Raw genomic sequence first — 72,089 nt, forward strand, 5'->3', positions numbered from 1 at the left:
CAAAGCCGGTTGCATGCCCCCTGAGGAGAAGTCATTTTAGCGCGTGTTTTTGACGATAAAAAAATTAAAATCATTTGGCGTCCATGCGTAAGCTACACGCAACCCGGGATTGACCCCTGGTCGAACCAAGCCGACCTTGATTGGACCAAGAATACAAACAGGTTAGACCGAAGAAGTTTCAAACCAAGGCCAAGGCGTCACGAGGCAAATGCACCTGTCATCTCGTGAACTCCCCACGCCGGGTCAGGACCCCAAGCACGGGGAGTGGGGGCAATTGATTGAGGGAGATTTGGCCCGACCCCTTGGCCACGCGACACGTGAAAGCAACCGAGAGTGACTTGGCAGAAGTGCCAGCTCGGAACGGCAGTGGGCCCATGACCCGAGCTCCCCAAGGAAGAACCCTAGCTCTCCCTTCGAGGTCCTGAGCCTTACAAGGAGCGCAAAGGGCAAAAACCCGAGCTGACCCACCTTGGGGTAGTTCGGGCCACACTTCTATCCGAACTCAAGACTTCACCTCGCACATCACTTCGGCTCCAAGTCGCCTAACTGAACAACTGTACCTGACGCCAAGGAAGCTCGTACACGGAGGCGGCATGCCTGACTGATTAGGGGTCCGACACATGACAACCACTCTCCAAACGACCACCTGCCACCGCCATCTCAGACGTGGCAGAGACGGCCCTGACAAGTATAGACAGTGGCGGTTATGACACCCGAACTGGCATCTGGTAGAGATGATGACACCCAATCTGGCGGAGGTGATGATACCTGATCTGGCGGAGGTGATGATACCCGATTTGGCAGAGGTATGGGAGTGAGTGTACAGGGTGATTATAAAAGACCCCCATCTCCCAAAGAAGGAAGTATGTGTGATTTCTGTGCTTTCTGGTCTTGAAGTTCCTCATTTCCCTTGCCTTCTCAAGAGCACTAACTTGAGCTTCGGTGTGTTCCAACCGGGTTCCTCCCCGAAAGTCTCCATTTTCTTCCTTGTTTCAGGCACCTCCAATTTCGACAGAGGCGAGGTAATCGGTAGTTAGGACCGATCGGATTGCGCACCATCAGATTGATTTCATATCATCCTCAAGTGCATTGAATTTATACAAGTGGATACTATTTTCATTCCTATCCCCAATCTCTCGTGAAGCCAAAATTTGAATACTAACTAACCAACACCAGAACTAGCAGGAGAATTTACCAAGCTAGCCGTCCCAAAGTCCAATACAGGTGTCACGTTCCGACAAGATCGTAAACATTCGTTATACAAGTTGTATTAATACACCATCTAACAGGCTTTTGTGGAAAGACGTTCAACCCCTTCAAAAATAATTTTGTTTCTAGAATCTCACAATCACTGAAGAATAGAACTCATCACTAGTAAAGAAAACATAACGTATTGACTACCTTTCTTGGCAAAATCTTTGAAAACTCAAGTTTGGATTCCCTTCAGGAACAGTTGTTTAGAAGAAGGCCTGCAGAATCTCTATCAAGCATTCAATTGATGTTGGGTCTGAGGCCAGAGCATCCCAAACTCAGTAACATTTGGCTTGGAGTACTTCAAAGTAAGGATATGCGAGTATCGATGGTTTTTTTAGTTTCTTTTAAATCTGGTTCAGAGGGGCCAATTTAAAGTCCATCCACCCCCTGAATCGATCAAAACCCCGATACTCCCTCTATAGGGGCATATCGGAAAGCTCCTAATCAATATTTTGAACCTTACTTCAAACAGGGTTTGTAAAGAAAAAGGAGGCCTTTGTGACCCAAATACGATTGGGCTGTGGGGTTCATACATGCCTTCCTTTATTGATTTTATAACTTTTATTTTTTCTTTTACTTTTTTTTAATGAGTGTAACTCGGTATTTTTTTGGCTTCATGGGGCTAGACAATGCGGTCACTTTTTTGATAATGTGGTGGTCGTTTGGCACCTCAATGATCTAAACATGATTACTTTTTTAATTTACTCAATAATATAAAATTTGTAATTTATTTATTAAATAATATTTTAATTAGTAATAAATAAATTTTATTAATTTAAATTTCATTTTAAAATAATAAACATTATATTTATTATTCTCATGTCCATTTAAAAATAAGGGAAAATTCTCGATACATACCCTGTGACAATTTAGTACCTACCAGACATTGATTATCAATCGATTTGGCAATAACCAAAGGATAGTAATCCGTGTCGCTCTCACTAAAGTCCATATCTATTTGGATATCAATACAACACTCGTGTCTCTTTCGCAACAAACACGGCAATTATAAATCGAAATGGTTTGAATGAAATCATAAGAATATGTAATTACTGTCAATCAGAAGACTGACGTGATATCAGGTGTGGGTTAAAAATTTTGAAATATCAAAACTAACCTTTACAGATGGGTTTTTTTTTTTTTCACCAAAATGACAGATTACGAAATTTTAGAAGATCGGAGGTGGAAATTCTTTCTTCATCTTGTTCTTAAGAAATTCGGGTTGAAGTGACCCTGTATAACGACTCAACAATTCAATGTCAAGTTAGTAAGCTTAAAAAACACTAAAATTTGGCATCGTCTTGTACAGAAATCAAATCAGTAACGAGAGAGGGGAGTACTTGTTTGACGTTGTGCAACTGAAACTCTGACCGGAGAAGCGTCTTCAAGAGTGCCAGATTGAAAAGAAAACCACCCAGGGTGTTGTGCTTGGTGACCAGATCTCGGTATCTGATGAAGTCGTCGTACATCGTTCGAGCAAGCTCTTGATCATCAAAGATACGCAGGAAATCCTCCTTCACGAAATCCAGTAGCGTATTCCCTTCAATCATTGAATTTGGTGGGAGGCTTGGTTCTGCTGAGCTTAGTCTAACAACCCACTTGACTTTTGGCTCAGTTTTAGCGTTTGTTACCTTTGGTTTCCCAGAAAGGTTGGATGGTGAATGAGAAATCCAGGTAGGTTTCTGTTTCAGGGTGGTTATTCACCGAGTCCTGGGATTTAAACACAAACTTGGCCAGAAAGAATGGCTGGATGGAGATTGAAAACACAGATCTATGCACCTGCCAAAATTTTCTCCAATTTAATAGAAAAATCCAATCGAGATAAAGCAAAATACTTGGAATTTGTCCAAAAAAGCTTGAATAAGAAGAATAAAGAAAATCGAAACTAGGAGAGTTTGAACTTCAAGTTCGAATCTGGATGAAGGAGAAGTAAAGAACTCGATATCTAACCAGAATGAAAACAGAAATTACTAAAAGAAATAAAGAACCTTACCGAGTAGACATGTCGACGGCTTCAAGACAAAGCAGAAGAAGAAAGACGTTCAGTAATCCGAGCAATGAAATCGCTAGAAACAGAGGGATCATCAGAACCGCAGAGGTTATCAACGAGATCAATGGCCTGACGAACGATCGGCTCGTGTCCATAGTTAAAGCAATGAAAAACACTAAAAAATATTATATTAAAATCTTAGTAACCCACTTGCAGAGAAATCAAGAAGTCGGTGTTGAAAAATGCATAGAAAATGATAGAAAACTCCGGCGCCGACAACAAGTCGTCTTCTCCGGCAACGATTAAGTAAAAAAGTGGGCACAATAATGTTCCAGTGACGGGCAATAGGAGTCGTCTTCTCCGGCAACGGTACTGGATCGACTTCAACTTTTCCGGCGTCGTGTTCGATCGAAGAAATCAACTTTTCCAGCGGCGCATTCGCTTGACACCACCGGCGTGAGGGAGCTGGTTTTCGGAATCTCAGTAACTGCAAGCGTGAATAGTGGTTCTCAATTGCATTGGTCGAAATAGATGATGAGGATACTTTAGTAATTTTATTCGGTAATTCATACATTATTCAAAATAGTTGGGGGTATTTAGATATTTTATCTTCTAACCGATGATAATTTAATATGGGGTACTAAAAAGTTAGGGTATTTGATTGTAGCGATTTAAAGTACAGAATACCTATTGAAAATTTTCCCTAAAAATGATAAGAATTAATTAAAATTTACATAAAATAAAATTATTAATAAATAATCATTAATAAAATATATCTAAAAGTAATACAAATTTATTTTATAATATATAATGAAAAAATAGTACTTGGGTTGGAATAGAGCTGTTAATGGGTTGGGTTACGTTTGAGACGGGGTGGATTGATCCTGAACCGATTATTAATCAGCCCTACAAAACAGATCCATAATCAAACCAATTAATAATCATGACACAGCATAGAAAAAGAGCCATTATAATTGGTTGGGTTGGCTTGGTTTTATTGGGTAGACTAACAGCTCTAGGTTGGACTTGGATCGGTTCTCCCCAAATGGAAATGTCTTAAGGCAATTTCTACTTTTAATTTTGTTTAACAAAGCCTTTGACTTGCAAACAATAATTAATAAAATTAAAATCCATTTAAATTTAATGTAGAATAATAAAAAATTAATATAATTTTTATCCTACAATACATAGCTTGGGATGGATTGATTCGCTTTAACCTCATTGGAAATGTCATAAAACTCCTTGTATTTCAATTTTACTTAACAAAGACCATCCATAGCACGAACTCACATCCTCTGTTCCTTCGTTCTGTCCCCACCAATAGTAATTGAACACGTCCTTGGTCCCATTTACCATTTCAAATTGACGGAGTTTAGCCTTATGCGCCCAACCTACCTCAGTCATTTTATTTTCATCTCTCTCCTCCGCTCTATCTCCCTTCTCCTCTCTCGTCCAACTGAACATGCTACAACCACCATGTTCAGTTCTGCCTTTTCATCTCTACTAATCTTCATTTTCACTGCAAATAATCTTCTCATCTGAAATGACAGTAGATTCTTCCACCAGTGAATAATCTTCAGCTCGAGAAGAACGAAGACATGGTTGATATGCAATGTTTGGATGGTTGAAATGATAATGGGATTCCTCCACACAGCAAAATTAATTTCATAAATTCCAAGTATTGATTTTCTTTTAATAAAAAAACAAAAAAAAAATGAAATGGGAAGCAAAATCTCCATTACCCATGGATTAGGTGTGAATCTTTTTCAGGTGATAGAAATACTGGAATTTGTCTTACAAGCTTCCCTAAGTTCTCAACTCCCCAAGTTCATTAATCTACTACTGTATGTATGAAATAGGGGATCATTCTCATCCTCATTGACTCCCAAAACCCAGAACTCAGATACGTGTTCCTCTTTTCATTTAAAAATAAAGGAACAAAATCTATATGATTTGCCATATTTTCTTTTTAATCTGTTTGTAGGCTGCATATATATCACTTCGCTAGTAAGAAAGAAAAGTGAGAAATTGTTTCCTCACAAGGAGAAACATTAATAGAGCATATATGCTGAAATCCGATAATAGCAATAGAAAGCACCTGAAAATTGGAATTTAGAAATCTAGAAACAGAGTAAGAGAGAAATGGCACTCAGTTGCTTATACTTGTTTCATTCTTTCATTTGGTTATATCATTTACTTCCTTCACCATTCACCATGTGATAGATGGATCGTAATATCTGAAACCAATTGTTTTCCTTAGGATCTATTAGATTTAGAATTAGAGCTGCCTCCGGTTGCATCTTTGTGATTTCAACGACTAGAGCTGAATGTCGGTGGTTGTAACATGTTTGGTTAAATAGAGAGAAGTGGGATACAACGCAGGAGTCCGACTGCCGTTAATTCTGAACCCCATCAGTTTGAAATATTAAGTGGGACCAATCTGACCTCCCATAGCACGGCTCCCTGACATACCTCTAATTTGTAAGATGTAGGTTTAAATCTTTGCTAATGGCTTATAAGGTGAATTGCTTTTAATTTGTGTTTAATAAATGGAGAAGAAATTAATGGAAAGATTTGAAAATCTAAAATTAATGGTGTTAATTATAGTGGTAACTTATAAAAGGCTTAATTTCAAATTTGAAATATAAAAAAAGAAAAAAGCCTACAAGGATCACAATAAATGAGACATAAAAAGTAGGTATGGGCACAATTAATGTAAAATGGGATTTAATGGGTTGGATAATGCAATTAATGAACAATAAAATTCGAATTAAAAAAAAAAAAAACATGGCTTGTATTGGTCATTAATGGACCAATGCGTCAGCCAATATTGATTAATACAAACAATGCATATGGGCACAATATTGATTGCTACAAACAATACATTGTAGCAGAGACCTCGGATCAAAGCCGGCTACCACTAGGGTTGGGGGGTTTAAAGGGATAGGGAATGGTCTACCCCCTGGTGTCTATCCCCATGAAGAAACAAAAAAGGTGTCTTCATAATGTCTACTCTGTTAGTGTGAGAGTGTCTTACAATATTTGTTCCAAGTCTAGATAAGGGAGGAGGGTTGCGTCAGGTTGACGACCAACATTAAAACTTTTGCGAAATCCTCATTAATATGGATCATGATTTATCTTTTTGTGCTTATGTTAGGACGTTCTTCTGAAATGATGTGTTGCATATTAACTTGAGTGTAGTGTTAAGTAGGCAAAGGTCTTCTAGGATGGTCCCCTAAGTGACCTATTATAGAAACATTCGACTATGGTGTCAAGTAGGTACAAGCTTTTGCATTATTTTAGATGGGGCGGGTGAAGTTAATCCAAGAAACACAACTTCATTTAGCCACTTAAAATGTATGTAGGAACACTAATAGGAAAACTATGAAATTAGTATACACTATGAAGAGGAGAAGGGTTAATATGTAATTACTATAAGAAGCTAAATGGAAAGGGAAAAAACTAAAGAAATTGATGGTTACAAATTAAATTATATGGGAGAGGTGAATAATAGAAATGGTGTAGGGATAATAGTAGATATTGATTTAAAAAAATGAAATTTTAAATGTTAAATGGATTGAAGATAGAATAATTTTAATTAGACTTGTTTTAGGTGAAAAAATTATTAACATAATTAGTGCTTATGCACCTTAAGTAGGTTTAGAAGTAAATATTAAAAAGAAATATTTAAAAAATTCCAAATGAAGAGAAGATTTTTATAGGAGACTTAAATGGGCATATAGGGAACAAAAGTGTAGGATATGATATGATATATAGAGGATTTGGTTTTGGGGAGAGGAATGAATTAGGAGGTAGAATATTAGATTTTACAGTAGCTTTTGATATGACAATTTTAAACACCTTTTTCTAAAAGAAAGATAAACACCTAATAACATTTAAAAGTGAATCAAAGATAAGCCAAATAGAATTTTTTTTTTTTAACAAGGAGAGTAAAAAACGAATGATGTGTAAAGACTGCAAAGTTATTCTAGGAGAAAGTTTAACAACACAACATAAAGTAGTGGTGATAGATGTGTGCATTAGAAAATATAAGATAAATAGGGAAGAAAATAAGTAATCAAGAATTAGGTAGGAAAACTTAAAAGGAGAAAAACTAGCTCAATTTTGAAATAAATTGATAATAGAAGAATATAAGGGAATTGGAATTTAGATGAAAAGGTTAATAATATTTGGCTTGAAATGGTAAACAACATAAAGAAAATAGCAAAGGAGGTCTTGCAGGAATATAAAGAAAAATGAAAAAGTACTAAGGAAACTTGGTAGTGGAATGAGGAGATTCAAAATATAATTAGATTAAAACAAGCATGTTACAAAGAATGAAAAAAAGATAAAATTTTAGAAAATTGGAAAAAATACAAAGTGTTAAGAAATGAAGTTAAAAAGATAGTGAATGAAGTTAAATGTAGGGCTTATGATGAACTTTACCATGAATTCGAAAATAAAAAGAAAAAAAAATGGAATGTATAAACTAGAAAATCTTAGAAAAAGGAAAGGCAAGGATTTAAACTATGTTAGGTGGTCAAAGAATCTTAGTAAAAGATGATAAAATCAAACAAAAATGAAAAAAAAAACTATTTTGAAATATAATTAAATGAATAATAGGGAGAGGGTGTTAATGGAGGGGAAATTAGCAATACTAATAGTATTAAAAATAATAGATACCTTCGTAAAGTTAGACCTATTGAAGTAAAAAAAAAAAAAGGTACTAAAGAAGATGAAGAAGGGAAATGCGTTATAATATAATGGGATTCTAAAAGAAGTGTGGAAATCTATGGGAGTGGTAGGGTTATTATGACTAAGTACGCTATTTAATAAGATAATAAAGGAAAAGAGGATGCCTGATGATTAGAGATATAATAATAATTATTGAAGAGTTAAACTCATGAGTCACATTATAAAACTTTGGGAGAGAATAATTAAACAAAGATTAGGACTTGAAAGAAGTGTACTAGAGAATTAGTTTGACTTTGTGCTAGGGAAATCAAATATGGAAGGTATATTTCTTTTGAGGCAATTGATAGAAAAGTTTAAAGAGGCAAAGAAAGATCTTCATATGGTATTCATTAATCTACAAAAGGCTTAAGATAAAGTTCCTAGAGAGATAATATGGTGGGTCTTAGAAAAAAAGGAGTTCAAAATAGGCATATAGACCTAATTAAGAATATGTATGAGGGGCAACAACTAATGTTAGAACACCAATGGGAGAAACTTTATATTTTAACGTTATAATGGGTTTTCATCAAAGTTCTACATTTACCCCTTATCTATTTGCATTGGTCATAAATGTATTGACTAAACACGTTCAGGAAGAGGTTCCATGGTACATGTTGTTTGCGGATGACATTATTTTAATTGATGAAAATATGAATGATTAAATGTAAAATTAAACTTATAGACAAATGCCCTAGAAACAAAAAAATTTAAAATAAATAGGACTAAAATAGAGTATATGGAATGTAAATTTAGTAGTAATAGGAGTATAAATCAAGATACACTTAGGATGGATAACCAAGAGATTTAATGTGGCCATTTCTACTACTTTGGTTTAATGATTCATAACAAGAAAGAGATTAAGGAGGATGTCACTCAAAGAATTAAAGTAGGTTCGGAAAAATGAAAGGGTCCACATAGACTTTTGTGTGGTAGGAGAATACCATTTATAAAATAGTTGTAAGGCCATCTATATGTTGTATGGATTAGAGTGTTGGGCTCAAGAAACATGTTCAAATAATGAGTGTGGCAGAAGTGCCAATGCTAAGTGGCTCTAATAAGTGATAAAATGAGAGAGAGAGAGAGAGAGAGAGAGAGAGAGAGAGAGAGAGATAAGATGGTTCGTCACATGCATGAAAGACCACCAAGAACTCCAATTGGGTGTGATTTGTTACAAGTGAAAGGGGCTAGAAGAGGTAGGGAGAGACTAATGTGGAAATGGGTAGAAGTAGCAAGAAATGATTTAAGCACTAATAATTTGACATTGGATATAGGTAGAGTGTAAGAATAAACAAAGGGGAGCAAATCAATCTTTAGTCTTGCAAAATCATACCAATATCATTCATGTACGAAGAAGAAGAAGCCATGTTGCACCCCAAAGAATATCATGTTGCAGTTATCAAGGAGGTTTAAACGTGCATACCTGTATCCATCATAATAGTATAAGCCTTTGCGGAATGAGTGATGAATCAATGGTAGGTCGACTGTGGTTTTCCTCAGTTAATTCTTCCTTCTTCCTTAGGTTTTCTCAGCTCTTGACTCTAATGGGGTAAAGCAAGAGGGAAGCTAGATGATTTAATATATTGGGAACCATAACCTAGGAGCCTTTATATTTTGACCTAATAGGATCTCATTAAGCCTATATGGGCCAAAATGTGGTATCCACTCATTAAGCCCCATACCCTTTTGTTGAAGTTTATGGGCTTTGCCTAAATGAATCACTTGATTTAGCCCACTTACAAGATAGCCCATCAATGCAATTGTTTCACTGAATCTGTAAGCCCACTTAACAAAGATTAAAACCTAACAATCCCCCACTTGGGCTACATATGAGAACTGAAGCAATTATATTGAAAGAATTCCTTATATGTACACTTCTTATGCTAATTTCTTTAGACTTCTCCTTAGTTTCAATCTGGTCTATCTCTTGTACTAATATGAGACCATGACGGAATTCGCCACATATATGCGTGACTAAATCTTTCATGCTCACCATATCAATGCATTCAATGACATAGATCAAGTATGGATGAGTGGCATGGAAATTACATGCAATGTGATATCAAAACATGCCTATTTCCAACTGGTTCAACTTTATTCTTTAGAGAGATCAATCAAAGTCATAAACATATTCAGAGATGTAGATGATGGAAAGAGTCATAAACTTTATTATGTGTAAATGTAGACATGCAAACATGCCTTAATCCATAGATCATCCAAGAGCAAAAGAAAAGAAAACTCCCACTAAATCAATGTATCATAAAACATGCCTATACCCATATGAGCAGTATGCTCATGAAAGACCTTAGGTGGCAATCCCTTGGTTAACAGATCCGCTATCATGGAGTTTGTCCCTATATGCTCTATGCAAGTCTGACCACTCTGAACTCTTTCCTTAACAAACAGAAACTTGATATCAATATGTTTCGACTTCAGAGAACTTCTGTTATTGTTGGAATATAGAACTACAGATTTATTGTCACACAATAACTTTAATGGCCTTTCAATGCCATTAACCACTCACAGCCCCATGATAAAGTTACGCAGCCATATCCCATGATTGGATGCCTCAAAGCAAGCTATGAACTCTGCTGCCATAGTTGAAGGGGCTATGAGCATCTGTTTGGCACTTTTCCAAGATATAGCTCCTCTAGCTAACATGAAAACATAGCCCGAAGTGGATCATTTGCTGTCTTGGCATCCCGCAAAATCAGAATCAGAATACCCAATGATCTCCAAACTGTCTGATTTCTTGTAGATTAACATGAAGTCCTTTGTTCTCTGTAAATACCGCATGACCTGTTTGGCTGCTTTCCAATGATCCAGTCCTGGGTTACTCAAATATCTGCCCAACAGCCCCACTATAAATGCTATATCGGGATGGGTACAAATTTGAGCATGCATCAGACTTCCTATAGCCGAGGCATAGGGAATATTTTGCATCTCCTTTATTTCAAGGTCTGTTTTGGGGCACTGACTGAGATTGAACTTGTCTCCTTTAGCCATAGGCGTATCACCTGGCGAACAATTTTTCATGCCAAATCTGCTTAGCACCTTTTTGATATAGCCCTTTTGTGACAATCCAAGAACGCATCGAGAGCGATCTCGTAGTATTTGTATGCCTAGCACAAAAGAGGCGTCCCCAAGATCTTTCATCTCAAAATTCTTAGTGAGAAATTTCTTGGTTTCGTGCAGCAAGCCTATATCGTTACTCGCCAACAATATGTCATCGACATATAGTACCAGGAAGATAAACCTGCTCCCATTGAATTTGTGGTATACACATTCATCAACCACATTTTCCTCATAACCATATGAGGTAATCACTTGATGAAATTTGTGATACCATCGACAAGAATCCTGTTTGAGACCATAGATGGATTCAAAGTTTTCTAGCTGAACCATATAAATCGTTTCATCAATGTCTCCATTGAGAAACGCTATCTTTACATCCATCTGATGTAGCTCTAAATCAAAATGAGCTACAAGTGCCATTATTGTCCTAAAGGAGTCATTCGAAGAAACCGGAGAAAATGTCTCTTTATAATCAATGCCTTCCCTTTGAGTGAAGCCTTTGGCGACTAGACGAGCCTTATATCTTTTGACATTGCTTTTTGAATCCCTTTTGGTTTTAAATATCCATTTGCAACCAATAGGTTTCGAGCCTTCAAGAAACTCAACAAGATCCCAAACGTCATTGTTTTTCATGGATTTCATCTCTTTTTGCATGGCATTGATCCAATGTTGAGAATTAGAACTTTGAAGGGCTTCGTGAAGGGTGATTGGATCATCTTCCGCTAAGCCTACCGAATCTTCTTGTTCTAGGAGGAACACGATATAGTCATCTGGAATCACACTTCTCCTTTGTCTGTTGGATCTCCTCAATGACACTTCTTGAGGTTGTTGAGTTTGCTCTATGGAAGGAACTTCATTGTTGTCTTGAACCGAAATCATTTCATGAATAGTGTCAGGAATTGTTGTTTGATCATTGGCGATTTCTCTTCTTGCAAGACAAATGTTTCATCAAAAGAGACGTTCCTTAATTCTTCCCTTCCAAACTCAACATCTTCAAGAAATCTCGCATTTTCCGTCTCCAAGAAGGAGCGGGTAGTGGGATCATAAAACTTAAACCCTCGAGAACGTTTCGCGTATCCAACAAAGTAACAGCTAATTGTCCTAGAGTCCAATTTTCTTTTGTTGGGCCTATAAGGCCTCGCTTCAGCTGGACATCCCCAAATGTGTAGGTGCCTTATGCTGGGTTTTTTTCCAGTCCATAACTCATATGGGGTTTTAGTTACTGCTTTGTTGGGTACTCTGTTAAGGATATACACTGTAGTTTTTAATGCTTCTCCCCAAAGTGATTCAGGTAAAGAAGAATGACTAATCATGCTCCTCACCATGTCCTTAAGTGTCTTGTTTCGTCTTTCAGCAACACCATTCATGCTGGGTGTACCCGACATGGTGTACTGTGGGACGATACCACATTCCTTTAGGAAGTTAGCAAAGGGTCCTGGATGTTGCTCTCCTGATCCATCAAATCTGCCATAGTATTCCCCGCCACGGTCAGATTTATAAGACTTGAAATACTGCTGGCCATTCCATGTTGAAGTTCAACTTCAGCTTTATAAGACTTGAAAATGTCCAAGGATTGAGACTTCTCACTTATTAAGTATAGGTACCCATACTACGAATAGTTGTCTATGAACATGATGAAGTACTGCTGGCCATTCCATGCAGGCATAGGGAATGGCCCACAGATGTTCGTATGTATCAGTTCTAAGACTTAGGTACATCTATTGGCACCTATTTTCTTTGTGTTTGTCAATTTTCCCTTAATACACTCAATACAGACTTGGAAGTCCGTTAAATCAAGGGAATCAAGAATTTCATCTGACACAAGCCTCTGAATTCTCTGTTTAGAGATGTGGCCTAAGCGCTTATGCCATAAGGAAGTAGAATTCTTGGCTAATTTACGCTTTGCACCTTTAGTACTTGCATGCAGGATTGCATTGTGGGAAGCAATAGTTTCTAACAAATAAAGATGATCAATTAAAATACAAGTACCAATAATATTTGAATTTAGAGAAATACTTACTTTATTATTTACAAAACCACAAAAGTAACCAGATTTGTCTAAACAGGAAATAAAAATTAAGTTCCGTTTAAATGACGGAGCTACAAATGTCTCAACTAAATTCAAATAACAACCAGTTTTTAAAATCAATCTAAAATGTCCTACAGCTTCCACAAGAACTTTATTGCCATCGCCTACATAGATGAATCTTTCAGCATCAGTTGGCAGTTGGCTCCAGATGCAACCCTGCATAGACACATTTATGTGGGTAGTAGCGCCAGAATCTATCCACCAAGTGTCTATAGGTACAAAAGCTAAATTAGCCTCAGAACAAATTAAAGTGAGAGATGTACCCTTCTTTATATTTCCTTTTCCCTTGTACCTCATAGAAATTAGAGTAGCTAAAAGATTGCTAGTCTCCGCTTTCTCATTCTTGGCGAAATACTGTTGTATCGCTACAAGGGATTCCTTAACTTTATTGCTCTCAGAAATAGAGCCCTGAAACACTTCCAGCATGGAATGTTTCATAATCATCAGACTCATGTGATTAGAGCGATCTCATTTCTCAACTTTGGCCTCATTGGAATTGTCCTCAGTCGGGATGGGTCGCTCCGTCCTTAACGCAAGGTCTAAATCCATGCAACCGAGAACGATTTCCACATTCTCTTTCCAGATCTTGAAGTTTGTACCATTCGGCATGGGAATGGCATTGATTTGAGCAGAAACATTATTTGCAGTTGCTGAAACTGAACAGAGAACAAAAACAACATATAATCAATAATAATATAAATTACAAAGGCAAGATACCCAGCACAACTTGACATTTAGTGTTTGCATAGAAACATCAATTGTAAATGGTACTCTCAACGCAACAATCAAACATTGATAATAAATCCTGTCAAACAATAGCCTTTCTTTGGACCGACTACTATTCACATGGATAATAGCTTTACAATATCAATATTCATCATCGCATGTGTGTTCACTACGTGGTCGAACATCAACCTTCCTTTGGGCCGACCAATGTCCGCATGGACATTGAACACACAAAATCTTTATATTTCAAATCATTGCATGTGTGTTCACTGCCCGGCCAAACAACGACCTTTCTTTGGGCCAACCAATGTTCACATGGACAATGAACACACAAAATCTTTATATTTCAAATCATTGCATGTGTGTTCACTGCCCGGCTAAACATCAACCTTCCTTTGGGCTGACCAATGTCCGCATGGACAATGAACACACAAAATCTTTATATTTCAAATCATTGCATGTGTGTTCACTGCCCGACCAAACATCAACCTTCCTTTGGGCTGATCAATGTCCGCATGGACAATGAACATACAAAATCTTTATATTTCAAATCAAATTAATTTTACACTACAGAGGCTACTTTGGTAACATGCTGCTTCAATCAATTTAATTTGAAAAGAAAAAAGTATTCATCCAAAATTGTGTTCATCGCATGCATCACAAAGTTAAAAAAAAAGGTTCAAGGTTACTTCCATGCCAAAGGAGAGAAGAACTAACACATGCAAATTGCTTACGTGCATGCAAATCACGATTCCAATTTTTTTTGAGTCGGTTCTATAGACGCATCGAATCACTGATGCGAATTCATTCTTGGGTTCCAAAGGCGCATTGCAACACTAATGAGTTGTTTTTTTTATTTTTTTTTTGGGTTCCAAACACGCAACACCGATTCTAGAGAGGCATCGCAAGTAAAGACGCAACACCGGTGCGTCTCCTGTTTTTTCTTTTTGCTTCCAGAGACGCATCGTAACAACATTGAATCATCATCATGATGCGTCTTTGCTTTTTTTTTCTTTTTTTTGGTCGACTGAAATCAAAATCGCATTGAATTATCATGATAAGGTCAAAACCGAAATTGAAACCGAATCATCAATGCATCCTTGTTTTTTTTTTTTTTTTTTTTTTGGTCGACACAGCCTTGCTTCATGGCTGTTCAACAAGCACACACAGCCGAATGACTGTATCCATCGATCGAGAGGCAACCACAAAGAAATCGATGAAAAAAGAAAAACGATAATCCTAATAATCGAACATGATATAAGGCTCTGATACCACTTGTAAGAATAAATAAAGGGGAGCAAATCAATCCTTAGTCTTGCTGAATCATACCAATATCATTCATGTACGAAGAACAAGAAGCCATGTTGCACCCCAAAGAATATCATGCTGCAGTTATCAAGGAGGTTTAAACGTGCATACCTGTATCCATCGCAATAGTAGAAGCCTTTGCGGAATGAATGATGAATCAATGGTAGGTCGACTATGGTTTTCCTCAGTTAAATCTTCCTTCTTCCTTAGGTTTTCTCAACTCTTGACTCCACAGGGGTAGAGCAAGAGGGCGCCTAGATGATTTAACATATTGGGAACCATAACCTAGGAGCCTTTATATTTTGACCTAATAAGATCCCATTAAGCCTATATGGGCCAAAATGTGGTATCCACTCATTAAGCCCCATACCCTTTTGTTGAAGTCTACGGGCTTTGCCTAAATGAATCACTTGGTTTAGCCCACTTACAAGATAGCCCATCAATGCAATTGTTTCACTGAATATGTAAACCCATTTAACAGAGATTAAAACCTAACATAGAGCAGATTGGCAAAACAGGATTCATGTAGCTGGCCCATATAATTGGGATAAGGCTTAGATGGTGATGATGATTTCTAGTACAAAGATATTATACTCTATCACACACTTCAGCGCTTTTTCTTGTAGCCTTGGCAAGCAAAGAAAGACTTTGCATGGTGTTAGTAAGAGGGATGTAATTGGATTGGATTCACATCAGGTCCAGCCACATCTAAATCCTATACAATTATTGTACTTCAAATCCGAATTTAATCCAATATCTTACATATCAGACTTGAACTTAACATGAATCTCTATTTTACTGTCTTTAGAATAAAGAAAAGTTAAGAGTTCTAAAAAAACTAAATTCTTTTTAACTTACTTCGTATATAATAAATTAATACAAATATATATTGGATTTATTAATTATACATTATAATACATTCTCGTAGGAGTGAAAACCTACCCTAGATGATTGAAATCTGGATACATGGAATCTTTAACTTTTATATAACTTGGAATATATTATGAGAGCTGAAACTCAAATAGTGGAGTTTCGAACTGAAATGGCAGCTGAAACTCAAGTTTTCTACCCACTAGATCTATGATTTCTCTTGCTTTGATTTGTTCTTATCGCTAATTTGAATTTCATCAATGTCAGCTTCTTCTGTCAATTTGAATCACCATGTGTTTGAAGCGGAGTATAGATATTTAGGGAATGAGATCACAACATATTTGGAAGAATGTAACTTGTTTGAGATTGTAGTATGGTTAATTGGGTGAAGAATATTTCTCAGAATTGATAAAAGTCTAGCTTCCATATTGTGTAGAGGGCTACCAATACCTGGTTTTCATGCTATCAGTACTGCAAAGTCCAAATTTCCAGGCCATAAAGGATGCAATCCCCTTGGCATAAAAAACCATTTCAAAATCCCAATTAATACGGGAAAAGAAGTCTAGATTAAAATACGATATCAATAGAAATAACATAAAATAGGGGAATAACTTTATCACAAACCAAAAACATAGGGACTAGTTGATGTATTATGACCACAAAGTAAACCATGACCATGAGAAATAATACAAGTACTGTTCCTAGTTGATTGGTGGATGAAAGGATTAACCAATGAGTTGATAACCAAGAATGGTGAATGTGAAGATGATGACTCCATAAGCAACTCATCAGTTTTGTTAACTAAGCTATATTTAAGATTCTCCATTGCCACCTTTAATCTCTCAAGCTCATGTAAGCTAACCTTTTCAATATCTGATTCCCACCAAGATTGAGCCTGGTTTGCTTTGATCTTTTTCTCTAGCATCTTCCTTGTCTTCTCCTCAGCTTCCAATTGGTTTCTGAGTTCATTGTATTGTCGATTGAGTTCACTCATTGCAACCTCATGGTAGGATTCATCAACAGGTGGGAGGGTACCAGTACCATCCTCTGGTATGGTTTCTTGGGTGAGAAACCGATCTATTACATGTTCGACCTTAGGGTGGCCAAAGGAGAACGCATTGCCTCCTGGAGAGAACATAATAATAGCAGTCTCAGCACCACAGAGGGTTCCAAGATCACTTGCTTTCTTAAAAATCCCACTTTTGCGCTTTGAGAATGTCACATTTCGGCAGTCTTCGCGATCGATCCTCTTGATTTCGATCTTCTGACGACCCTTGGCAGTCTTCTTCAACATAACCAAAACTAGTAGACAAGACTAATATAGAGAATTGGAATACATAACCAAAACAAGTAGACAAGACTAAAGAGAATTGGAATGGAATGAACAATGTTAGGGAAGATATGGGCGTTTAAAGGGTTGGTATCTAAAAGCCATCACTCCACAGATTTATTTGCAGACTCATTGGTTTCTTTTACTTTGCATTTATAAGCCATACTAATTGAAGATGCTAAAAATCTTAAAACTTTAATGCTCAAAGTATTGAAATATATTTCTCCTGGTTGGCAATTTTGAACTTTAGTGGACTAATAACTGTGCTGGTTTGGGCAGTTTCGTTGTTCTTTTTTCTTTATCTTTTCATTTGTTTTCATTTTATTTATTTATTTAGTTTTACATTCCATGAGAGATTTTAATTTATTGCTATAAAAGCCTCCATAATAAAGTCTTTAACTCATTAAGGCTTTAGCTACATGGATGGCTAACATGAAGAAATGACAGATTGAGTTGCATGAATCAATTCTATATAGGTTCATGCATGTGAGACTTTGGAGTGAGTTATGTGCTGTACTCTTGTATAGGGGTGGCCACGAGCCAAGCTTCTCACAAACTATTCGAACTTGAATCGTGAAAAGCTTGGCTCGGTTCAGTTTAAACCGAGCTTCAAGCCTGATATATATAGGCTCATTTGCTAATTGAGCGAGTTCGAGTCTGATATATAGGCTCGCTTGCTAATTGAGTCAAGCTCGAGCCTATTATAATAAATAAATATTTTTTTATTATATACATACATACCTATACATATAAATATATATAATAAATATTTGTATTTTATATATAGTATTTTTATTTTTTATATATAATAGTAAATAATTTTTATAATTCTTAATTTTTTGTATGCAAAATAAAAAATATTTTTTATAATTCTAGCTCAAGTCGAGCTCGAGCTCGAATTCGAACTCGAACCTAATGTAGTTTCAACAAGCTAAGCTCGAATAGCCAAGTATTCAGTTCGGCTCGACTCAAATCCACCCCTACTCTTATAAATAGGTGTTTAAATTTAAGGTCTAATTCCCCTCTTAGTTTTAGTTCTTTTTCTTTTATCAATTAAAACAACTCTCAAGTTGCCCCATTCACCACCTAAGGTAATTTAGAGGTTTAAATAAACTAATAAATAGATAAGCACGAGGTAGAATTTCTGCTTTCTAAGATGAATATATGCATGCTAGTACAAGATATAAGTATTTAATTGCCATATCCCTGATATCTTTGGTCTACATTAAATACCTTGAAAAATGTTCTATTTCTACAGGCTATGAAAATCTAAATATCAGATATTAAATCAATGCTCAATTTTGATTGAATGGTGATATTTATCATTTTAGAATCTACTTAGCAAACATTTAATAGATCCCTACCTGCATTCCACTATTTCCATATTTTCACTTTCACGACGTGATTTCTTACAAGCAACCTCCTTATTTGCAACTTGGTAGTAGTACTTTCTAGTTAATATTTGGGAAAATACCGTAAGTGGAACTGGGATCTGCTCCTCACACTAGGTGCCTTATAATGACCTCACAATCACATTCCAGTGTATTGGAAACATCTTTTGTAAGTCTCTCTCTCTGTCTATATATGTATATATACAGATGGTTTAACTGCTGACTTGTCACTTGGAGAGGGAAATGCAGTTCCAATGTATTTTTTTTTTTTTCATTGATTTTATGTTAGTATTCAAGCTGAGGTTGAATTGACCGCTTGGATCAATTGGTTTATCAACCTACCGATATTTTTGGTTCATTTCGCCTCCAAATTGTTTTCCTACACAACAACAACACTAACTTGGTCAATGACGCGGAGACCTAGTACTAGGTCAAACAATGGGGTTATTGGATTTTTTAATGTTGTGCATTCCATTTTCATTGTTAGTAAAATATATCATGGCTATTTTTGTTTAATACGATTAATATGTAATATTAGATATGTATATATATGTTATTGGAGATGTCCAATTTTAAATTTGTATTTTTTGATTATGTGGTGGGTTAAACTATTTGATCAGAATAGTTAAATCACTAATTTGTCACTTGAGTGGAGAAACAATTTTGTTTCTCCATTGTTTTTTACATTTAAAATTATGGGTATAGATTTAGTTTGTGGAATTTAGTGGCAAGAAACAAAAATACCTTAAAAACAGGTATTAGTGAGAGATAATGTTGCACTATGAGATTCAGACCAATTGGGTAAACATTTACAAAGTTGGTTTTTGAAGACCAATCTTAGTACATATAGGGAGATGATGATGCAGCACAGAATGAAGCTAATAAGTTCTATGCAAGTTGGGACCATTTCAAGACACATAAAAAGCAGAGGTGACACCACCAACCCAACTTAGTAAATATTTATCGATATAGCATCATCACAAAATTTCTATTTTAGTTCGTTTTTACTAAGTTGGTGCCATCACAGAGTTTTTATCTTATTTCGTAATTACAAAGTTAGCGCTATAGCGAGGTTTCAAATTTATATTCAATTAGGACTTTCTTTTTGGAGAGTTTTAGTAGGATTCTATTATATAGTGTTTTCTTAGATTATGATTGCTCAATTAAAATTATATTTTTGAGGAGTTTTAATAGGATTCTATTATAGAGTGTTTTCATATATTAGAAAACTTTCTTGTAGGAATCAGAAGGGTATATACCTATATAAAGAGTAGTTAGGGAAAGGTTAAGACGATTTTTGATATTGAATTTTTTCTTACTTATTCAGTGAAGAATTCTTCTTCTTGGTAGTTCGACTTCAAAACTTTTGTTTGAAGCTTTTTTTCAACATGTTTCGTTTCCGTACTACGCCAGAATGGGTGTTAATACCTTGAATATAGTAAGTAGTTAGTGAAAAGTATCAATTCAAATTACGCTTGCGAGCGACACAATAAAGGGAGGGGCCAAATTCAGAAACCGGGTATTTTAGTCAAGAAAAGTCTAGAAACTTGAATCCACTTTTTTGGTAGTATAGGTATAGATAATCACAATAATTTCAAGAAAGCTCTCTCTCTGGTTATAGATTGTTTCTATGTATAGATAATATCACCTTTTAGTTGTAAAGTTGAAAAATGAATCCCCATCTCCTCATAATTTCTGGTGATAATCATAATAATTGGAAACTCTTATTATGGATGAAAGGGAACAAAAGGTTACATATGACAAGAATGTGAGTAAGAGATTTGAAATGATGGATTAGCTTTTCAGCATATAGAGTACTTGCACATGCATTCTGTGCAGGCATTTGCATCAGCAGGTGGGTACAAACAAAATGCTTCCTTAATGAATCCAGTGCTAGGGTTATTCATAGCGCATGTCGTAGCGCAGTTATGATAGGAATTGCCGAACGTTCGTGTGCACCCATGGTCGACTTGCAACCTAATGGCATCAACTGCAAGAACATGCACACAATTAAGTAAATAATGTATCAATGCCAATCAATGTTAGATCAAGTAAATCACCTCTCAAAATAGAGTATAAAAAGCAATAATGGAGATTTTAAATTCTTTAAGGCCTTGTTCGTTTTTTTGGTAAATTATTTACTTGGATAAATGTGATTATCTGGGTAAGTTTTTCTTAGGAAATATTTACCCGGATAAGTGCATTTATCCATGTTCTTTTATTTCTCATATAAATAAGGCAATGGCCATTTTAACTATAAAAATCCATTATTAAAAGAGGCATTTTGTCCAATTCAAGTGTTGACAACTTTTCCCCTAGGTGGGAAAGTGATTTACCTGGTAGGAGATGGGTGTACCCAAGAAAATTAATTTTTCCTGATCCCCACATAAATCTAAAAAAAACAAAAAAATGGGGTTCTTGATCAATGGGAAACAAAATCCCATTGATCATCTTTCCCCCCTCTCAAAATCTGTAAAAAGCCCCCTAAGAAAATTATATGCAACAAATGGTAAAAAATCTTTAACATGTCTTAGATAAATACTCCAGAAAGAAATTTAAATAAGACGAATCCATAATTGCATATGAAATAATGAAGAAAAAGAGGAATCGCCTGAAATTGTTCTAAGACAGACCTGAGAAGAGAACTAGGAGAAGGAGACCGCAAATTGTATAGAACTTGCTCATCTCGAAAAGTGAATAAACTCTCCAAACCCTTGAACTTCAACTCCCACTGTTGTTTAGAAGAATATTACGCCTTTTGCTTTCCATGCATGGGTTTTATAATGCAGTGAAGGATATATGTACAGTGCATAAGCAGAACCTATATTTATGAGATTACTCTGGGTAGCATCGGAAGTTACACACTTTATCTACTATTTCTGCTGGACTCTTATTTATTATATAAGGCCCTGTTTGGATCGGGAGAATAGGGGTTTCAAATCGAAATCAGATTGGGTTATTTCAATTTCAATTGTTTGGTTAGGCAGAACCAGAATCTCATTTTCATTCTTGCTAGATTGACATTTCCCCATTTAAGGAAATGATCATTCTCTGCCTTGGAAATGAAATCGAATTCCTGCTTATTGCAATTCCCATTCCAATTCTTGCCTGAATCAAACATACTATAGAAATGAACCAGTCCAATTCCGATTCTAAAAGATTTTAATTCTGATTCCGATTCCAATTCTGATTGCAAACCAAACAGACCCTAAATGTGGATGAAAATCCTTGTTCATCAACGCAGGCTCTAAAATGTAACGCAGATTTCCTTATAAATGACACCCGCCATGAGTGGACATCTTTGCACACAACTCATATCCGAATCTGACAGCATTGATTATAAGAGATTTCCTTGCAAAATCAAACTTCAGTTAATAAGATGTCTTATTGTCTGCATTGAAGACTTTAATCAAATCCCTCTGTCACCAAGGTGGGTTTATGCATGATAGGGGGGATGGGCGGGAATGGATTACAGCCATTGTATAGAAAGCAAAAAGTGCTACACAACACAGGGTAGCACGCCCCACAAAGTTACTACAACAAATAAAATCTAAGTCCCTAAGACACCATCATAAACAGAGTATGCTAGAACTCTATCTTCCATATGCTCTTTCATCTGCGGACAGTCTAAGACAATTCTTCTAAGATTTCAAAGAAGAGTCGTCAGGCCCTTGACACATCTAACCACAAGATTTGAATTCACTTCAATATCAATCTGGTATTTGTTGAAATTTGTGGCACTTGAGCTTCCCATGCAGCCCGATGCCTCCGCTACATTAATAGTAGAGAGTGTATCATCATTTCTTTTCCAAAACTATAAAATTATAAGAAAGACTCAGAAATTAAGCAATTACTAATCGGGACAATTGGGTCTCACCCCCAAATATTATTTAGCAAATAATTTCCAAGGATAATAACAATTTAGAACTTCACGTTGACAGTATAACGTTAATAAAGCTAACAGTCACTTTTGTGTTGATAAAATATATTTTTAATCATAATTATCTTATATACTGTTTATAAAATTTATACATAAAATGTAACAAAAAATACGGAAAAGCTAAGAGATTTTTATATAATAGTAAGTATATAATCTTACAGATACAAACAAATAAATTAGGTTTTAAAGTGACTTTTTGGTTGGTTATATGGGCTAGTTTGACGTATTTTTTTGTATTATCTTTCAGCTATTTACAAATTAGGTAGACCGACTTTTTGTTCATTTCCATTTGGTTTACTAACCATGAAAAGTTGGAACGCTGAAAAGATACAAGAAACATATTTTGGGCTGATTTCAGAAAGTTTCAAATGAAACTTTTCGCATTTTTTATATTTTATTCTTATGCCTAAAAACACGAAAAAACGCACTTAAAGACATGAGGAGCTAGGCACAACATAGGATATTCAATGATGAGCTAGGGTTTGACAAATTAGAGAGAGAGTACGGACGATGCAACCGTCACCGGTGGACGGTGGTAGCTCGTGACAGGGGAGAGCAGAGGTCGGGAGACACAACGAGAGAAAGAAAGAAGGGGTTTTGACCGTTCAATACACCCCGTTAGCTTTTAAATCATCTGAGCTCTCCACCTCCCTCCCTCCTCGATAAGGAAATTTCTTTCCATCGGGCCCGGTGAAGCTACATCAACTGACTGACGACGGGTTTTTGATTAAACATGGATGGGACGGAATCTCTGACTGTACACAACGTTAATATCACCGAATCGTCAAGATATCTCTCGATTTTAGGTTACGGCCTTACATTTGATTAGGGTTTGTAATACTTCAAACAATTATAGTACCAAATACTTCCGTGTTCACGTGTAATTTGGTCTGTGCAGAGTCCATCAATGCGACTTTTTGTCTCGGAAGAAATTTTCTCCTACATTTTTTTATTTCGATTTCTTCAAAAACAAATGAATAAATGAACGAAAGGGAAACATCCCATGTGAACTCCTTATGTTTGATGTGACAAATCCAAGCCCAACAGCTGCTGCTTCTATTTTGCGGGTAAAACAACGATTACAAGTTTGGTTTGGAATTGTTGGAATAATTTTTCATCCATCCAATCCTCTATATTAAGAATGAACATTTATCTTACCGATTTGTAGAGCTTTGCATCTCAGGCTCTTTGTCGAAACCACAGAAATCTCAATTTTGGCTGGTACTATGATCGATCTCCAATTGACCATGCTCTCGTACTTGTTCTATGACAAGTACAGGCACAAAATGGCTCTCATGGGGGGTAAATTCATGGATATAATTATTGCTGAAATCTAGACCTGCGATGGGTTGTCTGGTCTGGGTCAGGGGAACCGGAAATGAGTGGGCAATTTGGGAAACTAACAAGCCATTAAATTTGTATTTTGATAATAAATATTTAAGGGGTGTTCGACAACTTGATTAATTTTATTTTCGAAAATCAAAAACATAATAACATCAGCAAAATCATATTATTTTCCGGTGTATAGAAAATTGGACTAGATTGGTCGGTAGGACCATTTGAGACATGACTTGGGCCTATATTCGGCTCGATCATACTTTAGAAACCAGAATGGGTATAAAAATCACCAAAAAAGCAGTTGAATAGCTGGTTTAATTGGTGAACCAGTCCTGGTTTCTGTGAGCCACTTGGGTCTCATATATATATATGCTTATTAATCAACTTAATTATTTATGCTTATTAATGAATTAGACCCCGTCTAGCTTAAAATCAATTTGAATGGATTGAACGGACCAACAATACATATTGGAGTGAACCTGATCCATCCATAATAAATTTATATTGAATTAGATCGACAGCCCTAACATCAGTACACATGTATGCTAAATAAAATGTGAATTAGGACTTTTGAACCCGAGTCAATTACTTTAAAAATTAAAAAAAAAAAAGAAAATTAGCTATCTGCTCACGACACTCAATTGGTTTGACCACATTTGATTGGTGGTTGCTGGCTCACCGTTACAAATTAGGGTCGCCGACACTACATCACAGTCGGTGTCTTTGAGTTCTTGACCTGATCTCAGAGAGAAATGAAGAAGAAACTCTACACTAAAGAGTAAAGTCATTTGTCTTTGTTGAAACAAGTCTTAAAGTTAGAACGAAAATAATTCTTAATTCTTTTCAATGTAAATTACTTTTATTCACAACCCGCTAACCACTGCTTGTGTTGAATGGGTCAACAGTTTGACTGCCTACGTCAATGGTTTTTTAACTGTTTCAACAGTTTTTCTTAAAAGAATAGGTGGAGGTTGAAACAGAACCGGCACTTTGGCCAGTTCATGAGCGAAACGGTCTGACCATCTGGTCAACGACAGTTTAAAACCTTCAATTTTTTTGAAACATGATCTAGGGGTGCTCATGGTTTGATTAACCAAACCGAGGGTATTTTTTTGTAACTGAACTGGTACTACTGATTTTTGGAAAACCGGTAACTAAAACTAAACTGAAGTCAAATGGTTAACCGGTTGACCGATTCAGTTCGTCGGTTTTTGAGTTTTTTAACTTTTACAATATATATAATAAAAAATTACAAATATATATAAAATATTATATTTTATATAATAAATAATATATGATATATTATGAATATATATATAATGCATATTTATTAATTTATAATATATAAAATATATAGAAATATACGTGTATCGGTCGGTTTGGTTAATTACCAGTTTTCTATATTGGTTAACCAAAACCGAACTGGTACCTTCAGTTTTATTAAAGCATCGAACCAAAACCGAATCGACTGATTCGGTTAACCGTTTTTTTGATTGAATTCGATCGATTTTTTCAATTAATTCGATTTTTTTAGTTTTTTTGCTCACCCTTAACATGATCTATTAATATTGATTGTATTACAACTTGCGTGTAAACGCACATTTACTATTTTTTTTTTTATCCTACTGATATTACAATTAGGATCTCCTACCCACGTCTACCCACCATTAGAGCTGTATTGGTGTGTAAGACACCCATTTTGCTGGTTCTAGAACCATTAATTCTTGGCCGGTGGCTATCCGATACTTATCGGCCCATATAAATAGCACACATACCATTCGCTATCAAATATTGTTTATTTGTTCATCTAGTTTGATTAAAAACAAATAAATTAATGCATTAGTTATCAATATGAATTTTTATTACATAATAAAATAATACTTATAAAACATTGATGACAACATGCATATCATTTTGGGTACAATACACCATTTATTCAACAACATGTATGATTTCTGGATGTAAAGAAGATAAGCTAAAAGGGTAGGTGCCGTCGGAATTCAAAGCCACTGCCTTTCTGTGTTAATATCTTCTCTCGGCCGGCCAAGAATTGCTTGTACCACATAGCAGAAAGTTTGGGTGTTCTCTCTAATGTGTTGTAATCAACATAATAAATCCCAAATCTCAGTGTGTATCCATATAGCCACTCGAAGTTGTCAATAAGAGACCATATGAAGTAACCCCTCACATCGGCTCCATGCCTGCAGAAAATATATGAATGTGAATATAAAGGCATGTATATGATGCAAAGTTCTAAATATCGATACAGGCCGATATGTCGGTAGATACCGGCAGTAAATATATGAATGTGAATATAAAAGAATATATATGATACAAGGTTCTAAATATCGATCGGTGTTTGTTTATATTTTATTTATTTTTTTTTTCAAAACCTGTTCAGAGGGATTGGTTTAAGTCCTGATTACCCTCTGAACCATAGCTTGACCCAATATACTTCTTGTAGGGGCGTATCAGGAAGGCCCCGATATGATGCGTATCAACCGATACATAACGATATTTTGAACCTTAAAATGATAATAATAAATACATAAAATAAAAGGACTTTCTTATTAGGAATAGAATACTTACTTCATTGCCAAATTTACGGAAGCCAAGTAACTTTTCAGGTATTCTACTCTCCCATTGTCATTGAGTATGTCTCTCTTACAAGTATTGGGATTACTTGCTTGTGCATACCCTGCAAATGAAGTGTTGGAGCGGTTGATGAGATGATCTGACTTAATTGGTTACCAGTTTTAGTTCAAAGTATTTACTTAATAGATGTTTTGATGTATATAAATAAATGATCACTAGTTGGGATACATCATTACCATTTTCTGTGATGAACATTGGTATATTGTTATATCTTTCTTTAAAGTACATCATAATTTTCTCCATACCATATGGAACAACATAGAATGATGGCATTGCTGTCTGGAGAAAGAAAAATAAATACATCAGTACGTAGTAGCCAGTCAGCCAGATTATAATATCACCCTTGAAATTATTTCAAGGTCAAAGGAGAAAAGAAAGAAAAATCTATATTGTGTTAATCAATTCGGAACCTTGGCCACCGAATTTTGTGTTAGTGGTTTGATTGTCTGGTTCGAACAAAAGAACTGTTTTAATTTAAAATAATAAAAAATAATTAAAATAAAAAGAATGACAAAAAATCATTGTTCAAATCAAATGGGTAGTCGATTTGATTACCCAAGTCAATGGGTTATTGATCAAGTCAACAATTTTTAGCTAAGATATGGGTTATGGGTGAAGGGAACCAGTTGCCTCGATAGTTTCTGGGCCTAAAGGTCCGATGACCATCTGGGTTAATGACGGTTCGAAAACTATGTTATCTCTAGATGAATTCTAACTCTTGGATTCAAAATAAGCGTACCAAAATTCTACCAAAAAATGCTGAAAATATATTTTCAGAAATTATTTCTTACCGGGTGTCCAATAGGGTGGCCGTCTTTTTCTCCAGTAATGTAAACGGAAGCTTCCCCTAAAGAGGTACTAGATTCACATTGAGAAAACATGCAGTCTTTTACATAGAGTGTAGTATAATGGTTAACTCCAATGAAATCCAGCTTGTTCCCTAACTTCTTCTTATCCTCCAATGAAAATGTTGGTAATCTAGAACCCAAAATTTGGCGCATTTCAGGAGGATACTCACCATAAATTATGGGATCCAAGAACCTGTGATTCCATATTAGAAGAAAAAATCAATGAGCATGAAAAGCAAGCATTAGTTTTCAATATTTATATTGAAAACGATTTTGAATTAGTTACCAGGCGGTGTCAAAGGCTAGAGCTCGTTGAACTGCGAAATTATCTGTTGGGGTATCTCTAAGTGGCTCGTACCAGGAGGAGCACATCACTATCCCAATCTTTCCTCCTTGTTTAACCTTGTTTATAGAAATTACAATTCATTCATCACATAAGATTCCAAGAGAGTTTCATAAATGGTAAGAAGTATATTAAATGATTTCAGGTTAATGGTTCAACCATCTAGGCCAATGGGTCTTTCCCCAAGTCAACTGTTTTATCTGTAATATATATATATATATATATATATATATATAATAGTTTATAAGGGTTTGGAATCGAAATTCGAATGGACTATTCCGATTCCAACTATTTGATTGAGTGGAATCAGAATCCCATTTGAGAAAATAGTTATTCCCTGCCCCTCTCTTGGCAATGAAATCCATTCCTTCTGATTGAACTCCCATTTTCATTCCTGTATAGCTGAACCAATCAGACTACGAGAATAGATCATTCCGACTCCGATTCCAATTCTGACTGCAATGCAAACCAAACGGACCCTTAGATATTGACCCAAACTAAAACTGTGACTGGGCCATTGGGTCACCAATTGGACCGGCCGGATCAAGTATATATGGATTAAAAGCACTGGTCATAAATGTTTCTATGATTGGGTAATGTTTGTTTTATAAATATACCTGATATTTTTTCCTGTAGATTTCAGCGGCAGTGGCATGGGATAATATTACATTGTGTGTAGCAATGAATGGCTCCAATGCAGAGTCCCCAGACCGACAATCACCAAAGGGATTGGAACAATGGGAAGGTGGGTATTTTCCAAATAAGTAACCATATGTCACCATGATGTTTGGCTCATTGAATGTGCTCCAATACTTCACTCTATCACCAAAAGCTTTGAAGCATACCTCGGCAAAATATCCGAAGTCTTGCCTGAACAATTTTTTTTTACCCAAGTAGAAGCATCAATTTGTTGTGCAGGCAAAGAAGAGAATGACAATAAATCAAACAATTTTACCAGTCAGCATAAATGTTCTAAGGTCCGTTTGTCTTTTGGTTTATTTACTTGGATAAGTGTATTTAATCATGTTCTTTTTATTTCCCATGTAAATAAGATAATGACTGTTTTAGCCATAAAGTCCGTTATTAAAATGGGTAATTTTGTCTCATATCCAAGTGTTGGAAAGTTTCCCCCAAATAGGAAAGTTATTTACCCGGCCACTTGGGTGATGGATACATCTTATCCGGGCAAGTGATATACCCAGAAAAATAAATTTTCTCTAGTCCCCACATAATCAGAAAAAAGACATGGGGTTTTGGTCCATGGAAACCAAAATCAATTGACCAACTTTCCCCCCTCCCAAAATCCAAAAAGCAAATGCCCCCTAAGTGAAATGTTGCATATTATTGCTAGTTTCTTCTTGAATTCAGCGTTTATAACAACAGCACAACAAAGCCACAAAATAGAAGAAAAGTATAAAATTAATGGAAGAGAGAAATTTACTGTATTTGTGCATTCAGCCATGCTCCATATCGGTCTTCAAGTTCTTGAGGGATGTCATAGTGATTTAATGTAACAAATGGTTGTATCCCTGGTTCAATAACAAGATAGGAACTATTCTAATCAGTATTATGCATGAATAGAGATGATATACCTGACCAAGAAAACCATATTATGAATGTTTGTTTGTGTAGGAGAGGGATTTCAATAGAAAAAAAAAAAAAAAACAGAAGGAATTACCCTTGAGCAAGAGAGCATTTATAAGTTTGTCATAAAATTCAATTCCTTCAGAATTAACCTCCCCAAATCTGCCTCCTGGTGTTAACACAGATTTAACTGTCAGTTCCATGTTGCTATGATCTCTACTGATAATTAACGAAGAGTTGAAATCAAGAATTCAACTGGAACTTACTTGGCAGGACTCTTGACCATGAAATAGAGAATCTGTAGGAATTCACTCCAAGTTGATGCATTAATTCTATATCTTCCTGTTTGATATGAAAACATATAAGAAGATTAAACGAGAAGTCCTCTTATTTTATGGAAAAGAAAGAAAATAGTTTCCATTGCTAACACAAGTGCTACTAATAAACTGATGTAAGAGATTAATGCAATCTAACACTCAATTATTTTATTTTTACCATGTAACGATGGTAATGATCATCTGCCACATCTCCATTACTTCCATCCTTTATTTTTCCTGAATATAAGAAATGAAAATGAGATGATTTTAAACCAGTTTCATTTTTTTTTTAATTTCCATCTCTATAATTATGACTACCCAATGAAGACTATATAATGGAAAAATGAAAAAAACTATAAGGAATTTCACCTGGTATGTGAGTGAACACATCCCAATTGCTGAGGTTTTTGTTTCCTTCTAGGTAGGCACCTTCAATCTGGGAAACAAAAAGCATAAAAAGGGCATGAAAATCTTTTCCTTGTGTAAAAAGTAAAGAATAGAAAGAAAAAGAAAAAGTATCTCGGGACACAAAAGTCTTCATCTTGGAAGGATTTAGTTGAGCCATGTTTGGTTTGAAAGAAAAAGTAGGGAAAGAAAGGAAAAGGTTGAATTAACATGAAAAGGTCAAGTATTTCGGCCTTGATTTAGGGAGACAATGAGTCTGGTTGAGTACGGAGATTCCTACATGCTTAGCCCGAATAAGCCAACCCACATCCAAACATGGCTAAATCTAGCCAAACTGAAACCCAGAAATAAACACCCAGTGGCTAGATCTGGCAGAGAATGCAATGAACCATTAATTCCTTGAGACAGCTTTCCTGAAAATGTTTGAGAATAATGGTGGGCAGGTTTGGCTCTAGCAAGCCTTAGAGCCAAGAGAATGGCATTACCTGATAAGAAGATGTAGCAGTTCCAAAAAGGAACGATTGAGGAAACTGGCTACGATCCAAAATACAGCTGATGAATCTTAACAGATGAAGAAACAAAACAAATGCCAAGACTATCTTCATGTTTAATGTTTTCTGGTAACAGATAGGTGTGAGGTTGTAGTCTATCGTCTCTGTTCGATGCTTTTCCTGATAAGTTTCTGGGGTTTATATAGAAGAAAGGATTTGGAAAATTTCAGCTTCCGTGCGTATTGGTATATACAAGTTACAGAGAAACTTCATCACACGCAACAGAACTCAAACAATCTCCATGCATGCACGTCTGTTAACCTCTCAATCCGTTCCTCTGACCATTCAAAACAACGTTTTCCATACATTTCTTGAATTTGTGTGATCAGTTTCAAAACCCCAGAAAAATCCACACACGTTTTCTCAAAAATCATCTCACCTGTTGCATTAAGCAACTAGAATCTTATTATGATCAGCCCATAGCATTGCATCTACAGCTTCTGTTATGATCTGACTATTACTATTTATCTGTTTAGTCTATCTATATACTAAAACACAGCAGTCTAGAAAATTTTTTCTTTTTTTTATTTTTTTATTTTATTCCATGTTATTTTTTACACAATCAATGAGATGCTCTCCTTCCCCACCTAAAATTTCTCCTAAACTACCTCCCCCACTATCCTTCACTTTCTCTAAATTATCTCTAATGCCTGTTTATCTCCTAAATTATATCTAATTTATTAGAGAGTTTATCTCTTAAATTATCTCTAATTCCTATTTACCCTCTCCCCTACTTTTTATATATATCCATCTAAAGAAAGATTGAATTAAAAAATTAAAAAATTATTTAAAATTCTAGTAGAATTATATAATAACATTAAAATATTTATTAAAAACACAAAATTATAATTATAATAGATTTAATAATATTCATATTATTAATAATTTTATGTTTTTAGATAATTCATCACAAATTATGTACTAACAATTTATGATTTTCCAGATTATTCAATTTAAATAAAAAATATTAATATTTATTAGAGATTAAACTATTATTTGAGATTAAAATATTTATTAGGGGTGCAAGTTAGGTAGGTTGTGTCGGGTTTATGGTCAACTTGGGCTTGACCCTAAAATTTGGGCTTAAGTGAGCCCGAATCGAGCCCGAGGTCAAGCCCGACCTTCCCAACCCGAGCCCAGCCCACACTATAATTTGATGCATTCGGATTGGGCTTGGGCCCAAGTTGGTCAATGAACCCATATATATATATTTACATATATGTATGTATGTATGTAAATATGTATGCAAATTTTACATATATATACATATGTATATATGAATTTGTATAGTTGGGTTGGGCTCAGGCCGGGTTTGGGTTACCTAAGGGCTAGGCCTGGGCCCGACCTGAATAATACAAAAAAGACCAACTTGTTGGGCCCAACCCATGTAAAATTTTGGGTTGGGTCCGCCCAAGTTGCACCCCTACTATTTATTGGCTAATTTAATATATTTTTTAGTATTTATTGTATTTTTCTAATTATTGTTTTTATTGTATTTTTATTAGTTATTTATTGTATTTTCATTATCAATATATTTTCAATAATTGTGTGTTTTTCCTATAAATTTTCAATAGCTATTTGAAATTAAACAATTGTTATTTATTAGCGATTAGATTATTAATTTAGTTGAAATTAGGAGTGCTCACGAGTTGTTTTACCTTGGTTGTAGGATGTTTGGCCAACCAAATTGACCTAGCCATGTTGGGGAGTTGGTCACCTGAAACCAACTAACCATTAGTGAAAACTGGCCAACCCGGGTTGTATCAGTTTGGGTTAATTTTTAGTTTAATTGGTCAATCATTAAAAAGATTTAAACTTAAAACTTAAATTTCAATTAAAAAATATAGTGCCATTATAAAAAATAAATGTAAAAAATAAATTTATGATATAAAATATTTTACACAAACAAATATGAAAAATTTCCCATTTTCCTGTATTAAAAAATTATATTTAAATTATACAAACATTAATATACATCTATGGTCAGGTCGTTGGATTTTGGTCGATTTACAAATGGCCAAAGTGAAACTGATCTAACCTGATCGGGTTGGGAAATTGTTGAACTAAAGCCGATTGAAAATAGTAGAAAACTGATCAACTTGAATTGAATCAGGTTGATCGATTTCATCAATTTTATGAACAACCCTAACTGAAATTAATTATTATTGTTTTTATATTATAAAAATGATTAAAAGTAGTATATAACACAAATAATTAATAATTATTTATAATTTTAAAAATAAAAAACAATTATATATTTACATCGCACGCGTCCCCATTAGTTATCTCTGTTAATTTAATCAGTCAAAGGTGGATTGGAGATCAATATACTACAACCAATGATCCGACCTGCAGATTTCCAATTTGTAGAATTAATCGATCGAACCACTGAATGATCGTTTTGACGTGGAAAAGCGGTAACCAAGGACAGATACTAGTTGTCGCAACAATTTCAAGCTTCAAGCAGACCTTGGTCAATTGCATCACATGTTGTTAAAATCTATTACACGTACTAAGTTGGTCCTAGATTGGATAAGGATATTGACTGGTCAGAGGATTATGGCAGTTTGAACAACAGTTAAATGGTATTTGAACGGCAGTTCGTCTCTCAGTTGCGAGCTAAGGCAACGAATTAAAATTCTTTTCTATTATTTTATTATTTCAGTCAAAGGATAGGTTTGGTTGACCTGCTGATGTGTCAGAGTATATTTAGTCCATATTAATCCAAGTTTGATATGGATGAATATGACGTGTAAGCTTTAAATCCCAAATTTACCCTTCATTTGACGTGGCAAGTACTTTTTCAACCCATACCAATACACCAGCTAGCATATCGTTCAGGGATTTCTTTTAACAGGTTCCAGAAGTGAAGACGTGGCGAATACAGAGTAGTACCCTACCCTATCCTCTATATATGGGTCGTTCCTAGGCTCCTAGCTAGGATCTCTAAATGGATTAATTGATAAATCAGCTTGTTTTGGCTACGTGGAGATGACGTAGCAAAATAAGAACTAAGCCATATGACCATATCAGATTGTAGCTACAGTGGCGTCCAGATACAATGATGGTGTGGCAAATACAATACAATGAGTCAATGAGGCGGCAGCATCAAATACACAATACAACGATTTTTGCCTGTTTTTTATTTTATTTATTTTTAATTTTTTAAGTTAGAATGAACCGTTCGTTTGAACCGGATGGTTGGACCGTTCGACTTGAAAACTGATCCCTAGAATAATTCCATGTCTGATTCAGTTTTTAAAACCTTATTTTTAAGATCAAGAGTGCTTAGGTGGGTAAGAGAATGTAAAGTGCATTTTTGTTGTATCCTACATTCCTACTCATTGGTTAAAGAGTAGGGGTGTTCACATTAAATGTCAAACCAATCAAATCGATCAAATCGGCTCGATCCAATGAGTTGGTCGGTTTTGGTTTATATGAGAAAATAAACCAATAATTCGGCCCGGTTTCATTTTTCATGTATCAAACTGAACCGAACCGATCCTATATGTTTAAATAATTATTAATTAGTCCCTACCCTATATCTTAAATGTTGATATATTTTATTTGTGTTTTGTTTGAACTTTGAAAAAAAATGATTATTTATGATAAAAACTAAAAATGTAAAACCAATACAAATATAATAAATGGTACAATATTTAATTCAGTTTTGTATAAATTTAAATATATATTGACAAAAAAATCAATTTTACATAAAAAACTAAAAAGAAATAAACTTAAATATAAATAGATATGTAGAAATAGGTATTTTAGTTTAAAATATATATAAAAACCGATTAAACCGATAAATTAACCAAAATCAACCCTTCACGTTTGAATCCGTTTTGCTTTAGGGTCAGTTGGTTTTGATTTAGTCAATAAATAAATCAACTAGATCAGATTGATTAAAGAAAATGACTCAAACCAACTTAACCCAACCCTTGTCAACCCAACCCGTGAACACCCCCTATTAAACAGCATATACACCGGTATGTCTATGTTATATTCTGAATAGGGATGTTAGTGGGTCAGGCGGTAAGCCTGCACTGATCTGCCGCTATCGGATTAGGGTCGGTTCGAACTTGATTGGATTTTGGGCAAGGTTTGAGTTAAGATGGACCCGTTGTAAACCCAACCCACTGACATTGTACTTTTGAAATGTTACATTATTTGGGCCGGGTTTGGGTTTAATCAAAACCCATGCAGAACCAAATCTGTTGACCTCCCTCGTTCTGAAGCTATTTCAATTGCTGGTGTGTTCCTGTTTCATTGGGTAGGTTGAGTCATGTGATCAATCCAGTCAGAACCTCGGGTTTGGGCCAGGAAACAACCTCAGGTTAAAACCAACTTTTGCCAATTCGAGCGCTTAACCTGAACTAAACCTAATATAATTTGGGCCTGTACAGTCTTAAATGGGTTTATTCGTGTTTGGCAGTTCTTCCATTCCCTTGGTGATATATATAGGAAAATCCATAATATTAATAAACAATATATCCATGCCCAACATGAATTAAGGTCAAACCTGAGTTTTCAAGCCAGGCCCAAAGCTTAGGGCCTAAAAATCAAAGCCCAGACACTGCACAAGCTTGCTTTGGGTCGGGTCAGACTCAAGTTGGCCCTGTTCAAGTATAGATAACATTTACAAACACGAGCAAAAAAAACTCTGATGCACTTCATGGAATGCGTTTATGCATCCTCTCTCTCTCTCTTTGAAGATTTTCGTCTACATGAGCGTAAATTAAGAACAAATTAATCAGGACCCGTGTGATGCATAGACTTTATTGTAAAAAATTGAGTTAGGAGTGTTGTGCCATTCCTTATTGGTTTAAGTCAGACTAAGTACATTGCAAGCATTATTTTTCTGGTATGTATTATTTGATAAACATGTACTAAATTTCATTAATTTTTTATTTTTAATAATATTTATTGAGGTTGATTATATCAATGTTTTAAAAATCGGCCTAAGACTGGAACCTTTTGACCACTGCTTTCCAGGGTAGTGGTTCAACCGTCCAGTCCAAATGAATAGCCTGTTGCAACTTAAAAAAATAAAATAATTTAAATAAAATAATTAAAATATAATAAAAAACGGCCAAAATTATTGTCTGGGTCAAATGGGTTGATGGTTCGAATGCCTAGGTCAGTGGGTCATTGACCAAGTCAAAAGTTTTTGGCAAATGGTTTTTGAATTGTTCTTGACTCAGGGTGGATTGGACAAATCATGGTTTTTGAATTTTTGTTGGTTTAGACAGTTGGACTGTTCAGCTTGGAAACTACCTAGGCAACTGGTTTCATTTCTCCCTTAAACTGTTCCTTTTTCAAAATCATTGACTTGATTAGCAACCCATTGATCGAGGAAATCAAACTGTCAACCCAGACAATGGTTTTTAGTTGTTTTTGTAAATTGCAATGGTTTGTTCTTTTAGAGTAGACAGTTAAATCGTTGACCCATAAACCGGTGGCCAAAAGGTTTTGGTCTGGGTCAGATTTGAAAACGTTGGGACAAATACCACCCCGCCCTATCCTCGGTCACTAAAGTTTGGGCTTTCTTGAAATACACCCTAAACCCGTCCAATAGTTAAAACAATCGCTTGTTTATCAAAAGAGCACAAATATGTACTTTGCATAAGAGGATTAGGTTAGATTGACGGCAAATCCATATTGAACCCGACTTGTATTTATTTTTTTATTATTTTAAAATTGAATTTGAATCAATTTTAAATTAGTAATTTTTACTTTTATTAAGTTTTAATTTATTTAGTAATTTGTTATTGATGTGTATTTCAAGTTATGGTATTATGTTAGGTTTACTATTGTTTAAAATTTTTAATAATGTTAAAATTTGTTATTATAAATTAAGTGTGAAGACAAACCCATACTGAACCTATCTTAATGTGTTTATTTTTCATTATTTTAAAATTAAATTTAAATCAATTTTAATTTATTTAGTAAGTTATTATTGATGTATAATTTAAGTTGTGATATTATGCTAAGTTTACTACTATTTAAAATTTTTAAGATTGTTAGAACTTGTTAATATAAATTATGTGTAATACTGTTGTAATTAATTTTACAGTTATTATTTTGAAAATTGAAAATCAGTAATTTATTTTGATTTTTATAATATGTTAATCATTTTAAAATTGAGATTAAATGAATAATTTTATGAATTACTGGCATTAATTAACTAAATAATTAATTTTGCAAACTACTATTATTAATTGGGTTTAACATACAATAGTATAGGTAATGCCAACACATGGCCCATATTGCAAAGAAATCAGAAGTTAAAAGTCTAAGTAGAACTTGTTGATGGAAGTCATTTCCTCATACTTCTTTGATACAAAAATTGTCATAAATGGGCAATTCTGCTTTACAGCTAGAAGAAGAAAGCATTATTTGATAAAATAAATCATTAATTAAATAACGAAAACCTAATATACAATGAAAATTAAATATATATACAAAATCTATAGTGCCCATATTTATATCCTTCACACTACATTGCCAAAATGGGTCTACATAATGGGTTTATTTTACAGTCTATATAGATTGTCCCTCTCTAACAACCTATTCTACTTCAACAATGTTCTGGCAACCGGTAGTCTCGCCAATATATAATAAAAATCTATACTATATATTAAAACCAATAGTCGGCAGTCTGATCCGAAGATTCAATTGGATCTCATAAATGTTAATTCAAATCTGAATCTGTTAAGGATGTTCGATATTTGAATATAATCTGATTCGATTTGAATTCTGAAAATTTTAATAAATTATTAAAAGAAAAATATAACAATTTATATAAAGAAAACAAAAAAATAAGTATTTTTTTCAACTATTTTCATCATATATATTAATACTAGCAGGGACCCATGCAACACAAGGGCTTTGCTAAAATAATTTGAGGCAAAAGGAGTTAGGGGTACAAGTTGGGTGGACCCAATCCAAGCCCGGCATGACTCAACAAAAGCTTTTGCACAGGTTGGGCTTGGGTTTTTCAACTTCATGTTGGGCTTGGGCAAAAAAACTCAGGGCTAACTAAACTCATATTGGACTCAATTAGTTTGAGGCCTCGGGTACTAATCCAAGGGATGGAAACGGAGTGGATTCGGAAAGGGATTTGTCAATTCTAGACTCTACCACTTTCCTAAACTTTCAATCTGTACCAGTCCCCAAACCCATAGTGGGATGGATTTTGAGAATTCAAACTCTCACCGCACATGAAAATGGAAAACCCTCCCTAGCCTGACTTGCCCCAAAACCTGCCCTTCAAGCAAAAACACCCACCCCTTTGGAGTGGGTAGGGGCGGGTACCCATCAGGTAAGGTAGAAATTGCCATTCCTAAGCCCGAGATGCTCAGATAAGCTCAAGTCCTAGGTTGGTAAACTTAGTCTTAACCTTGAACTGGGCCAAGCCTAAGCTTGAGGTTTGAGACTTGGGTTGAGTTGACCCTTAACGCAACCAAAGCCACCCAAATTGCACCCCAAGAAGGAGGATTGTAACATTCTTAGTTGTATTAGTTTTTAATTTTTATTAAATTGTTTAACTTTTACTAAATTTTTATTTATTATTAATTTTTGTTCTTTTTAAATGGACTAAAGGATTTTAAGTTAATAATAACTAAGTGTAAAATTAATAATTTTATTAATTTTTAATGATAAAAATTGTAGTATCATTATCAAATTATAAGATCTAATTTTGAAAATTAAAGTTTCTTAATTTTTTATTTTATTAATAAACATGTATTGATTTGTACTTACTTTACTTATAAAGAAAAATCTGGTATTAATAAAATTTATTAAAATATTTTTATTATTTTTTATCATTTTTATACATAATTTTTATATGGAAGAAACTTAATTAATAATTTTCCTACTTTAATCAATAAAAGTAAATGAGTAAATAACCCATGTTATGGCGTACACAAAGTTAACTAATACTAATTAATTAGTCTTAATTATTTGACTTAATCTAATAAACTTAATGGAATAAATTAGTTAAGGTAATCAAGTTAATTTAATTTAACTAGCCTTTCTTAGTATCTTTGGCAGGTAAAAATAAATTTTCAATAATTATTTCTAGAGCAGTTATCATTAATTATTTTGAGAAAGTAATGGTAGTAATTGGTTTTATTAGTTAATAATTAAAAATTAAAAATTATTTTTTCTGGACCGGTTTCTAAAGGTGAAACATGACCGTTTTAGTAGTTAAACCCGGTTTAGACGGGGTTTGAATATCTTTAAGGGTAAATTATAGATAAGTACCCTGTACTTTGGGGATAGTAACACTTAGATACCCTGATCTTTTGAATGCAAACACTTAGGTACCCCAAACTTTTAGAAATAGACACTACTAAGGTCAATTACCATTAACCCACGTTACAGATTTTTGTAAAGTTAACGAAATGCCCATATTATTTTAAATTATTTAAATCACAAATTTGAAAAAGACAAAAATAACCCTGTGTAAAAATAGGGTTCTATTCGATTTGAGCACCAATGTTGCGTAAGAGGAGAGAAGCCGCCTGAGAAGAATCCGTTGCCACTTGCCACCACTAAGAAGAAACTGCTCTCTCTGGTCAAGAAGTAACCGTTGCCGGCACCTGAGAAGATACTATTGCTACCGTGGGAAGAAGAATCCATTGCCGCCGTCTGACAAGAGCATTACCCACTAGTGCCGCCCCTCCCCACTTTGTGTTTCCTCCCCTTTTCGTGTTGCCTAGGAAGAAGAAAACCACATCACTGTTGACCGCAAACCGCAATTCTTGTTTTTTGATGCTCGGATTCCATTCTCTAAAGTGATTACTGATTGTACCCGCTACCCCCACCCCCATTAACCAACTTCTCTACTTTCATATTTTCCCTCTTTCATCTTTTTTACCTTTGTTTTTGTTGGATAAAAGAATCTCAATAAACTATTTGCAGAACAAATGGAATAAGTAATACTATGGTTTTCAAAACTGGACCAGACCGAATGGTTGGATCGGAAAAACCAGGAATCGGTCATCTGATTAGTTTCGTTTTTCCTCAAAACTGTTTTTTTTTTCAAAATCATTGATTTTGGTCAGCAAATCGCTGAATCGGCCAGTTAATCGTTTAAATCATTCGAACAGTTTTGACCATTTTTCAAAATTTTAAATTTTTTTGTCAGAATGAGCGACCGATAACCGAACCCCTAACCGATTTAGTCACCGGTTCGACTTTAAAAACCTTGAGTAATACAAGAAAAAAAACAACTTTTAATCAATTTGGACGTTTTGGGGTGGGGGCCTTTAATGTCTTTTAGTGTTATTTTATGTGAGCATGAGTCCAAAATGGAAAGAAGTTGAAATCAGGAAAAGGACAAGAGCAGCTACGTGCAAAAAATCCTAAGTACGTACTCGGTCTAGAGTTGAAAATCAAAACATCTCCAGAGAACTGATTTACTATGAAATGTTGCGCATGACAAAAAATGCATTAGACGAGAGGAATCAAAATATCTCCAAAGAACTAATTTGCTATAAAATGTTGCTCATAAAAAAAAAGTGCATTAGACGAGAGGATTGATTTCCTGGATGCTTCTTCTAAGAAATATAGTCACACAGTAAGAAATCTGAAATCTAAGAATACTAATGGCGTGAGAATGAATAAATCTGAGAATATGCTTCACTTTCATGAGAATGATTTCAAAACTAAAAATGAACAAAAGGGAAAAATGGTTTATAAATTGGGGTTTATACATTAAAGGGGCAAAACAGTCCAAAAATATACTAAAAAGATAATTCTGGTATTATAAAATGGTTTATAATGGGTCGGATTCGAGCAGGATATCCAAAATCCGACTCTAATGTCTTTTCTTCCTACCCGAATGTATGCATAGTGTCATTCGACACAGCGGCCGTAAAACCAATTGAGGGATGATTAATTTCTTCCTTCGCTATTAACAAATCTATTAATTTCAGTCGGAGTCATTCTTGTTATTAACAAAGCTCAAAACTCTCAGTCACCATTATTTCAGTTGGAATTAACAATTGCTGAAATTGTATGTGGCCATCAAACTTATTGAGGGATGAGTTTTTCATCTCTCTTCAACCCAAAAGATCAAGGTTTTTAAAATTGATTCAGACAAAGAACCGGTCAGAGATCTGGTTTTTGGGTCGAACGGTTTAATTATTTGAACCAAATGGGGATAAAAAAAATAAAAAAATAAAAATGGTCAAAACCACTAAACTGTTCAACCACCTGGGTCAATGGTTTACTGACCAAATCAACGTTTTTTATTTTTTTGTCAAAAATCCAATTTTAAGGAAAACTGAAACCAATCACCCAATCGGTTCCCAATTTTTCGATCCAACCATCCGATCCGGTTTTGAAAACCATACAAAAGATGTCAGACTAATGACCCAGAAAATGAGGTAGAGACTGATTGCCCCCAAAACGACCAAGCGCTAAACTTGCGATGTTCCAACCAACCACTTTCCGATTCACAAAATAGACACGGTTAGAAAAAAACGATCGCAACGCTCTCCCTTATTTTGGCCTGTTGAAGCATGAATACCATTATAAAAATAGACGAGCACAGAAAGGGTAAAAGACTTAAATCTCCCCTCACTATTTATAAATTGTTATCTTTTAACTTAGGAAGAAAAATGATTAATACACCCTTGGGCTAAACCTGAGATTAAATTTAGCGAAATCGCCCATTGTCTTCAACCTTAAAACAATGAAAACTTTATTATCATACGCACTACCACTGCACCCACTTGCTGTAGATGATACAAGTGCAATTTCTTCTCTATGAAAACAAACACTAATCTTATGTCAACTCCTGTCATCTTTTGGTGTTGTAGTTGCAGGCTCGTTCTTATCTTAGAATTGCAATCACAGTTGCATTTTCAATTCCAAATGCATCTTGGAACTGCAATTCCCCATTTTTTTTTGAAACAATAGGGGAGAGAAAGGGAGAGAGAGAGAGAGAGATTTCCTTAGGCTCTTTTTATGCCCTCTTGGCAAACTATGACCAGTTTCAGATTAGGTAACTATAAGGTTTTTCTATATTGGGTGCCTGGGTGGAAGGTAGGTTGAAGCTCTGCCCCAACCAAACCAAGTGAAACCAAATATGAAAGAGAGCTCACAATCTGATCTATGGGCCTTTGAGGATAGCTCACAATCCCTTTTCGGGTTTTCTCAGGTGCCCATTTCAAAGTAGTTCGTGTGATTAACGAGTGTCCTGTCCAAACCAAGGCAGAGGGATTGATTCAATTTATTCAGATCAATAAACAAGTGAAAAATCACATAGAAGCTGAGATTTCAACAATACATAATAGCTAAATTAAGAATTGAGAAACCTTAGTGGCTCCTTAAATCAGCTTTAATGTGAGAGAGAGAGAGAGAGGGAGAGACATCGTCTACAGCCACAATCTATTCTCTTAGAAAATTTGAAGAACAACGATGGATGTAAAAGTCTTTTTATCCATTTCACCAAAAGAGATATTAAGGGCAAATTTGAGATTTTCAAAGAAACTTAATTAGTGTAATTTTGTAAGTAAACCATTTACAAAGAAAATAAATTATTTAATAACAATTTATGAATAAATTTGAATAAATTTTCTAAATTACACAAATGTAATAAATTTTCCAAAATTTTTATAAATTTACATTTTTGAAAATTAAAGACAATTTAGTGTACTTTTAGAAATTTACCGTGTGCTTGATACTCAGTATATCCTTTGGATAATTTTTTTCATCAAATTGAATATTGGATTGATGGGGAGTGGGTGCCTTGTCTTGAACCTACACGACGCTGGGAACTGAGCGGGGAAAAATCGTACTCAAGACAATCTACCCCATTCCCACCCCATCACAAGTGTTAGGCGGGTTCAAGGCATGGTACCCACTCCTCATCAAGGATGGGGACAGGGATGGGGTGCCCCACCCTAAACTCACCCCATTGTTAGCTTTTGTAATTATTTTTATTTATTTAAAGTCAATCAAAATTTCATTTAAAAATAATGAAAATAATAACAACTATTAAAATTATTATAAATTATTAATATAATTAAATTTATTAAAAATTAATTAATCATATTAAATTAACAATAATTATTTTCTATAAATCTACATTAAATGAAAAATATAATTATTAAAATTTTAAATATTAACAATAACTTTGTATACTTCTAGTTAACTAACAACTTATTTTAATTATTAATTTATCAATCAATTAATAGTAAATAAAATTATCAATCTTTTAGATTTTCCCATGCATTTGCATGGGTTCCCGCTAGTATACTATATTATAAAGTGATTAGGCTTCTCGTCAGCAGCCCTCTCCTCCCATTCTCCCTTCTCTCTTCTCTCCTTAAACCTCTCTTCTTTATCCCTTACCCCTTCCTAGCCCTTCTATGTTGCCACATGGCAGCCCTCTCTTCTACACTAGAGTGCCACTCCAAATCTCTCTCTCATGCTCTCAATCACATAGCCAACCCCCTCTTAAAATTTGTCCTAAACTCTCTCTCCCACATAAAATTCTTCCTAAAACACCTCTCAATCTATATTGCCACATGACAGCCCTCTCTTCTTCACTAGAGTTCCACTCCAACTCTCTCTCTCTCTCTCTCTCTCTCTCTCTCTCATGTCACCAACCGGCTCAACCCCCTCCTAAACCTAAACAATCTCTCTCATCTAAAATTCCTCCTAAAACACCTCTTAATCTATATTATAAATTAATTTACTATAATTTTTGAGTAATAATGAGTGATTTTGTTAATTTAGTGAATATTGAATTATAAAACTTTCAATTTTTTAAATAAATAATTGGAAAATTTTAATAATTTTCATAAGTATTGGATGGTACATTTATAATTAGCATAATTAATGGAACTATATTTATGGGTTTGGGGGGTGTTATAGGTTTAGGGGATGACCCCGAAGGTAGGAATGGCAAGGGGCGAGTTTGGGGCGGGGATCATACTCCCCATCCCAACCTCAAGTTTTCAATTAGTCTCTATAAAAAATTTTAGGATGCATCCCCGGTCCTCAATAGAGAGGACTTCCCCATCAGAGACCAAAATCCCTTAATTTTTTGGGTAAATTACAAAGACCCCCTATACTATGGGGTTTGTGACAAAGATCCTCCTATACTTTGTTTTGCGACAAAGACTCCCCTGTACTATGACCGTGAGAGGAAGACCCCCTTCCTTGTTAACTTGGCTAATAGAAGGTGTCATTTGATGAAAATACCCTCCACAAGTCGAGTTAACATTTTCAAAATGGCGAAAATAGGCACCCACCCATTATTTGCTATTTTTGAATAGATTTCACATTTGACCTAAACACTTCCTGAAACCTTGCCGAAAACCCTCATGTAGTCCATCCCAGATCATCCATGTTCATTCTCTGTCAGAGATTGCACCAATACCACACCGAATGTAAAGGAAAGTGAGTGTCATCGTTGCTAGAGATCTTGTTGCCGTCGCCAAAGAAGAAGATCTATTATTTTTGCCATTGCCGGAGAAGAAGGCCTCTTTTCACTGTCCCAGGGGGAGAAAGCTTATTTTTTTGTTGTCTCTAGTCAAGTGAAGGTAACCTATTGCATAATAATACAAAACAAAATATAAAAATATTGTTTTGTTTGAATATAGGGTTTCATTTTGAACCGAACATCGGATTCTTTGATTTTCCTCTGCTATAGTTGTTTGTGCCTATTATTTACTTGGATTCTTCAATTTGTTTGATTCGATTTTGTCTAAAGTGGGTTTTTATTGTCTGTAATAGTTATGTAACAATTGTTTATTGTTTGATTCGATTTTCTTTTTGTAACAGTTGTTTATTGTCTATATTTGGTTTCCATTAAGATTGTTTTATGTGAGTATAGTAATGAACAATTATGTGTTTGACCATGTATTACTATGTTTGGTCTCTACAAATAATTTGTTTGACCTTGTATTACTATTTTGCTTCCCTTTAACCTACACAAAATCTTCTTGGTGGGGTTTAGAAAAATAACTTGTAGAACCCCTTATATGGAGACATATTCACAACATTTAAGTGTGGGAAAATGGGGCCAAGAGTGGAGGAAAACTTTTAAAATTCAAATGTCATAAGGATGGCCCTTGAGTGGGAACTGGGGTTACTTCCCTTAACCTACACAAAATCTTTTGGTGGGGTTTAGAAAAATAGCTTGTAGAACCCCCTACAATGAGACATATTCACAACATTTAAGTGGGAGAAAATGAGGCCATGAACTATAAAAGTTCATGCTTTCTAAGTAGTTAAAACTTCTGAAATTCAAATGTCAAGATTCAAAATTTATGGAATCAAAAATTCAAAATGTTGTTGCATATGAAGTTTTTTGTGGGAGAAAATGAGGAACACCAAGCCCTACTTATTCTTATTTGCCTCTTGCCTTGTAAAAATTTGGTAAAATACATAAAATAATTAAAAGAACTAATTGCAAAAAAAAATGAAAATGAGGACTTGTTGAGGGGAGATGTTATGGCCATTAATAATTAGTTCAAATCTTTGCCACAATTATAATGAATTTTGGCTCATTCTTACAATTATGATCGTTATTATATTGATTTTTGCTTCTCATGACAAGTTTGGACAAATTATATATAACTTGTGTGTTTCATCACTTGATGTGCTTCAATCCTTCTTGGGTTGAACCAAAGAAAGGGGAAACTAAAACATAGAGGGAGAGGGAGGATGTGTTTAAGCCCATGATGTGTTACAAAGTCCAAATTTAGATTGTTTGATGAACGATGGAGAAATTTGCTTATATTTGTCGAAATATTTCTTATCTCCTTGGAGTGTAAATCAACATTATATTGTTTATGATTTTAGCACTAATGCTCGTACATGTTTTTTGCACAGATGTTAAGTAATATGTACAACATGAGTATACACCATGGTGGTAATTTTTTGAACCTACCACCAATGATATATACTTGTGGTGATGTCTTTGTTAAACATAATGTTGATGCTAACTTGTTATCATTCATTGAGATACATATATTGGTGAAAGGTCTTGGTTACAACTCGATTGATGAGGTATATTGTCGGTGGTCAAATGCATATATAGATGATGGGTTGGTAAGGCTAAAACGTAACAAGGATATACTAGAGATGTGTAGGGTCCATGAGGATTATAGACGCATTCAAATATATGTGATAGGCTGTAAGAGAGCTGATGTAGGATTGTCACAGGCAGCAATATTGTAGATATGTATGTCTTTCACAAGTTGGTTCATCTAGTGCTGAGCCACCACCTCCACCACCACCACCATCCGGTTTAGCTGATAATGTGAATGAAGTTGATCTTGAAGCTGATATTGTCTTTGGGTTTGATGGGTCTGATAGAGAGGGTGATCCTAATTTTGAATTGGATTATGAGGTGAAAGAAGAGTTGAAAGTTGAGTATGATGCTAATGATTGTTTTGAGGATGAGGCTGAGGATGGTGATGTCACCAGGAACCTTGGTGATCCTGTTGACAATGTTGAAGCAGTTGTTCAATAAGACATACTATCTGATTATGAGCAGTTGGAGGAGTTAGAGTGTTTATATGGTTCTGGTGATGAGGAAGGACCTCGATTTCATGCTTTTGCATCAATCAAGAGTCCAAAACTCATATTATATAGTTTTTACAAAGTAAAACATGCACATAACCATTATTATGTTAAATTTATAAGTCCAAGATGCAAAACATATGCAATTATTATATTTTAATTATTATAGTAATCATTTTTTATTTTTAGTTTACAACATTAACAAAAAAAAATTCAATTAAATATTAAATTTTGAAATGTTTGATAATATCAAAATTACTATCATATGAAATTTCACAATTTTTCTAAGATACAAATATTATTATCATATTTTTACATTTAATCTTAAGTGAAAATATATCAAAATTATTAAAATTTTTAATATACATATCATATGAAATTCATAATTTTTAATTATTAAAGTACCAATTCAATTATTAACATTTTTATGTATTTTAAATACTAAAATAACCATTCTATTATTATTATTTTTATTTGTATAAATTTATTGAGTCAAAAACAATTTTTGTTATAAATGTAAATTTGATAGATTGTTTACTTCATTAATGTTTATAAAATACAAATTTTTATTTTAATTTGAAATTTTTGAACATGAACATATAGTATTTGTCTAGGTTAATGTTAATATTGAAATTATTGAATTTTATTTTAGTTCACTTAATATCATAAGATGAAGGATGGCATAGTGGCTTAGGATGCTAGGTGCTTAGTGGCATAGGTGTGAGGTCTTGAGTGTGAAATTCATAAAAGAGCCTTTTAAACAAGAGATGCACATGTATTAGTGTGTATCAACACATATCGGTCTATATCACATCGATACGTATCTATATCTCGTCAATATGCATGACTGTACGTATATCCATTCTTACCGATACCAACATGTATCTATATCTTGTTCTCAATGATTCTTGTAACTATTACTTCTCTATTTCATTTTGCTTCTTGATATTCCTTTGCTCTTTAAGATGTTATTTCATCAACATAAAAATTTCCCATAGACAAGCATTGCAATCATTAGAGTTTGAAAATCCACCATTTAAATGTTGCTTAAATTTTATAATGCCACCATTTTTTTATATAAATCCACAAAAATTGCATTTAGTGTGAAATCTATTCCTCTCAAGCTTTATTTCGAACTTCCATCCTATATCTTCTTCTTATTGATTTTTTGGTGCCATTTCATTACAAAAATCTTCTCGCTATATCTACTTTTAGTTTGATAATGATGGTATAAATAACGTTTATTTTATTATGCATGAACAATATGCAAATTTTGTCTACGCATAAACAATTTGTATAAATGATAAATATGCTTCCAATTTAGTTTTAATTATTTTAATTTTTAATTTTTATTATAGTTATAATTATAATTTTTTTATTTTACTTATTTAGTATATTTATATAAATGATAAGTATGCTTTCATTGAATTATTTTATTAAATATATATTTTTTCGTTGTTATAATTATGGGTTTATATCACTCTAATATAGTTTTTTCATAATTTAATTTTGATTTTTATTAATTTTTAATAAAATTATTTATTTATTTCTATAAATTGTATCTATAATTTTTAAATAATAGATATGTTTTTAATTAATTAGCACTTTGCTTTAGTTTTTATGATTTTAATTTTTAATTATAATTATAATTATAATTATAATTATTTTCTTAATTTTACTTATTTAGTATATTTATATAAATGATAAGTATGCTTTCATTGAATTATTTTATTAGATATACACGTTTTCATTGGTATAATTATGGGTTTATATCACTGTATTTTAGTTTTTCATAATTTTAATTTTGATTGGTTCATTATTTTTTAAAATGTATTTATATATATATATACAATACCTATAACTTTTTTAATAATAAATGTGTTTTTAAATAATTACCACACTATTTTAGTTTTTATGATTTTAATTTTTAATTTCTATTATAATTATAATTTTTTTTATTTTAATTATTTAGTATATTTATATAAATGATAAGTATGTTTTTATTGAATTATTTTATTAAATATATAACTTTTCATTGTTATAATTGTGGGTTTATATAGCTCTATTTTAGTTTTCTCATAATTTTAATTTTAATTTTAAAAATTTTTTATTTATATTTTTACATATATAAATAATAGCTATAATTTTTATATAATGAATATATTTTTTTAAATATTTACTACTTTGTTTTAGTTTATATGATTTTAATTTTTAGTTTTTATTATAATTATAATTATAATTTCTTGAATTTAATTATTTAGTAAAATTATATAAATAATAAGCATGCTTTCATTGAATTATTTTATTAAATATATACTTTTTCATTGTTAGAATTATGGGTTTATATCACTGTATTTTATTTTTTCATAATTTTGATTTTTATTTTTTCATTATTTTTTCAATAAATTATTTATTTATTTTTTATATAAATAATAGGTATATATTTTAAATAATTACCTCTCTATTTTAGTATTCATTATTTTGACTTTAATTTTTTGTTATAATTATAATTTTTTTTATTTTACTTATTTAGTATATTTATATAAATGATAAGTATGCGGTTTAGAAATCTTATTTATTTAGTATTTTTATGTAAATAATAAGTATATGTTTTCAAATAAAAACATGCCGTACTTTTAACATATATGCGAAATAAAACATATACATTTGAAATATTAAGTTATTATTATTATTTTTAATTTTAGTTTATTTTTTGTTGAAATGTTAGAGAAATTTAATTTTTTAAAATTCTTATATAATAACATTATATAAATCGATATCAATTTAAACAGTCAAAATTTGACGATGAATGCATGACATATAAATCGTGTAAAAGACTAACGATAAATCTTTCTATAAATTATAAATAGAACTATAGCATATTCATTATCTACAAAATAAAAATATAATTCATAAAAATTTAAACAAGAAAAAAGTAAAAAGTATACCTTACTACGATGGAGTCCTCTTTTCTTCCTTCTCCTCCTCCTCCTCTTCTTCTTCTTCTTCTTCTTCTTCTTCTTCCTTTTTTTCCTCTTCCTCCTCTACCTCTTCTTTCTTCTTCTTCCTTCGTTCCTTCGTTCCTTCCTCTTTTCTCCCATTTTTTACTTCTTTTGTCCTAAAGTAAATTTTTTTTACTCTTTCTTTTGTCCTAAAGTAGAGCTCTCGATGGTGGAACATACTTTCCAATGAAAACTTGTTAGTCATTCTTGCCTTGTTATTAACCCAGGGTGCAATACAGCTTCATATCAGGGAGTATTTTGCTATGTTGACCAATACGGTGTGATACTCTTCGATATGAGGCTATATCTACAACTGGTATGCTCCTGTACCGATTGCAGCGTATCCCGTGCCCATACCTACCAATACCAATAAGATATGATACCTAACGGGCGTATCGTATTGATATTTTAATCCTTGGGTTGACCCCCATTTGTTTTTAAAAGGATAAATATTAACCTAAAATGGAAATAGTGTATAGAACTATGGATAGTTGTATTAATTAGTTGGATTGACCCTCGTGTTAGTTGCTAAACCAAAACTTATTAGGTAGGCCATACTTTTATGGAAGAGTGGATAGAATAAAGGGAAGTTGGAGATAATTTAGAAGTACCTATAAGTTGGGAGAGTAAATGGGTAGAGCTCTAGTGAAGGGAAAGGATAAATAGGAATTATAGATAATTTAGTAGAGAATAATGAGTGTGTTGTTTTTTTTTTTTTGGAGATACAATTAGAGGATAAAATAGAGGGGAATTGGAGTATCTATTAGTTGTTTGTAAAATGGGATGCAATTAAAATTTTAAAAAGACTTAAAAAAAGTAGAAACTTCCTTATTTTACTATATATAATACTAGTTGGGGCCTGTGTGATGCATAGGATGGGGCACCCCTCCTTGTCTCTTGCCCCTGTAAATCAAGACACTCTACTCCATCTCCACCTCAATCCTAGTGGCGGGGTGGGTTCAAGACGAGGCACCCATTCCCCATCAAGGATGGGGAATCCCCAAATTTTCCCCACCCTGAGGCAACCACCTAAAAAAATGAAATAGGAATTTGATTATGACAATTTGGGGGGCTTTTTATAAATGAAATTTATGAGGGGTAATTTGGTCCTCCAAGGATGTTGCACCACATGGAACTTCCAAACCATTGCATAACAGCTCGACACCGCATAGGTAGTGAGGCATCCTTACCAAGTCAGTTGGAACCACCTTGGACACACCTTAGATGCTTCGAGAGATCGAGCACCCAACATCACACTGGCTAGGGCCAAGGAGGGCATAGTTGTACATGGCATACACACCTCAGTAGGAGTAGACTAAACACCTCGGTAGGAGCAAACCAGGTACTTCGACAAGAGGGCTGACCTCCAATCGAGCACTCACCAACCTGATTGAGGTCTGATGTGATGACCTACATGATGTGGAGACTGACTTTTGCTATGTGGTGCTTATTGTTTATGATTCCTTCGAGATTAAGTCACCTGATCAGAAGAATTGACTTTTGTGTTGCCCACTTTGGAGATAATCGGATAAGCCTTATTGCTATTTATTGAAACCGACTCCGTGGGTGGAAAACCGATAAGCCATGTGTTCCTCTAGAGATCTTGGACGTGCAACATGAGACCCATGCCTATATAAGGACACCACCTTCAACCACAAAAGGTATGCATGATTGTTCACTCAATTTTCTCTTGCATGCTAAGCTCTCTTGCTCTCACTCTACTCTCATCACTAACTTAAGAATCAGAGTCCCACCCTAGTTAAAGTAACCTAGGTACTCTAACATTTTCTTATAGCCTGGCCTACTGACCTCACCAACCTGATGTTCAAGTTGTCCTCTAGTAGGGAGCTGCCAGATCATACACCATCAATTGGCATCATCTATTGGAACCATTACAAAAAACCAAGTACACCGATAATGTCTAGACACTTCAGTTAGGGGCAGAACTTGACTGCCCAGAATGCACTGAACTAGAATGTCTAAATCAAGCATATCTCAGTTCATTTGATGATATCGGGCATCCTAGTGTTGCTGGCACCAAGCATCCCAACATTGCCCACTTTCATTATGCCTTCCCCGTTGGTTGAGCCCTCAATGGTTCCCATTGGAGTCGATAACCAGTAATTCCAAGAGCTGGTGTAGTACATTTGCAGCACTGACTTGTGGATGCAGATCTAGGAAGGTTGCCACACCGCAATGGCCTAGATGCAACCCTAGTTCATGCCTTGTAGATGCTATAGATGCCTCAACAGTATGCACCCCAGCCAGAATCCTACTCAAATGATAGTGTTGAACCATTAACTTGGTGACTAGAACCAGACCCAGGAGCTGCTCCATCAGTAGAACATACCCTCAATGAACACATAAGCACCTAGGACCACTGACTTGAAGAGAACCTATAGGTCAAAAGCCCAAAACTCAACGTACATCCCTAGAAAAGATTTTGGGAAGGTGGTGCTTTAGACCTTAGACTATCTAGGACCATTGACAACACATAAGCACATAAGCACATAATTACCTAAGCACCTAGGACCACCTACGACACATAAGCTGGTGATTTTGAGAAGATTTTGGAAAACTCAACGTACGCCGCTCGATGAACACATAAGCATCCAGAAGCTACTGATAACTCTGCATTTTGATGCCTTAAGGGCATCATTTTAGGGTTATTTTAGACCTTAGACTAGCTAATCTATACCCTTTTCTAGTTAAATTCAATATTGTGACCTCTAAGGGTCCCTATGCAAATTCTAGGTAAAAACTAGGAAAATTACAAAGTTTCTTACAGATTTTGGGAAATTGGTGTGAATTCAAACTAAGAAAAGGGGTGTTCTTGTGAAAAACTGAGCACAGGAGGGTGCCTCCTATCTGCTAAACCTAGATAGGCACCTTTCTTATGAAATAACTCTCTCTTTGAAGCCCTAGGCGCCTCCCCTTCATCTCTTTATCTCCTAACCACCCCTAGCTCTGCAAATCCCCACCTTTAATTGCAACCTCTCTCTAATTTCAACCATCCAAGCCTTAGAAGCCCTTTATACCCTTAGATCTCTCCCTAGACAGCATCCTAGCCTTATACTTCACTCATTAAACCTCAACCAATCACCTTAGGGTGCCACATCACACCAACCGATCACATTTCTCCAGATCTAGGCGCCCAAATCTGCTCCCGTCATTCTAGGTGCCCCAATCTCAGCCCTACATAATATTGGGTGCCCTCTCCTTCTCTTCTCAGCCTTAGGATCACCTCAGAACAATCTTAACTCTCCATTCTCAAACCTAGGGCACCCATATTTCCGCAAAAACCCAGCTGCCACCCCTCTCGTTCTCTCTAATCCCAAACCTATCATTCCTTCTCTATAAAAAGGATCCAAGGAGTCCTGAGAAGGCCTTGGATTTGGACAAATCTTGTTATTTTGTCCAAAGTGAAGTATGTAACAAATTTTCCCTTGCTTCCCTGTTGATATAACCCCTTTCTCACCACTAATTGCATTTTGTAGTTATTTTGATAATAAAAAAATTTATAAATATTGAAACTGGTATTCTGAAGTGGTTAACGACACGCTTCTAGACACACCAAATTTTTGGCGCCGTTGTCGGTGAAGCAATGGAGAAAAACTTTTTATTTGTTTTGTTTGGATTTGTTTCATTATTTTTTTTTCATTTGATTACTTGATTTGTTGTCTCATTTTAATTCTTATTTCTCTTTGATTTTGTAGGACATAATAGCAAAAGGTGGGGTACCGGAGCATTGTTGGACTACTGAAGAAAAGAGAAGATAAGAGAAATTGGGATTGTGATTCAGGTGTAGTCGTCCCAATTTAATCCTATTTTTTTGTTTTTATTCAAAATTTTGAATTTGAGTTTAAATTTCAAAATTTGAATTTGAATTTAAAATTAAATTTCAAAATTCAAAATTCAAATTTTGAATTTCAAAAAAAATTTAATATTTTAAAAATTTTGGATTTGCATTCTAACATTTAGGGTTTGATATGTTCTAGAGCATGCATCATATTAGATTATTTAATTGCTGAAATCATCTTGTCATTTGTTAATGTGTTAGGGTTTTTCATTTTTTTAATTGCTTTCTTTGTTGAATTGATTTGTTTTATTATTTTGTTGTTGAATTGCATACTAGAGATAATTGTTCATGCATTGTAATTAATTGCATTTATTTTGTTTATTTTATTTTTCCATTAATCCATTTAGGGGCAATCCAATTTAAATAAGATAAGGTGGGGATTTCATCACCCTTCCTTGGCCCAAAAACCACCATTCTTTCATGTGTGGTTCACCCTAAACCTTAATTTAAAATTTGGATAGCAAGATCCTTTAGGAGGCCCCACACATTTGGTTCAAAAGTGTGCTGAATTTTAAGGAAGTTTGTAATTACTTTCCATAAGTGGCGGTTGGTGTCTAAGGAAAGAGGTTAACTAACTATGCCTAAGTGGGTTTCGTGGTTACTTAATTAGGTCTTTGCAAGAGCAAGGGGAGCCTCCCACATCCCCACCTCTTACCTAGATAACCAAAGGAAGTGGTGTAATTCCAAGTAAACCTACGAGGATTCACATTGTTTGAACCGCTAGTTTAGGAAACCTTATTTTAACCCCTAGGTCGTATGTTTTATTTGTTTGTGCTTAAACAAAAAAATTAAAACAAAATAAAATGAATTCAATGGCTGGAGTTTGTGGAATGAGAAACTATTTCCAACCGAAGCCACAGATAGATTGGAACCATGTGTCTCAATAGTTTGATAAGATTAATGGGATGGCCCAAAGGCTTGATCAAGTTCTTGCATTTTGTCAACGAATTGGCCCATACCCAACCTTGTCACCTTATCCTAAAGTTTGTTCCATTGTGCCAGCCCAGCCCACCAAATTGATGATTGTCCAACGGTGGCCTAGTTTCTACTGTTTATCCAAGAATAGGTTCAGGCAGCCCAAAGTTTCTCGAGGTCTAATAATGACCCATTTTCAAATACTTACAACCCTGGGTAAAGAAATCATCCTAACTTTTCTTGGACGACACATCAACCTAACACCCAGGCCCAATAGTACCATCCATCTAACTCCATGACTTAGCAACTGATTCTAATTCATGTAGCTTCAACAACTGATTCTAACTCAGCAACAGTCCATCGCTAGATTAGAGAGCCAAATAGGCCAGCCAGCCAAAGACAATGCAAAGAGAGACGTAGGACAACTACTGAGTCAACTGGTTGCGAATCCTAGAAATCAGCCACTGGGTCTTCGTCCACAGCAAATTCAACCACCTCCTAGAAATGCCAAGGCTATTATGACCTTAAGGAGTGGGAGGATTTTAGAAGATCTGTATGAGAAAAGAAAATTTGAAAACATTAGTGAAGAAGAAAAGGAGCAAGAAGACCATAAGTTGGGGGGAGGGAAGAAAAAGGAAAGGAAAATTTAGAAGAACATATAGTGGACCAACCTGCAGTTTCCTTTCCAACCGCACTCATAGTCGGGCCGTTGCGAAAGATGAAAGAGACTCGCAACGAGGAGATCATGGAGTTATTCAAACAAGTCCATATTAACATCCCTCTCCTCGATGCGATACAACATGTCCTGGCCTACGCCAAGTTCTTGAAAAAGTTGTGTACTCAAAAGAGGGAGCAACGATCAGCCCCACAAAAAGTGATGCTCTTGGCAAATGTTAGTACAATTCTCCTAAACCAACTCCCCCAGAAAATGAAAGACCCTGGTGCTCCTCTAATAAGTTGTGTCATCTCTAGGATCACTTTCGATCGGGTCCTATTAGATCTTGGGGTTAGTGTAAATCTACTCCCCTCTATTATTTATGAAAGGTTTAGGATCGGCAAGTTAAAACCTACCCCGACAATACTGTAACACATTGATCGGTTAGTCATGACTTCTCGAGGTGTTATTAAGGACGTCATTGTCAGAGTAGAGGATTGTTACTTCCTAGTGGATTTTATAGTCCTAGACATGACCCCAACCGAGGAACTGAACCATAACCCAATAATCTTAGGACGTCCGTTTCTAGAAACTATCAATACAAACATCAATTGTAAATTGGGAGAAATGGACATTTCATTTGGGGAGTAGAAAGTCCGATTAAATGTATTTAGTGCTATAAAGTATCCAAACCTAGGGGAAGATGAGTTCAAATAAGATGTAGTGGACGACCTTGTAGATGCCCTATCTATCCTTTGATTAGCCCAATTTCAGCCCTATTCGTGTAAAGAAGAAAGCGAGTCTAAAAGTGTATATGTGAGAAGTGAGTGATTGCGTCTGAGTGAAGATGTTAAACTTAGCACTAGATGGGAGGCAACTTGACGAAGTTTTATTTTTGTTGTCTTGTTAGACTTTATCTTTTCTTTTGAATAAGTTTCAGAATTTAGTTGGAAAATCATGAATCCTTGTTGAATCCTTACCTCTTGATTATTCCCTTTAGCCCAAGTCCCTTTTGCATCATTCTAATCATGCCATTAGGGACAATGGCATTTAAATTGGGGGTGAGGAAAGAGAGAAAATTTTGAAAAAACTGAGAGAAAAATTAAAAAAAAAAAAGAGAAGCTAAGCCTTTAAATATGTAGAATTAAAATTTCACTAAAAAATTTAAAATTTGTTCCATTAAAAGGGATTCCCGAACAGAAAAAGTTGAGGAAACTAATAAAAGAATATTGAATTTTGTAGAGATCAGTAGTAAGTGATGGGAGTTAAATTGGTCTTGTTTGAATGTTGTCAAAACTGTTTAAAATTTGAAAATACTCTCAAATTTGCCCCTATAAAGATAAGAAGAGAAAGATTGAGAAATCAAACGAAAAATTCTTCAAATTAATAGAGGTATTGGACTACCTCGAACAATGCTGAATTTTATACACAACAAAACAAAAAAAAAAGAGAGAAAGAGAGAATAAAAGGTCAATGGACACCCTAGACTTAGTAACCGGATCTCTTCACTTAAGTGTCGAGATTCACGTCAAACGGAAAAGGGAATGCCAAAGACACTTACCTAAAACTTAGTAACTGGGTCTCTTCACCTAAGTCAAGTGTCGAGATTCGTGTCAAATGGTGGAAGGTAGCAATAAAGATGTGTGTGCATATCAAGTTCAGGGGTAGAAATCCACTGTCAGAAATGATAACAAGAATACCTGCCTGATTTTAAAAATCAATCTCATCTTATAGAGACAGTCTGCAAATGGAAGGGTATATAAGCTTTTTAAGCCAAGTTTCTGCAACAAAGTAGAACGGTTTTACCCCTTAAACCCAGTACTGATCTATACAAAGTATGAGAATTCAGGAATCATGATACTTGGCTAATTTTGTTAGGGATGACCTGGCAAGGGGAGTGATCTCTTTATTCAATGTAATTTTAAGGCAGCATTGCTAAGGGACTAGAAATGGTTAAGTTAGGGGGTGTAATAACTCTGTATTTTGATGCCTTAAGGGCATCATTTCAAGGGTATTTTAGACGGTAGACTAGCTAATCTATACCCTTTTTCCAGTTAAATTCAATATTATGACCTCCTATGCAAATTCTGTAAAAACTATGAAAATTACAAAGTTTCCTATAGATTTTGGGAAGTTGATGCGAATTCTAGCTGAGAGAGGGGGTGTTTCTATGAAAAACTGAGCACTGGAGGGTGCCTCCTATCTACTAAACCCTGATAGGTCCTTTCCTATGAAATAACTCTCTCTTCGGAGCCACTAGGTGGCTCCCCTTCATTTCTTTATCTCCTAGCTGCCCCCAACTCTGCAAATCCCCACCTTTCACTGCAACCTCTCTCTAATCTCAACCATCCAAGCCTTAGAAGCTCCTTATACCCTTAGATCTCTCCCTAGACAGCATCCTAGCCTTACACCTCACTCCCTAAACCTCAACCGGCCACCTTAGGGTGCCACATCTCACCAACCAATCACATTTCTCCAGCACTAAGCACCCAAATCTGCTCCCTCCATTCTAGGCGCCAAAATCTCAGCCCTACATAATATTGGGTGCCCTCTCCTTCTCTTCTCAACCTTAGGATCACCTTAGAACAATCCTAACCCCTCACTTTTAACCTTAGGGCACCCATACTTCTACAAAAACTCAATTGCCGCCCCTCTCTTTCTCTCTAATCCTAAACCTATCCTTCCTTCTCTATAAAAAAGACCCAAGGGGTCCTGTGAAGGGGTTGGATTCTACCCCCAGGTAAGATGGAAGGTTGTTCTTGAGAAGTTCAAGGGTAGACGAAGAGGTGAAGAAGCTCCTCATAGTAGACTTCATTAAGCATGTTGAATACCCGAGTTGGATCTTGAATGTGGTGCTTGTGAAGAAGGCTAATTGGAAATGACACATTTGTGTCAACTACACTAACCTGAATAGAGCCTACTGAAAGACAGCTTCCCACTCCCAAGGATAGATCGGCTAGTAGATGCAATCCTAGGGTTTGAGCTACCGAGTTTCATGGATGCCTATTCTGGTTATAACCAGATCTAGATGGATCTTGCTAACCAAGAGAAGACAACTTTTGTAAACGAAAATATGTTATATTGTTATAAGGTCATGTCCTTTGGCCAAAAGAATGTTGGGGCGATCTACCAGCGTATTGTCAGCAAAATTTTTTCCAATATAATTGACAATAAAATTGAAGTTTATATTGATGATATGGTAGCAAAAAGCAAGTCTTCAAAATTTTTAATCATTGATTTAAATAGCATGTTTACCATACTAAGGAAACTTAACCTAAAGCTCAATCCGAATAAGTGTGTCTTTAGTGTCATGTCGAGTAAACTCCTTGATAACATAGTGAATCAATGTGGAATCAAAGTTGACCCTGAGAAAATCCAAGTCTTATTAGATATGTGACCCCCTTGGTCCATTAAAGAAATCTAGAGGCTAACAAGTCGGACCACCCATAATTGATTTATCTCCAAGTCAGTTGGGCGGTGTCTCCCTTTCTTTAAGGCCATTAAGAAGCTCAAGACTTCAATTGGATCGAAGAATGTAAGCTCACCTTTAGCAAGTTTAAAAAATACCTTAGTTCCCCGCCCTTGCTAACTAGACTAGAATATGGGAATGAGCTAAACCTCTACCTTTCCATGACTGACAAGGTGGCTATCTATTGTTCAAGTAAAGTGTTGCATGTCCCTGAAACTAGGTGTCCCAACATAGAGAAGTTAGCATTCACATTAATCATAGCAGCTTGCAAGTTGTACTCGTACTTCCAAGCCTATACCATTGTCGTCCTAACTGATAGGCCTCTACAACATGTCCTATAGATACCTAAGGTTTCAGGAAGATTGATGAAGTGGTAAATCGAGATTAGTGAATATGATATTCGATTTGAACCTCATTTAATGATTAGGTCGTAGCTGACTTCATCATCGAGTGTATTTTCAGACACCAAACCCATAAATTAGAGGGCCTGTGAACACTTCAAATGCTTTAACCAATGTGGCACCTATCCTAGCTTATGATGAATAGCCCTTGATCCTACATGTGGATAGTTCATCCAATCAGAGAGGAAATAGGGTTGGATTGATCCTCCTCGAACCTAGTGAGTTCAAGTTGGAGTATGCTCTTTGATTCAGGTTCTGTGCATTAAATAACGAGGTAGAGTACAAAGCACTCACTGCTCGCTTGTCCTTGGCCAAAGAGGTCGGTGCAAAGCATGCCATCATCTATAGTGATTCCCAATTGGTTATAAACCAAGTGAATGGGCAATACGAAGCCTGAGAGCCTGCGATGTTGGTCTACATAGCCAAGGTGAGGGAGTTTCTCCTAAACACTCATTTGTGGCACATCCAACAAATCCTGAGACCCAAGAATGCAAAAGCTTATGCTTTCTAAGCTAGATGGCATGACGGTAAACACTCGGAAGTATATATACATCAAATACTGGCTGCGTCCAAGCATTGAAAAAGAAGAAGAGGAGGTCGTTCCCTTCCTAGTAATAGAACCAAAGTGATAGATCTGCTCATCAAATACTTACACCATGGAACTCTCCCAATAGACTACAAAGTGTCATGGAGGGTTGAACGACAATCAACTTCCTATATACTTATAGGCAAGCTACTATATAGGAGATCATTTACACCCCCCTACATTTGCTTTTTGCAGCTTACCGATGCAAACCAAGTGCTATGAGAGATCCATAAAGGGCACTGGCCTAAAAGGCCCTATGACAAGTCTATTAGTAGTCGACAATGAAGGCAACCACCATATAGCTCATGCAGAAATGTGATAGGTGTCAGTGGTAGGTCAATATACCTCTGTAGCAAGCTATCGACCTACGATATTTGAGTAGCTCATGGCTGTTCGCACAGTGGGGGATTGATATACTTGCTCCCTTCCCATAGGTTTCTAGGCAGAGGATTGATTGCCATCCAATGAGGAATTGAACCTCATTCAGTAGTGCTTTGTCAAATCAACTTCTGGGACCTATCTAGGTCAACCCTCTAGATTGTGACCATAGGCTAGCCATTGGGACAAGAAGAAGTGTTTCATCTTCTAGTGTGCCACCTTAATAGAGAAGCTGAAGGGATGGGAAATTCATCATATGGATGGCCGAACCCTGTAGGAAGGTTGGGCGAAATTTCAAAAATTTCTTTTTTCCCATCTGAGAATCGCATTACCTAATTTATAAAACAACATTTTCAAGGTTCATTCTTGAATCCAAAACTAGACCAAATCTGAAACCAAAAGGGAGGAGAGGGATATCCGGATACGAAGTAGTAGTAACTGCCAATGAAGGTGTTCACACTGAAGGAGAAGATTAAAATCTGCTTCCACTAAAGATGATACAATGTGTGATGAAGCAGGATAAGTAGGATGACCCTTAAGCAAAAACTAGGATTCTTCAACAAGAATCGAACAAGGGTTGGTGAGCACAACTTCAAATTGTTTCTTCAACCAAGAAACAATATCAAGAATTTTCTTGATCAATTCCACAAGAGGAGATCGAACTGGAAAGGGATGGTAAGAATAGGAGAGAATTTTGTAGATTGTTGTGTATAAAACTAAGGAACTCGCCTCCTATTTATAGTCTTCTTTGGATCAACCTCCTAATCTAATTAGGAGAGAGTTTCTTGATCCAAATCTGATATTTGGATCTGGACTTTTAAATGGATAAGACTTATCTTATCCTTAAGCTAATCCTAATCAAATTATAAATCAGATCTTGCACCTTTTAATTAACTAAATTAAGCCCAGTTCGAATTGGGCTTTAGGCCCATTAAGCTTATGTGCTCACTTACTCCTTAACCTACTGCCCAATTGGCTCTCTTTATATGGCATGGGACCCTTACATCGACATACGAATCAGCCACATGGGTTCAACCAAACCTTTATTACAAGGCCTGGCCGAATTCACTACGGGAGACAATAAACCCCTGAGTCTATCACCATGGGCTCTTAATGTGCCCAACATTTGTACTAAATGGTCCTTGGGTCTAGCCACCTTATGAAACCCAAGGAATATGGGCAGATGCAAGATTAGCCCATCAGGTATTACCCTCAATGGTTTTGCACTTAACCTCTAAGCCCATAATGATTAGATGCTGCTCGATAAGAGATGACCTCTTCCTCAGCTACAAGGTACAGTGCTACACTCTCTACTCACATGGATTTCGGGAATTAAAACCCTTTTGTAAACATTTTGAAACCATAATATATATATATATATATATATATATATATATATGTATATCTCTATATAAATATATTTTGCAAAAACAAATCTCAACGATTGAAATCAACTGCTGTAGTTTAGGTTTCCATCAGAGATAGTTTATTACCCAATCATTCACTTTGTTCGACAAAGGGGCTGATCTTGTCACTATGATCACCGACTTAGGTGAATTCTTGGATTGTCTCAACATACCTAGGTTTTGACCCCCTCTAAGGATCTCACTGATTGGTACATCAAAGACAGACCAATTTGACACCTGGTGTAGTATCATAATCGAGTTTAGGGGTCAGGTGAAACATTCCAGTTTTGCCTGTCTATCTCTAAGGTCCAGGGCAATACTGAAATTTGTTCCAACTTAGGGTTTCAAGAAAACCCACACTGCATGTACCTCAGGTCTCAGTCTGGTAGCTAAGACAAGCCACCCCAACCAAATTGGCAGCACATCAGTGTTAGCCTTGGGAGGATAAATCTCCCCATATCTATCCAATGGCTGTGAAGATTCTAAACTAACACGAGTCTCATAAGTGTCCAGTTTAAGGGTATTACACATAAACATACCACAATGACATGAATTAATATGTACTTTATTCATTTACAATAAATGTCGAAAGATACATCAATCTGATTGGAGCTAAGGGCATAACTGTCTAACAACTTCCACTTGCACTTAAGTCCAATTGGGTACAGGTCGGAGTCCCATACTTTCCACGTGTTTCTCAATCACTTTCTGTGTAAGTGGCTTAGTCAATGGTCTGCTACATTCTCCGCTGATACTTTTTTCTGAATCAGGACATCCCCTCTACCATCGAGTGAGCTCGTGGCTCCTTAGGTTAAGGTATAGCTCTATTGTTGTCACACTCCGTGCCTGAAAGGAACATTTCATTTCTTAGAGTTTTCCATACTATATCTCTTGACTATTTTGTTAATGCAAGTAGATTGGGATAATCTTATTATCCTTTTTCGATCTATTTCTATAGAGTCAAAGTCTCAAGATATAGGTGGCTTCTCCAAGATCTTTCATGGAGAATTGTTGTGAAAGCCACACTTTACCACAGTTAACATTCCTACATCATTCCTAATGAGTAGAATGTCATCTATATACAGAACCAAGAAAGTAGCCTTATCCCCATTGGTTTTCCTATAAACACAGGGTTTATCTAGATTTCGCTCAAAGTCAAACCGTTTGACAGTAGAGTCAAACTGGATGTTTCAACTCCTAGAAGCCTACTTTAGTCCATATATGGATCAAATAAGTTTGCATACCATGTGTTCTTGACCTATAGTAATGAATCCTTGAGGTTGTTGCATATAGATATTTCTAGTAAGATCTCCATTGAGGAATGTGGTTTTGACATCCATTTGCCAAATCTCATAGTTATGGTATGCTGTTATAGCTAGCAAAATCCTAATAGACTTCAACATAGCCACCGGCGAAAAGGCCTCCTCATAGTCAATTTCCTCTTTTTGAGTGTACCCTTTCGCCACAAGACAAGATTTATAGGTCTCAATGTTACCATCTAGGCCCTTATTCCTCTTGTAAATCCACTTGCAACCAATTGCTTTCACCCCAGAAGGTGGGTCCACAAGAGTCCAGACCTTGTTGGTCTCCAACGAGTCCATCTCGACTTTCATGGCATCTACCCACTTTAGGGAATCTATGTCCAACATAGCTTCCACATAAGTCGTGGGATCCTCCTCATTCGTCATGGCTTCCACCAAGTAACTTTCTTGGTCATAGCCATAATGAACTGGAGACCTGGATACCCGGGTAGACTTTCTAAGTTGAGTATCTGGAGCTTATGGGACATCTCCCACTACTCTTGGGCTCTCCTCATCAAGAGCAACTTCTTGTTGAAGATTCTCTAGGATGTAATCTTCTTCTAAGAAACAAACATTTCGACTGTAAAACAACTTTTGTTCTTTCGGATTGTAGAATAGGTAACCTATAGAGCCTTTGGGGTAAATCTACAAATAGGCAAAGACTGTTCTTAGATTCCAATTTGTTAGCACTATTTCTTTTAACATGTGTCAGACAACCCCAAATTTTCAAGTGTCTTACACTTGGTTTCTTCCCAGTCCAAAGCTCATAAGGAGTCTTCGGAATGGATTTGGTTGGAACCCGGTTCAACACGTAAATCGCAGTCTCCAATACATATCCTCAAAAGGGTGTAAGTAATTATGAGTGGATGAGAAGTGATTGGACCATATCCAATAGGGTCCGGTTCCACCTTTCTGACACACCATTTAACTGTGGTGTAATGGAAGGGGATAATTGTGACACACCATTTAAATAGTCTCTGAATTCATCAGAGAGATACTCACCACCTCGATCTGATCGAAAGGCTTTAATTTCTCTCCCTAAATGTTTCTCGACTTCTTGTCTAAACTCTTTAAACTTTTCAAAGGGTTCAGACTTATGTCTCATTAGGGACGTGTAACCATACCGAGAATAATCGTTGGTAAAGGTTATAAAGTAAACATGCTGATTACGTGTCCTAATATTCAGGGGACCACATACATCAGTATGTATTTGGTCAAGTGTGTCTGTAGATCTTTCAAGCTTACTGGTAAATGGCCGTTTCGTCATCTTACCCTGAAGGCAAGGTTCATAGGTTGGAAGATCTTCTACAGTTAGAAAATCCAAAGGACCATCCTTTACCAACCTTATGATACAATTTATGTTAATGTGGCCAAGTTGATAATGCCACAGGCACGTGGGACTAACCATATCACAGATTCATTTCTTAGTGATTATTTTCGATGTAGTTTTGATAATGTTGGTTTTCAGAGAGAGATAGAGAACAAAGAGACCACTATCAAGTTTCCCGTATGATAGGAATTTGTTATTCCATTTAATAGTAATCACATTACTAAACAAAATAGAATAACCATCCATGCACAATTTTGAGATAGAAATCAAATTTCTTCTTAAATTAGGTATAAAAAGACAATCTTTCAGTATAATAACCCCTTCTGTGAAAACTAATTCTATAATGCCTATGGCTATAGCTGCAATAGTTGTAGAAGTCCCCAAGTAAAGTGTCACTTCTCTATCACTCAGTCTTCTACTTATCTTGAATCCCAACAGTGAGTTACACGCATGAGTCGAAGCCCCGAAGTCATTACACCAGGAAGTAGAAGTGACTAACAAATTGGTCTCTATGATGAAAGAATCAAACATACCTTGTTTCTTATTCTCCAGGTATTGAGGATAATTCCTCTTCCAGTGGCCGGTCTGCTTGCAGAAGTAACAGGCATCTGATGCCTTATTTTTCTTCTACTTTTGAGTTTTGCTACCCTTCTTCTGAGCCTTCCTTTTAGCCTTCCGCTTTTTCTTACCCAATTTGCCACCTTCAACAAGCATGGCTATCAGCTTATCCTTCTTAATCAGTTCTTCAACCCTCTACAACATATTGCTGAGTTCCTAAAGGGTAATATTTTGCTTATTTATGTTGTAGTTCATGATAAACTAATTGAAGGACGAAGGCAAGGAATTGAGAACAACATCAATTTTGGTGTCATTATCTTGCCCTAACCCGCCTCCAATTCATTGATATAACCCATCATCTATAGACAATGGTTATTGATGTAACCATTTTCGGCCACGTACCAATGTTTTGTGATGTAAAATTTTTTGGCAAAGTACCTCGTTATTCGACTCGGTGGTGGCGTGCCTTAGTGACTAGCTACTTGGTGGTGAACTACCTGGGGGTGAACTGCCTTGGTGGCGAACTCCCTGGTGGTGAACTGCCTGGGGGCAAACTGCCTTGGTGGCAAACTGCCTTGGTGGCGAACTGCCTGGGGGCGAACTGCCTGGGGGTAAACTGCCTTGGTTGCGAATTCCCTGGTGGCGAACTGCCTGGGGGCGAACTGCCTTGGTGGCGAACTCCCTGGTGGAAAACTTCCTGGGGGCGAACTGCCTTGGTGGCGAATTGCCTGGGGGCAAACTGCCTTGGTGGCGAACTCCCTAGTGGCGAACTCCTTGGTGGCGAACTGCCTGGGGGCAAACTGCCTTGGTGGGGAACTCCCTGGTGGCGAGCTGCCTGGGGGCGAACTGCCTTGGTGGCGAACTCCCTGGGGACGAACTGCCTGGCGAACTCCCTACTAGGCGGTCGATGCCTTAGAGAATGTGGGAGCTCCCTGGTGCGGCGCAATCCGACTGCCCTCAGAATGAGGTGGTCTTCTTTCCTTTGTAGGCTGCGGGAGATGTGGGACCTGCAAGAACTCCATCTTTTCCTCCTCTTTGTAGGTGGTGGGAGCTAAGGGACCTCCGAGAACTCCATCTTTTCCTCCTCCTTGTAGGTGGTGGGAGTTGAGGGACTTCCGAGAACTGCATCATTTCCTCCTCTTCGTAGGCGGCGGGAGCTGAAGGACCTACGAGAACTGAATCAAAGGTCCCCGGGGTACTTTCCCAGTGGGGGCTCTCCGATGCTTAAGTTAGCACTCTTATTGTAGAGAGCTTTGAAGATAAAATGAGAGAGCTAGAGAGCAGGGTTACTTCCCTTTCTTTTCTCCTCCTTTCCCTTTGGGGGGTGAGGTCTTTATATACCGGAGTCCTCGCGGGTCAGGTGGGTGAAAAGCCTCCAAACTGTAAGACTCGTCGCATCTTGTCAGAACCGGGGTACGGTGGTGAATTCCTCGAGGTCGTCAGGCTGGCGCTTGTGTAAGGCGGCCAGGTCGGCGCCTGGGCTGGGTTGTCAAAGGGGTGCCTGCGTCAGTCGGCGGGTCAGTGTTTAGGTCAGGTCGTCAGGTCGGCGCCTGTGTCAGTCGGCGGGATAGTGTCTAGATCAGGTCGTCAAGCTGGCGCCTGTGTCAGTCGGCGGGTCAGTGTCTAGATCAGGTCGTCAAGCTGGCGCCTTGGCCGGATCATGCGCTAGGATGGTCCAAGTCGGCCAGGTCGCGCAGGCCGTGCGCAGTTCGTGCAGGCCGCGCGCGCACCGCGCAGGCGCGCATCAGGCCGTGCGCAGGTCGCACAGGCGCGCATCAGGCCGTGCGCAGGTCGCGCAGGCGCGCTTCAGGCCGCGCGCAGGTCGCACAGGCGCGCGTCAGGCCGTGCGCAGGTCGCGCAGGTCGCGCCAGGCCGGCCAGATAGGTGCCCGGGTGGGTCACCAACTTCATAAGCTTGTTGGCTGGGTGTTTTCCTAGTTGTCACGAGGTGCCATGTGTCACGATTTTATTGGATGGCCAAATTTGCCCTCATCAGTTATGAACCTGTTGGTTCTCGGTCATATGTGTAGTCATAAACAATTTTAAGACCTTTTGTCGAGTAGAATGATTCTTCTCTTTGTACATAGTCTTCAGATTTTCCAATATATCTTTGGACACTTTTGTCTTATCGAATTGTCGTTGTATTGGATTGTCTAAAGAGGTTATAATATAACATCGAACAAGAGAATTTTTCTCTTCCCATTCTTGATACTCTCTCCTTCGGGCCTCAGAAGCTCTGTCACCTCCACGATCCAGAGCAAGGTTCTTAGCAATTTTGTCCAATTTCTCGGATGTCAAAACCAGCATAAGGTTTCGAAACTAGTCAGCATAATTAGGGCCCTTGAGTTTGTTATCATCCATCAACTTGGTGAAGTTTTCGTTTGCCATTTTTGGTAAAGGCAAAGCAGATTTATAAGTCCACAACCTAATTGATTCATGTCATCACATAGAAAGGGCTTTTAATCAATTCTAATTTGGGCATCTCTATGATTCCCTCCAATCTCAGTGATGGAGATAGTTGTGTCTTTGGAAATGTGGGAAACCACATGGGGTGCATGGAGATAACTATTTCAGCTACAAAACCCCAACACCTTCTGTGAAGGATCTTATCCATTCATCTTATGAGCTTTCCCAATAATTTTGTCCAATTTCTCGGACATCAGAACCAGCATAAGGCTTCAGAACTAGTCAACATAATTAGGGCCCTTGAGTTTGTTATCATCCAACAACTTGGTGAAGTTTTCGTTTGCCATTTTTGGTAAAGACAAAGCAGATTTATAAGTCCACAACCTAATTGATTCATGTCATCACATAGAAAGGGTTTTTAATCAATGTTCCATTTCTAATTTGGGCATCTCTGTGATTCCCTCCAATCTCAGTGATGGAGACAGTTGTGTCTCTGGAAATGTGGGAAACCACATGGGGTGCATGGAGACAACTATTTCAGCTAGAAAACCCTAGCACCTTCTGTGAAGGATCTTATCCATTCATCTTATGAGCTTTTCCTTTGGCCTTTGTTAGACAAGGTTCATAGTCATTTTAGGTTTTAAACATTTCTGTCCAATAAGTGCTCACCCATCGTGTTCATGAATGCCAAGGTATCGTGAGAGAGTCTTTCATTTTATGATAGGCCCCTCCCACATTGGTCTATGACGCCCCTATCATCGCATGAAGAAATTCAGCCAACTGCATTAGCAGATGGATAACCCAATTTTGTGGTGCATCTTCACCCACCAACACACCCAACTTTCATACTAATGATAGAAGGCCTTTAGATAATTCATCATATGAAATTCCCTATCACATGCACTTATATTTATTGGAGGGAACGAAAACCCCTAGATCTGATTTAGGTCAAACCAATAAAGTAAGATTTAAAGTGGGCCCGAAATAGTTAGGGTTCCGAGGTGTTCCTCTTGGAGAGAAACTAAAGTGGGCCCCATTGAGAAATGGAGATGATCCAATGATCTTAAGGGTACCATGGCAATGATGTGCATTCAGCCATGGTGTTCGAAAGAACCACTGTCGAATTAACATGGGCCAAAAACTTATGGCCCATGTACGCAGCACATTACATCACATACATCACATGTATGAAATCCATAATTGATCCAATCAATTAAATAACTGTAAAACACATGATTAAAATTAAAAACAAAAAAACCTTTTCAGTCTATTTAAAGCCCATAATATTATCAAATAATATTATCTATGTATAAGCAGTTCGGCCCATATAGCATTTATGCTGAATTGGGCTAAAACAGTTTTAACAAATCAAAACTAGATTTTACAGATGTGGGCCGAATTGCATCTTGCAACTAACCATCAATCCTTTGGTCCATGAAGGAAATTTTAGGGTTGAGAATAGCCCCCATCAAACCACAAATTTGGTCCAACCAGTTTGGTCCAATCTAGTTCAAATGGGTCTAGGGTTTGATGTTTAATTCAAGATCCAAATCAAGAAACATGATCTAAAATTAAAGAAACTGATACATGACAATCAAGAATCAGTAAACAATAGCAAGAGGGTTGTTCGTAAGGCTGCAACCCTACAAAACAAAAGTTAATTCGCAGTTTGCAGTTTCCAGAACTGCAAGTCATAGATTACCGAACCCAAATCTACAAAATTTTCTCCTTCGCGTTTCTAGCTTCGTCTTCAATGAAATAAAATAGAAAACCTAATTTTTCTATTACATCATAATAAAATTCCTATACATTCCATCTAAAATTAAAAAAAAATTAATTACAGAAAACACAGATGCATAGATTTCTTGCGCCATAGAAAGATTTCGATCTCCTCCATATGAACAACCCAAAATTCAAGAAATATAAATAGAACAATTCTAAATATATAACAGAATAATAAAGATTTATTTTTAGATCATTCGCCCAAAACGGGGAACTGATTTCCTAGAAAAAAAATGCGAACTGCACAAATTGGGTAGAATGCCTTTTGCCCATTTGCACAGATCCAGATCTGATCTAATTTGGTTCAAGACGTGGACCTAGCTCTGATACCATTGAAGGTTGGGCGAATTTTCAAAAATTTCTTTTCTCCCATCCATGATTCACATTCTCTAATTTAGAAATCCGCATTTTCAATGTTCATTCTTGAATCCAAAACTGAACCAGATCTAAAACCAAAAGGGAGTAGAGGGATATACCTACTACGAAGTAGCAGTAACTCCCAATGAAGGTGTTCATGCCCAAGGAGATGACCAAAACCCGCTTCCACTGAAGATAACACAGTATGTGATGAAGCAGGATCAGCAGAATGGCCCTTCAGCAAGAACCAGGATTCTTCTGCAAGAATCGAATAGGGGTCGGTGAGCACGACTTCAGATTGTTTCCTCAACCAAGAAACAATATCAAGAACCTTTCTTGATCAATTTCACAAGAGGAGATCGAACTGGGTAGGGATGGCAAGAATAGGAGAGAATTCTATAGATTGTCGTGTGTAAAACTGAGGAATTCATGCCCTATTTATAGTCTTCTTGGATCAGCATCCTAATCTAATTAGGAGAGAGTTTCTTGATCCAAATCTGATATTTGGATCTGGACTCTTAAATGGATAAGACTTATCTTATCCTTCAGCTAATCCTAATTAGATTATAAATCAGATCTTGGCCCTTTTAATTACCTAAATTAAGCCCAGTTTGAATTGGGCTTTAGGCCCATTAAGCTTATGTGCTCACATATTCAACCTGCTGCCTAGTTGGCTCTCTTTGTATGGCATGGGACCCTTACATCGATCTACACATCAGCCACATGGGTTCAGCCCAACCTTTTTTACAATGCCTTGCCAAATTCACTATAGGAGATAGTGAACCTTTGAGTCCATCCCCATGGGCTCTTAATGGGCCCAACATTTACACTAAATGGTACTTGGGTCCAACCACCTTATGAAAATCCAAGGACTATGGGTAGATGCAAGATTATCCCATTATGTATTACCTTCAATGGTATTACACTTAATCTCTCATTCCATAATGATCAAACACTGCCCAATAAGAGATGACCTCTCCCTCAGTTGCAAGGTACAGTGTTGCACTCTCTACTCACATGGATCCCGGGAATTAAAACATTTTTACAAACATTTTGAAACCATAATATATATGTATATCTCTATATAAATATATTTTGCAAAAACAAATCTCAAGGATTGAAATCAACTGCCGATAGTTTAGGTTTCCATCAGAGAGAGTGCATTACCCAATCATTCGCTTTCTCCAACAAAGGGGCTGATTCTATCACTATGATCACCCACTCAGGTGAATTCTCAAACTATCCCAACATACCCAAGTTTTGACCCCCTCTAAGGATCTCACTAATTAGTACATCAAAGATAATCCAATTCGGCACCTAGCGCAGTATCATAGTCGAGTCTAGGGGTTTGGTGTAACATTCCAGTTTTGCTCGTCTATCTCCCAAGTCCAAGGTAATACCGGAATTTGGTGTGGTTCATGGTTTCAAGAAAACCCACACTACATGTACCTCAGTTCTCACCCTGGTAACTGAGACAAGCCGCCCCAACCAACTTGGCGACACATTAGTGTTAGCCTTGGCAAGATAAATCTCCCCATATCTATCCTACGGTATGAAGTTTCTAAACTAACATGAGCCTCATAAGTGTCCAATTTAAGGGTATTACATAGAAACATACCACAATGACATGAATCAATTATATACTTTATTAATTTACAATAAATGTCAAAAGATACATCAATCTTATTGTTTCTAAGGGCATAACTGTCTAACAGAAGCCACCCAGGAAGCTAGCTCAATAGCTCAAGTAAAAGAAATAGGAAAGTCAAAGTGATGGCAATGTCCAGAGTAAATTCAAAGTGATGGATAAAAGATATGGTCTTGATGATAGTCCTAATGGAATTGGGATGGAGCTGACCTAAGGTGATGCTAAAAAATCTAAGCACCTTGTAGATAAAAGGATGGAGAGGAAAATAGAGTCTAGCCACTAGGGCTTTCTTGAAGACACAAACCTCAGTTCATTCATGGATCCAATGGAACAGGTTCTTGCTAGGTTGGATATAGTTGCAAGTGTTCAATAAGTGGTAGGTAATGACTAAGTCTACTATCTCCTCACCACTTAGCTTGGTAGGTCCAAACTTTGACCTAGTCCTTGGTTGACAATGAGAAATTGAGGCCCTTTTTTGGGACCTTCGCCACTCTTGAGCCTCGATTCAAGCAGCCTAGTAGTAAATCCCCTCTAACTCACCGGAAGACATAATTACTAGAAGGAAAAGAGAAAAAGGACTCGCCTATAGGGCTGAGATAAAACAAGACCAACCTCGCTGGACCATCCTTGTCAACCTCCCTTGTGCTTGCCAAGCTTTCCAACCTCTTACTCTATGGCTCCATGAAGCTCTAGGAAACTATGCAAATGGGACCCCTAGGGGGCCCCTATATATAGATAGGGAACTTGAGCAACCAACAACTATGATGGGTTTGATCTGATGGTTCGTAGGGGTGCATCGCTTCAAGTTCCAAGAATGACCTATCATGCACTATTTGAAATTCAAATTTGTCGCGCAAAGTCTGGACACCCCCTTAGCATGATCTATCAGACTAGTTTGAGTGGGCGAATTGGGCTAGTGTCGACAAACCCATTGAACCAAGTCACTTTGGGCTAGAGACCTACAACGAGCTACTCCCTTTGCTGAACTAGCATCAACTCGAGAGTGGGGGCAATTAATGAGGGGTAATTTGGCCCTCTAGTGATGCCGTGTCATGTGGGACTTCTAAACTATTGCAAAACACCAAGTGTGGCATCCTTACCAAGTTAGTCAGAACCACCTCGAACACTTCAAGAGATATGGGAACCCAACATCACCTTGGCTAGGGCCGAGGAGGGCATAGCCTTACATAGCATATGCACCCCAATAGGAGTAGAGTAGGGATATCAATAAGAGGGTTGACCTCCCATTGAGCACTCACCAACCTGACCGACGTCTAAGGTGGCGACCGAGTTCCACTACGTAACACGATCAACAAAACTAACTTCCGTGCCGCCTGCTTCGGAGATAATCCAATAAGCCTTGTCACTATCCATTGAAACCACCTTCGAGTGCAGCGAGCTAATAAGCCACATTGCCTTGGAAATCTCAGATGCACAATGTGAGTCCCATGCCTATATGAAGGGACTTCCTTCAACCACAGAAGATACTCATGATTGTGCACTCAATTTTCTCTTACATTCTAAGCTATCGTTCTCTCATTCTACTCTCATCGCTGACTTAAGCATCGGAGTGCCCACTTTGGTACTTTGGCATTGTTTTCTTACATCTTGGCCTATTAACCTCACTATCTCACTGTCCGAGCTATCCTCCAGTAGGGAGCTACCAGATTGCACACCATTAGAAATTATGGGATCATAGGATTATAAGAATATGAGGAAAACTTAGAGATGTTTTAAAAA

At 36.1% G+C, this 72,089-nt stretch overlaps 1 protein-coding gene and 1 long non-coding RNA gene across 2 annotated transcripts; both read right to left on the reverse strand.

Annotated features, from left to right (window-relative positions):
* Positions 1–2,435: 2,435 nt before the first annotated feature.
* LOC148844005 (uncharacterized) lies at positions 2,436–3,768 on the reverse strand. Its single transcript, XR_016102774.1, has 2 exons — positions 3,248–3,768; positions 2,436–3,033 (listed from the first exon to the last, which is right to left on the reverse strand). It is a non-coding gene; the product is annotated as an uncharacterized LOC148844005 (long non-coding RNA).
* A 22,054-nt stretch (positions 3,769–25,822) lies between these two features.
* LOC148844006 (beta-glucosidase 18-like) lies at positions 25,823–30,852 on the reverse strand. The gene is made up of 12 exons (XM_088959066.1): positions 30,680–30,852; positions 30,159–30,225; positions 29,968–30,026; positions 29,739–29,814; positions 29,567–29,641; positions 29,330–29,417; positions 28,506–28,758; positions 27,832–27,947; positions 27,489–27,738; positions 26,874–26,976; positions 26,632–26,740; positions 25,823–26,243 (listed from the first exon to the last, which is right to left on the reverse strand). Exons 1-12 carry the CDS (start codon positions 30,797–30,799, stop codon positions 26,018–26,020), a joined length of 1,542 nt encoding a protein of 513 aa, XP_088815192.1. The 5' UTR covers positions 30,800–30,852; the 3' UTR covers positions 25,823–26,017.
* Between the last annotated feature and the right edge of the window lie 41,237 nt (positions 30,853–72,089).

The sequence above is a fragment of the Nelumbo lutea genome, chromosome 8 (genome assembly GCF_056320005.1).
Source record: "Nelumbo lutea isolate HS-2025 chromosome 8, American lotus-T2T, whole genome shotgun sequence".
Taxonomy (NCBI): Eukaryota; Viridiplantae; Streptophyta; class Magnoliopsida; order Proteales; family Nelumbonaceae; genus Nelumbo; species Nelumbo lutea.

Bases quoted from the DNA above. Each gene is read 5' to 3' on its own strand.
- LOC148844006 (XM_088959066.1), bottom strand. From the start codon at position 30,799: ATGAAGATAGTCTTGGCATTTGTTTTGTTTCTTCATCTGTTAAGATTC. The intron at 29,815-29,967 runs GTAAAAATAAAA...CATATCAAACAG, and splicing joins ATCATTACCATCGTTACATG to GAAGATATAGAATTAATGCA. The intron at 27,948-28,505 runs GTATATTTATAA...TCTATAAACAAG, and splicing joins TCTACAGGAAAAAATATCAG to GTTAAACAAGGAGGAAAGAT.